Source organism: Sciurus vulgaris (assembly GCF_902686455.1).
Source record: "Sciurus vulgaris genome assembly, chromosome: X".
NCBI lineage: Eukaryota > Metazoa > Chordata > Mammalia > Rodentia > Sciuridae > Sciurus > Sciurus vulgaris.
The window spans coordinates 1399553-1460500 of record NC_136471.1 but is presented as its reverse complement, the minus strand read 5'-3'; the positions used below and the strand labels follow the sequence as shown (position 1 = coordinate 1460500).

At 57.0% G+C, this 60948-nt stretch overlaps 3 protein-coding genes and 1 long non-coding RNA gene across 6 annotated transcripts; 2 read left to right on the top strand and 2 right to left on the bottom strand.

Annotated features, from left to right (window-relative positions):
- Positions 1–7546: 7546 nt before the first annotated feature.
- Positions 7547–11473, top strand: LOC306651040 (uncharacterized protein; the record flags this gene model as incomplete). Its single annotated transcript, XM_079123588.1, has 5 exons — positions 7547–7603; positions 7707–8132; positions 8270–8423; positions 8769–8868; positions 9173–11473. The coding sequence occupies 5 exons, from the start codon at positions 7547–7549 to the stop codon at positions 9453–9455; spliced, it is 1020 nt and encodes a 339-aa protein (XP_078979714.1). The 3' UTR covers positions 9456–11473.
- Positions 11474–15254: 3781 nt separating this feature from the next.
- On the bottom strand, positions 15255–17877 carry EMD (emerin). Its single transcript, XM_079124782.1, has 7 exons — positions 17739–17877; positions 17543–17636; positions 17255–17362; positions 17006–17083; positions 16680–16813; positions 16075–16124; positions 15255–15991 (listed from the first exon to the last, which is right to left on the bottom strand). Exons 2-7 carry the CDS (start codon positions 17622–17624, stop codon positions 15661–15663), a joined length of 783 nt encoding a protein of 260 aa, XP_078980908.1. The 5' UTR covers positions 17625–17636; positions 17739–17877; the 3' UTR covers positions 15255–15660.
- A 7604-nt stretch (positions 17878–25481) lies between these two features.
- On the top strand, positions 25482–48036 carry FLNA (filamin A). 2 transcript variants are annotated; one of them, XM_079124756.1, is made up of 47 exons: positions 25482–25908; positions 28913–29161; positions 29248–29345; positions 29436–29583; positions 30542–30660; positions 30756–30833; positions 30932–31094; positions 31177–31377; positions 31940–32077; positions 32161–32284; positions 32434–32570; positions 32672–32865; positions 33092–33205; positions 33295–33438; positions 34072–34195; positions 34279–34439; positions 34519–34609; positions 34698–34867; positions 35103–35220; positions 35320–35582; positions 35795–36392; positions 36478–36651; positions 36729–36891; positions 36972–37132; positions 37222–37392; positions 37716–37839; positions 37923–38079; positions 38718–38907; positions 39065–39088; positions 41344–41591; positions 41700–41795; positions 41925–42027; positions 42116–42256; positions 42377–42505; positions 42665–42838; positions 42937–43098; positions 43191–43394; positions 43471–43623; positions 43740–43862; positions 43960–44226; positions 44383–44520; positions 44719–44834; positions 45383–45515; positions 46225–46401; positions 46571–46789; positions 46873–47076; positions 47509–48036. In XM_079124756.1, the coding sequence occupies exons 1-47, from the start codon at positions 25536–25538 to the stop codon at positions 47694–47696; spliced, it is 7944 nt and encodes a 2647-aa protein (XP_078980882.1). In that variant the 5' UTR covers positions 25482–25535; the 3' UTR covers positions 47697–48036. The 2 variants fall into 2 exon arrangements, with proteins under 2 accessions (XP_078980882.1, XP_078980883.1); XM_079124757.1 differs by lacking the exon at positions 39065–39088.
- Positions 48037–51288: 3252 nt separating this feature from the next.
- LOC306651887 lies at positions 51289–57290 on the bottom strand. 2 transcript variants are annotated; one of them, XR_013761231.1, is made up of 2 exons: positions 53635–57290; positions 51289–52467 (listed from the first exon to the last, which is right to left on the bottom strand). It is a non-coding gene; the product is annotated as an uncharacterized lncRNA (long non-coding RNA). The 2 variants fall into 2 exon arrangements; XR_013761232.1 differs by lacking the exon at positions 53635–57290 and adding an exon at positions 52605–52700.
- Positions 57291–60948: the final 3658 nt, after the last annotated feature.

Sequence of the window (60948 nt, the reverse complement as noted above, 5' to 3'; positions counted from 1 at the left end):
GGAGTGCTGAAGTAGGTTTGAATGATCTTTGATTATTCAGGATCCTGGTAGTGAAGACTCTCAAACACTCCCTGAATGGATGCCACGCACAGGGAGGCTGAGGCAGGAGGCTTGCAAGCTTGAGGCCTACCTGGACAACTTAGTGAGACCCTTTCTCAAAAAGGGCTGAGGATGTAAGTGGTACAGTGCCCCTGGGTCCAGTCACCAGTACCAAATGTGTGTGTGTGATTTACATATATAAGTACTTTATGTAACAAATTTATATAAACACATAATTATATATGTAAGTCATGTACGTATATAATTGTAAAATAACTTTTAAACAAATATTTCATATATATATATATATATATATATATATATATATATATATATATATATATAATTGATTTTAAAAGATGCAAGGCACCTTTGGGGCCAGCCTGTGCCTTCGGAATTTCTACTTGCTGCTCGAATGCTGTCCCGCAGAGAAGCAACCCACCAGAGACTGATGTCAGCAACCTGACTTTAATCCCCAGATCTGTTGCTTGTTGGCAACAGGGCTCTACTAACCTTTTTTTACTCCGTTTTTTCACGTGTAAAAGGAGATAACCTTGATATCTACTCCTGCGCTGTGGTCAGGATTTTACATTGCCAAGGAAATGTCCACATTTAGGCCCACCCTACCCACTGGATGGTTCCTACTTCCTAGCCACGCCCTAAATTCTCTCCAGATCCCACCTGTCCTACACCATCAGCTCGTCCCCACGCCCATTGCCAGGGATTGACTGTATTGGGGCGGGCGGCAACTCCGACCCTCCTTTCCTGTCCATTGCCAGCCCTCCTCTACAACCCTGCTTCTGGCCTGCCGCTCCATCCCCCGAATCGCCTATTCTCTGCAGGGACTCCCTCTACCCACCATTTGACTCTGGCGCTGGTACCTCGCGCCCGCCGGCCCTGCGCCGGCCGTTCCTGCCCTCCGGCAACCTAGCCAATCCATGTACGTCATTGGCTTTTGTCCCGTCATTCACTCAGCCACAACCAATCAACATCACTTGCACCATGAGGGACGCCAGACTTAACCCTGAGCGGGTAGGCTGGGCTGGAAACACTCCTCCCATATCTCTCAGTGCACCTAACCGCGGGGTTGAGCGGTGGCGAAGGGTGGAGGGAAGGCTTAGAACAAAGGGAAAACTGGAAGACGGCTATGCAAGCCCACAAGGGCCTTGGCACACGCCTGTACTATCAGCAGCTCCGGAGGCCAAGGCAGGAGGATCACTAGTTCAAACCCAGCCTCAGCAACTCGGGGAGACTCTGTCTCTAATAAAATACACAAAAGGGCTGGGGACATGGCTTGATGGTTAAGAACCCTTGGATACAACCGCAGGTACCAAAAATAACTACACATGGGCACGTGTGTGGCGGGGGGGAACCTGCCTGGACTCCTAAAGGGCGATGAAGCCATAGAGAGCAGCAAGTTAGACCTCCAAAATAAGGCTGCAGACTTCAGTTCTACCACCACTGCTCGGGCACCACAAACAGCACCCAGAGGTGCCCTGACTTACCAGGGGAAATCATGGGAGGTTCCATCTGCCTGGTCAGTGATACCTTTCGCATACAGGTCCAGGTTTGGATGAGAAAAGCTGCAGCTTTGGGATTCAGGTCACATGACAGGATCCCACATTTGATTCCCAATCTGGATGAGGAATACAAGCAGCCTAGTCAGGTCAGACCCCAAGTGTGAGTCTAATGGCAACATGGGGTAGTTATGCAAGGTCTAAAAAGCAAAGAGTGTGCCCTTGCAAGCCTCGTGCCCAGGAAAAGCTATCACAGACCTTTACAGGACAAGAACACTAGTCTACCAATTCAGGAGGTCAAAGCACTTCCATTGGCAAGGGATGCACAGAGAGATTTGTCCTCAACCACTGCCCACATTTTCAGAGGAGAAAGGTGGCAAGGCTGGAAAGTCAACACGTTGGCATTCTGTAAACCACACACTTAACTTTGGGTTTGATGGTTGGGATTGTCAGTCCTGCAGGAACAAGGAGGAATAGGGTTTTGAGGGCTGTGCAGAGAGCCTCTTAACTGTAACTTGAGCTGAGATTTAAGGAACCCGAGCTGGGGGCGGTGGCACGTGCTGGTAATCCCAGCAACAGGGGAGGGTGAGGCAAGAGGCTCACAAAGTTCAAGGACAGCCTCAACAATTTAGCAGCAAAATAAGGAAAATAAAAAAGGGCTGGGGAGGTAGCTCAGTGGTAAAGCGCCCCTGGGTTCAATCCCCAGTGCCAAAAAAAAAAGGAGGAACCCCAGCTCATCCACTCTTGAAGACACACAGTCTAGTACACACAGAGGAATCATCCCACACAACAGTCCTCATAGCCATCGTGACCACCATGAGAGGAGCAGCAGGGTCTCGACGTCCCCAGGCACTAGTGTCAGGTGGCACATCATCCCAATCAACCAAAGACTTGTGCCTCACTTCCCCTGGGAAAATGAACACCCAGCCCTGCGCTCCAGCCCAAAGGCACAACCACACCCATCCCCAAACTCCAGGATTGTAGGCCTGTCTTCTGGGGACATTGCCAGGGCCGATTCTGCACCATCAGGCACCAGTCGGACAAAAGCAATGACAACGACAAAAACCATCCAACTACCTCAAGAGAGAGGGTTTAGAATAAGGGTCACTTGCTCAAGGATTGGAGGGCAGGAAGTGCAAGCAGGGGCACGGAAGTAACACAGTTGACAAAGGAAGGAGCCACTGCCCCTAGAGTGAAGGGGAAAGAAGGACTTTGGGGTGGTTGTGAGCCGAGGAGCCAGAACAAGGCATTGAAGACCCAGGGCTCAGGTCTGTGAGCAGAAGCGGCAGCAACTTTTCAGGGAAGAAGGGGGCAACGTCATCAGCTAGGAGGGAGGACAGGGCGAGAAAACATTTCCGCGGCGTCGTCTTCCAGCTCACTCATTCTCTCTTCAGTAGCATTTTTTCCATCCATCACTTGGGATTTTTATTTCAATGAGTATGGTTGCTTTGGTTTGTTGGGTTTTCTTCCTTTATGTTTCAGTTTCTAAAAGTTCTGCTGGGTGCAATGGCACATGCCTGCAATCCCAGAGACCTGGGGGGCCGAGGCAGGAGGAAGCAGGTTCAAGGACAGCCTCAGCATCTTAGTGAGGCCTTGTCTCAGAATAAAAACAAATAAAAATAAATGAACAAAGGAGTGGGGGATGTGGCCCAGTGGTTAAGTGTCCCCGGGGGCAATCCCGAATAACAAAAAAATTTTTCCCTAACAGTGTTGTTTGCATCTTTTTCAAATCTGTCTGGACTTTCAAAGTGTTTCTTCCCTTTTTGATTCCATCCTTTAAGCCCTTATTTTGTTGTGCCTCAGAAACTGTTTTAAAAAATCTTTTCTAGATGTTGATAGACCTTTATTTTATTCATTTATTTTTTAGTATGCGGTGCTGAGGATGGAACCCAGTGCCTCACTTGTGCTAGGCAAGCGCTCTGCCACTGAGCCACAACCCCAGCCCATCAGAAACTTTCGAAGATCTGAGGAGTCAGAGGAGGTTTACATCACAAAATAGAGATGACGTGTAAACATCTATGAGAACTGTTCTCTGATCTCCTGGGACTTCAAAGGCAACGCCAATCTGTTTGCAAAGTTCCTCCTGATGAAGCAGGCCGGGACAAGGCCGGTTGACTTTCTGCCCTGCTCCCATTCTTGACTCCTTCCCAAGCGCAAATGGAGTCTCCGGGAGGCAAGAGAGCACAGCCAGGGAAAGGGGTCAGGCCCTGGAGGCCGCTTCCTTGATGCACACCCTGCTTCTGCCACTTCCCTGGTCGGGATTCAAGATGAGCTACTTAACCCCTCTGTGTAGCGCTTCCCTCACATCTTCATGGGCAAAAGGGGGCAACGTTGGCACCAGCCTCCGGGGGGCACTGGGGAAGGAATGGCTGGGGCCTGGTGAAGTGCTTGGAACAGCCTGGCACGTAGCAAACGCTCACAAATGTCACCGACAATCGTGTGATCGGGTGCTTTGAGGATCAAAACCTCCACTGTGGAGAGCTTGGGTCCTTGCTCTCTGGCCCAAGGGCTGACTCTTAGTGACGGTGTCTGGAGCTGACAATGTGAGACTGTTGTTCCATCCTCAGCTTGACCCCTGGGGGTCCTGTGTGGGAATCCTGGGGTGGGGAGGGCACCTTTGCTCTGCCAGGGAACAGCTCTGCCCACACAAGGGAGGTGATGTGCTCTCTCAGCCGGGGCTACCCGGGGACTTAACCCTTCTCCCCCTGCTCCCGAGAGCTCCCAGGGGCCTCCCCACCTGCTCACTTGCACCCAAGCTGAGGGGGACCCACTTCTTGTGATCCCTGTGCCAAGAGGCAAGGCTGCCTGCTCTTCCCTTCCTTTGCAACCTTCCCGCCCTTTGACAGCCCAGGACAGAGGTGGGGATCTCAGTTCCGCTGAAGGTCCAAGGGTTCCTGTCCCAGAGGCCACCAGAACCCAAGTGATAGCCAAGCCCAGGACGCTGCTCCAGCCCCAGCTCCAACGTGCCCCTCCGTTTTCACTTCTTGATTTCTTTCCTTCTGCCTTTTGTTGGGGAGGTACTGGGGGTTGAACTCAGGGGCACCCGACCACTGAGCCACATCCCCAGCCCTACTTTGTATTTTATTTGGAGACAGGGTCTCACTGAGTTGCTCAGCGCCTCGCGGGCGCTGAGGCTGGCTTTGAACTCACAATCCTCCTGCTGAGGCTGGCTTTGAACTCGCCGTCCTCCTGCCTCAGCCGCCCGGAGTCTCTTGGATTACAGGTGAGCACCACCACGCCTGGCACCCCTCTCTGCTTTCATGTGCCCTTGGTTCCACCCAGGGAAGCCCTCACCCGTGATCCAGGTGTGCAAGGAAATGATCCCACTCAAAGTCTTACTGTCTTCCTTACATTCTCCCACACCTGTTGCCCTCCCCCTATGCAGAAGGCAGGTGCCACCCTGGATCCTGACCTAGTCAGTACTGGCTCACGTGACCAAGACCATGGCCCTACTGACTGGGCTGGTGTGGCCACCTGCCAGCCTAGGTGAACCAGAAATTTGCAAAAGGCAGTCCAAAACTCAGTGTACAGGCCACAGCACCACTGACCCCTGGCCTCCTCATTTAAGACTCCTGATGCTTTGCCTGGACCTGGACATCATCAGGGCCACCCTCGCCCACAGCAGTGTGTGTGTGTGGGGGGGTGCTTGATGCTGCTGCTGCACCAAGAGAAAGACCCCGGAAGTAAGCGACTAGCTAATGGTGCTCTGTGCCTCCGGGCATGGCTCTAGGGAACGGCCTGCTGCCCCTGACAACCCCCCACCCCCGCTTGGCCAGCAGGAGAAAGTCCACTCTTCCAGCCCAGATGACATCCAAGTTCTTCCGGAGCAAGGAAATGCCCAGGACTGGCATCTTCTCACCTCACTGCCTGAGTTCAGAGAAGCCAGGGATGCGGGCGTCTCCTGGCCCTACACAAGCCAATGGGAAAGGTCTCACGGAGAAGAAAATCCCCAAGAGTGACGGAAACCATCTGGGAGGTCATAATAAGGAGCGGGCAGGTTCCACGGGTGTGAGGGATGCAGGGTGATTATCCCTGCAAATGTCCTGAGGTTAGGGCTCATCCACGGGTGGCTGGGCATTTGCTTTGAATGTGGCACCGATGATCACTGGGGAAGGCCACTCGCACTGTGCCATAAATGGGACAGAGAAGACTGGTGTCCTATGGGAGATAGGAAGTCAGATCCCGTATTGGCCGTTGTCCTCAAAGCCAGCTGCTGGAAACCATGGACCTGCCACCTCATTGCTCTGGCCACAGTCCGAAGCCACCCGTGGCTTTCCTCCAAGCCCCTGCTCCAGGAGGTGACTCAGGATTCAGGCTACTTTGCAACTTGGCCGCCTGGAACCCAAGGCACTGCCAAGGCCAGGGAAGAAAGAGCAGGGTGCCCCACGATGTGTCTGCAAAACCCCGAGGGTCTTCTCAAGACCTTCCTTCACGCCACAGAAAGATAGGTGAAGTCAAAATGGCGAAAGAGCAGAACGCAGAATCAGTCACGACTCTGAAAACAACGGAAGAGAATATCGAATACTGTCATAGTGTGGGGGACACCGTGGACAGATGTGCCACTCAGAAGTCATCCAGTTTCATAAGTTTGTTCGCATAAAAACCTAAGACTTGTCAGCAGCCCCAAACGCAGAGCTGTTCTGAAGGGACAGAAGGAGGGAAGAGAGGGCCAACGCCGAGTACCCGGATGAACAGCCACAGCACACGACAAGCACCCTCAGGTCACAGGCAGTTCCCTGACTCAAGAAGCCCAGGTGGGCGATGCGTTTAGGAGGAGAGAGTCACGCTCAGCGTGGAGCAGAAGAAGGAAAGATCCAACACAGCAGGCTAGCACCTTAACCTGGCAGGATGGCAAGCATTACAGAGGTGTGCTTTGGAGAGAAGAGAATTCTCTGGTAGTGCTGGTGGGGATTGAGACCACCAGCCGGTCTTGAATGATGAGGGGTGGCATCCTTTGAAAGAAAGGCACCCTTGCCCTTTGAACCGCAGCTCGGACTATTACACAGCAGTAAAAAGGGAGAACGACTGGCACAAGCAATAACTCGGGAGGCTCTCCCGAGAATCAGGCCACGCGAACACAAGCCCACCCAGAAGCCGCTGCAGGCTGGGTGGTTAGGTTGACGAAACACTCTTGCAGTGACGCAACTGCGGACGTGGGGGACGAGATTACTGGTTGCCACGGACTGGGCGGGAAGAGGGAGGCTGAGTCCTTAACAGCCAGGGGCAGAGGCCCGTGTGGCTCAGGGGGGCTGTGTCCTGGCTGGGGTGGTGGCGAGAGGAACTTAGGCGAGGGACGACTGGCCCAGCGCCGCGCACCGGCACACCAGCGACCCCTGGCGCGGCTCCCTCAGGCCTCGGAGGCTGCATCGCTGTCGGGCAAGATGCCAAGCCCGGGGAACTGCGGGGAGGAGTCACGGCCTCCTGGTGTTCTCGGCAACTTCCGGTGGATCAAAGAATTCGGAAGCCCCGGTGCACACCCCAAAGACGACCCAGCAGCGTAAGGGGTGCCCGGGAGGGCAGCACAGTGCAGCGCTCCTCCGGCCCCAGGTGCGAAAGAGCCCCAAGCCGGACAGCCGTGGCTGCGCGAGGGAGAACGCGGCGGGGTGGACTCGATTGAGCAGAAGCAGCGTCCGTCATAGCTGGGGGCGGGACGACCCTCTCAGACAAGCTTCCTCATTGGTGGAGCTAGCCGGAAAGGATGCGCAGGAGGGCGGGACGGCATTCCGGTGGGGAGCCAAGGCGGCAGGAGGCCGCCGGAGACGGCTGGGGCGGGGGGGCCAGAGAGGGGCGGGGGGTGCGAGGGAGGAGCGGGGGGGGCGGGGAGGGGAGGGGCGGGGCGCGGCGACGCTCCCGCCCCGACTCGTGCGCCTGCGGCTGCCAGGCCCCACCTTCCCCGACGACCCGGGCGCCTAAGACCCTCCCGGCTCGGGGAGCCGCCGGGAAGCCTTGCCCGCTGGCGGGTCCGGGGCCCGGGAGACGCGTGGGCAGCGATGGGCCCGCCCCCGCCCCCGCCCCCGCCCGGCCACCGGCCCCCGTTCCGAGGGTCAGTGCGGCCTTCGAGAAGGTCCGGGACGGGCTCGTAGCGCTCCCGGGGCGATTTGGAGACGGGGAAGGAGGGCGGCGACCCCACGGGGCTGACTGGCGGCGTAGCGCGTCCGCCGGGCCTCGGGCCGCGCGCACTCGGGCTCGAGCTCTCTGGCGCCGCCTGCGGTGAGCTTCGCCGTCCCGGGGCCCCGACGTGTGGCGGCGCCTCCTTGCCAGCGCCGCGGTCGCCAAAGCTCCGCAGAGGTCTCTGGGCGGGTTCGCTGCCGGCACCGACGCCCCCTCCTCGCGCACGCAGGGTGCTGTGCAGAGCAGGGCCGAGCGGGCGGCCGGCCGGCCGGGTGGCGGGAGGCCGCGGTGCCTGTCAGAGTTAGTCCACGCTTCTGGAGACGGGGACGCAGGAAGGTGACAGTCTGCCCGTGTCACTTGACCGGGCGGCCCGCCACGGGGGACTCCTGTTCTGCTGCAGGACGGTCAGTGGTTGGGCACCGACTGGCGCCCTCTCGCTTCCTGACTCAGCTGTCAGCTGGGGAGGTAGGTCAAGAGGAGCCCCGCAGAGAAAGCCCTGCCAACAGCAGCGAGCTGCCCTCCGTCCCTCCGTCCGTCCCTCCCTCCCTCCCTCCGCACCTCGGTCCCTCCGTCCCTCCCTCCCGGTGCTTCTCACCCTGCAGCGTGAACACCTGCCCAACCGGTTCCAAGGAGGAGCCTGGGACCTCTGGTTGCCGCCTCCCTTCCCTGGCAGGCGGAGGAGTCTCCCAGCTGTCCGTGGCATGGGGCACGGACACCCACCCCGAAGACGGCTGCGCTCCGCCACTCTGTGCCCTGGTTGGTCTTCCTGCAGGTCCAGGGGCGGCCCGTCGTCCAGTCCTCTAGCCGGGCGAGCGGCAGCCCTGGGAGCCCGTGGTCTGTCTCCAAAACACTCGCCTGCCCGGTGGGGAAGTCCTTTGCTTTTCCCTTCCTCTCCTCTGTCCCCACTGCTGCTTGGTCATCGGGCTTTTGCTTGTTGGTTGGCTCCAGGTCTGCACCTGGCCACACGGGAGCCCTCGATCACATCTTGAAGCTCGATCACATCTTGAGCTCGTTTTTCCCCAGTCTGTCACTTGTCTTTCAAATGCTGTGCTTTGGGAAGGTGATGAGAATTTTTCGTTTTCATATCACCGCAATTTCCAGGCTCTTCCGATGGCTTCTGGAGTTTCTTTGCCTTGGGCCAACTGGGCAGCCCCCCCCCGCCCCCAGTTAAACTCTGTGCACTCCACATAATATGTCCCAGGTCAGGGGGCCCCCTGTGGTTCGGGCTCTGGCTCAGGTTGCTTGGGTGTGGGTCCTGGTAGTGGTGGAGGCAGGGAGGTGGTGTCAGCCGGGCTTAGCAGGAGGCCTTAGTGCCTCCCTGCAGGGCCTCTCCCTGGGCTGCCCAGGCCAGGGCTTCCCCAGAGCCAGGGATCAGAGAGAGGGGGAGGGAGCGGGCAGGAGGAAGCCCCCCAAGGCCAAGCCACAGTCTTCTTAAGACCTCATCCCCTGATGCCACTCACCCCTGCTGTAATTTTTTTTTTTTTTTTTTTATCGCGGTCTCACAGGTCAAACCTGGAGCAGAGCGGACCAGGAGAATGCACAGGAGGAAGTAGGCTGTCCCCACCCGGCACCGTAAGGCACAAGGCGGCTTCTGAGGCACCTTGGCTCTGGGACCTGCGTGTGCCACTCCAGGTCCTAAGCAGGTCCAACTCTGGAACGTGTCCCAGGTGTGGGCCCAGGTTGGGCAGAGCCTGTGTCTGTATGGCTTTTCCCATCTTTGAGTCATTGCAAATCAGAGTACAAAAACCCCAAGGAGGAAAGAGAGCGTGCCCTGGACAGCCTATGTGACTCCCAGGCCTTCTGTGTGGGCTCTCTGGCCCATGCTCATGGAGCTTGTGCCGGCCAAGGCGGGGAGATCCCGGTCGTGCAGTCTGCCCTGGCAAGGGCAACAGGGTCAGGAGGTCCGTCCTTGTCTCGGCAGCCTGTTCAGCATCCCATGAATCCCCCGCAAGCCCCGAGCCCAGGGTTGGCGGGCGCCCCCCACCTGCAGCATCCCCACCCAGGGGCTGGCGATGCTGTGCATGAGGTAGGGGTGACCGTCCCTGCAGCACGCCCGGCCTTTCCTCTACCTCCACCCCAGATGGAGCCATGAAGGGCAGGTGCCCGTGAGTGGAGAGGTGTGTGCCTCGTTGTCATGGCGCGGGCACAAGAGCCCCTTTCCTCAGGTGACTGCCTCACACTTCCCAGGTCCTGGGCACCGGCATCTCACGTGGGGCAGTTGGCAGCCTGGGAGGTGGGGAGGCCGAGGGTGAGGTGGGACGCGTGGAAGAAGCTTCCCTCTGTCGGGAAGGAGGCCGTTGGCATCTCGTTTCCCTGGAGATGCTCCTCACCCTTCCTGGCCCGTACTTGGTGGAGTCTTCCCCATGGTGCTCCTGGAGGCTGTGGGCTTTGTCAGAGAGCTCCTGTGGCAGTGAGTGCTTTGGCTGTTGGCTGTCACCGCTGGTCTGCACCTGGGTCCTGGCAACAGCTCCTGGCACTTTCCCCAGCCGCCTTGCACGTCTGGACCTCATGGAGGGCCTTCCCTGAGTGGATGTGTCCTTGGCAGGTGGGGACCGCCCCTCAACCAGGTGTTAGGCTGAGGTTCCCAAGGCTCCTCAGGACGTGCTCGGCTCAGCGCACACTCACGCTCTGGAGCCATCTGTCCGCTTGCTGTCCTGCCGCCCCTCTGGCCTCTGACAGAATGGAGCCAGCTTTCCGTCCCTTGAGGCTCTGGGGGGAGAGATGGGGAGGGGCCTTGCTTCCTCTGCCTGGGATGGTCTCAGGGGACTTGGTTGTAGCCACATCTGCCCACCCTCCAGCTGCCCCACGCCCTGGCAGTCCTGTCAGCGAGCGGCCTGCTCTGCAGAGGGCCATGGCCAGACCCCGTCCTGACCCCCCACCCCCCACCCTGACTTAGCAGCTGCCTCCTCCTCGCCCCACTGCGTCCCTTCAGGATCCCGGAGGAGCTGCCCCGGAGTATCATAGCCTGTGCTCCAGACCTGTGGGGTCATCTGCAGCTGCCCCCGTGTGCCCCCATCTCCTGGTCGAACCCAGGCACCACTTGGGAGCAGCATGCCTGCCCCTTGGCACCTGTTTCCAGGGCCTCTGGAGCCATCTCTCCCCAGGGAGACCTAGTGCCCTGGTCACCACTGGAGAATGGGCCCTGGGACTTTCTCTGCTGGGCTGGCTTCTCCTATGCTCCTGGCATCTGTTAGGCAGCAGGGCCCAGACACGGGTTCTGGTGGGGCTGGGCCACCACCACCCCTCGGGCTCTGGGCCCACAGAGGCTAGGCCATCTGCCTCCTCCTAGAATGCAGGCGGGTCCTCTTGGATTTCCTCAGCGTGGCTGGCTCACAGTCGGGATGTGGGGCCTGCACATGGGTCCCCATCTACCTGCCCTGCCCTGCCCTGTGAGGCCCCTGGCCAGGACGGGGCTCCAGTCTCTCTCCCTCCTGCCTCCCTGCCTGACTGGCCTGTAGCCTCTCACCAGGGGCGTGTCCGTCCCCCCTCCCCTGCCGCCACTGCCACCTAGTTTGGCATTTCCCCCTCTCCATAGCCCTGTGTCTTTGCCCTCTGGAAGTGATGTGGAGGGGAGATTGGGGACTTCTGGTTTAGCCCTGCTCGGCCTGGGTGGTTTCTTGGCCCAGCCCAGCAGGCTGGGGCTTGAGAGGAGGCAAGGCAGGGCTGTCTCCCCCTCTTGGTGGGGCCAGTGCTGGTGCTGGGAGGAGGTAGTAGGGTTGGTGTGACCGGATGCAGGCGCTGGGTGCCCCGGGGTGGAGGGGGAAGGCCATTCCTCAGGAGAACCTCCCATCCCCTGGATCTGTCTGGACCTGGATCTGTCTGGATCACTGGATCTGTCTGGACCTGGCTCTGCTGACCCTGGCCTCTCCATCTGGACAGCTTCTGGAGCCTTCTGGAGCGTGGGGGATTCCCTGCCCCCACCGTTGATCACAGTAAGAGTAGTAGTGGGGCAGGGCCTGAGGGTCTGGCTTTTATCCAGTAGTTGCTTGCCAGCCTCTTGGGTGGTGTCTTCTTGGGATTACTAATCAGGAGCCTAGTGAGCAGCCCCACCCCAGGTCAAAATCAATGAAAGAATGCAGTGCTATTTTCTTCCCTTTGTGCCCTTGGAAGGAGGAAGTGCTTCATTTTAATTGAGCCACAGGTCCTGGACCCCTGGTACTCTCTTCATGCAAGGGACACTGGAGCCAACGTGTTCCAGCAGGTGCCTTCCTAACTTGTTTCTGTCTCCATTTTTGCTGGGAGTAAGGCAAACCCTGGTTATCTTAGCACTTCCTGTTGCCTCCCTTGTTCGTGTCTGTGTCTGATGTAGAGGGTCCTCTTCAGGAGCATGGTTTCTGGAGTTGCCCTGCAACCTGCTCCCCATGGTCCCCTTCCCCCGCTTCCTGTTCCAGCCACCGTCTTCCCCATCATCCGTTGAGACTCCTCCTTGGCCCAGCAGGTCCCAGCACGCGGTAAGGTATCTCCCTAGGCAAGCAGCACTGCCATGGGTTGCACCCACATGCTAGTGGAGGGTGAGAATTTAGACTAGAGAGCACCTAGCAGCTTCTCACTGAGGCCATTGGTAGATGCAGCCCCCTGCACTGTTCCCACACAGCTGGAGCTCTGTGGAGGAGGAGAGCAGTGGAATGGGTGGAGGTACTGAAACTCTCAGGAACCCTGCAGGGAAATTCCAGAATCTTTGGGAACTTCTGGGACCAGGCCAGAGTAGCCCCTCAGAAATCTTGTGGGAGGGACCCCAGAACCATCCCGGGTGTTTAGTTCCCTTGGTTCATGGAGCCTTCATAAGCATTGGATTTGAGATTCCCAAAGCACTTGGGTGATGTCTAAAGCACCTCAGGTACCATTCTGGGGTTCCACTATCCTGGGGATTGGGTCCAACTACAGAGTTTGTGACCCCTGATCCCACAGGAGCCCTTGGGTATGGAAGCCCAAATGGGAGACCTCAGAAGTCCAAAAGGAGCTCAGGCCCGTGACTGCCGTGGAGCCCTGGTGGAAGGCTCAGAACCACAGGGAGTCCTCCAGAGTCTTCTGTCTGGTCCTTGGCCATGGATGGACCTGGCAGCCCTTGTAGAATGAGTGGATGAAGTTGGGGAGACAATAACATTGTTTACTTGAGGGTGTCATAGTTTGCTTTCTTCCCTCTTTTCTGATATGCCAGACACCATAGTGGTTGTCAAGTATACCCAACCTCCCACTCTGTCCTCCCCACCTGCAACAGTTCCAATACCTAAGACCTAGGGGGTCATTTTATCCCAAAGTCAACATCTCTTCCCCATTCTTGGGATGCTCCAGGCCCAGCTCCCCTTTCTCTTGTGCTGTTCCTTCTCTCCTCACCAGCTAACACTTAAAGCTTTGGGATGTCAACCTTGCCACTACCCCAGGTTCTACATAGGTTCCCATTGGGTCTCACCTGCCTCTATGCCCTATTCCCACCAGGCTCCAGTCCAACACAATCTTGAGCAGTTAGTCAGTCCCACCTCTTAATGTGCTTGATTTTCAAGGAACTGCTGAAGCAGGAGGTTGTGTCACTGTCCTTCTTCAGTCCTGGTAGGGACCAGCTTGTTCTGCTGCCCCATTTACAGGCTCCTTGATGGGACCATTAGATTCTTTTTGCTCTCCTACAAGGCAGTAGCATCCCCCAATTCATGCCCACCATCCAGGTCAGCCCTGCTGCAGAGCCAGCCTCCAGTCCCTTGCATTGGGAAAGTGAGGGGCAGGGGCCAGAGGAGTTCATGAAGCAGTGGTAGGTGTGCTGTGAGATGAACCAAGTGGGAAGAGCTTGCTACAAATAAGGAAGATTGAGGCTGACTGGTTAAAAAAAATTAGAAGTGATTTATTCTTTTCTGCAGTTTATTTTTGATTCTGGGAATTGAACCCAGTACTGAGCTATACTCCTGGTCCCTTTCCTATATATTTTAAATGTACAAGACCACATATTACTTTAGGATCACAACACTGTGGGGGAGTCTAGGATGCAGCAATGAGAAATGGTCAGGAGCCACTGTGAGGGTATCTGCCATGCCACAAACTCACCAGGTGGCTATAGCCAAGAGCCCTTGAAGGCTCAGGAGCTCATGCATGTGCAAGCTGTGTATGGTTACTATGCCAGGTTGAGAAGCCAGGCTGAGTCCCACCACCTGCAGCAAAGGAACAGATCACTGAAATGGGTCTCACCCCTAGTTGGACCTCTGCTTTCCTGCCCTCTGCCAGTAGTATGGAGCCAGACATGCAAGGTATGGCATGGCATGGCATTCTATCCTGGCTTTTTAATCGCTTTTTTTATACCAGGGATTGCACCTAGGGGGCATTTAATCACTGAGCCACATCCTCCACCCTTTTTTGTGTTTTACTGAGAGACAGGGTCTCAGTGAGTTGCTGAGGCTGGCTTTGAATTCATGATCCTACCTCAGCCTCCAGAGCTGCTGGGATTACAGGCATGTGCCACTGCACCCAGCTTATCACCTACTTTTAAAAATACACATAAGCTGGGGGCTAGGGTTGTGGCTCAGTGGTAAAGCAGTTGCCTCGCATGTGTGAGGCACTGGGTTTGATTCTCAGCACTGCATATAAAGAAATCCTTCGCTTGTTTGTTTGGTGTTTGCGCAAGAACAGAGGGCTGGGGACTCGAACCTGGGCCTCCAGCATGAGAGTCAGGCACTCTACTAGATGACCTATATGGCTGGCACTTAAAGAAATGATTAAAAAAATAAAGGCCCATCACCAACTAAAAAAAATTTTTTTAAATATACATAAGCTGGATGTAGCTGCACATACCTGAAATTCCAGCAGTTCAGGAGGCTGAGGCAGGAGGATCACAAGTTCAAAGCCAGCCTCACCAATTCAGCAAGACCTCGTGTCAAAAAATAAAAAGGGGGGCTGGGGATATAGCTCAGTTCATAGAGTGCTTGACTTTCAAGCACAAGGCCCTGGGTTCAACCCCCAGGATGGCAAAGATAAATAAATAAATAAATAAATAAATAAATAGGGCTGGGGATGTGGCTCAGTGGTTAAATGCCCCTGAGTTCAATCCCTGGTACTAAAAAAGGAAAATACATGTAAACCTTGAGATTGTAAAATACACATCAATGATAGAAAACCTAAGAATTAAACAGGAATACAGTCAGGTAGAGAATTTGATTATCCACAGATGAGGGACATTGCAGTGTTTAGAGCTTCCCCTGCTTCTTATCATTAAAGAAGCAGCAATCCCAGAAACTGAGGAATGACCCACCACCAACCTTTCCATCCCTGGGACCTCAGATGCTGGGATTGTCTGGTGTAGGCTTTTCATGGCGAAAACACCTGTGGACAATATTGTACATGCAGTTTTACCCACATTTCAAGTGGGTTCTCACACAGTTTGTTGGATGGTAGTCATTTTTATAAGTCGTTACAAATGCTTTGGGAAATGAGGGAATATAACCCACAAACATACATATCTAGGAGTAACACTTTATCACTTCCCCAGGACCAAACAAAAATACAGAACCAAACAGGCAAAACCAGATAGTGAGCCTTCAAACCCAAGATCCAGAGCCCCTATGTCATGGGAGCCCAACTTCTCCCCCAGCAGGAAAAGCCAACAAGTTAAAAATAAACGGTCTTTTTATTGTGTATCCACGAAAACAAAGTCAGGGAGGCCTTTGGTTAATCTCCCCAACAAGGTGACAATGAACAGGAGGCATGCATGACAACAACCATGTTCTCCTTTGAAGGAATGAGGTCTTGCTCTCCTGGGCCCTAAGGATCAGAGGCAAGCAGGGCCAGAAGGCTCCAGAGGAAGGCACACCCAGGCCCAATCAGCTATGGTGGGCCCAAGTCTGCTGCCTCCCTGGCAGGATGAGGCAGGGGGTGGGGGGAAGCACTGCCCTGGGCTAAGCCCAACATCCCCAAGCTAGAACACACAGAAAAGCCCCCTCCCTCCCACCCCCAGCAAACACTGCTAAGGCAGTCAGCCAGGACTTCCAAGAAGAGCTGGCTCTGAAATCAAGATTCAGGGATCCATCCAGAAGGGGTTGCCTTCCTCGGCCTGCATGGAGTAGTAAACAAAGAGCAGGAAGGCAGCAAACACGAGGAAAAGCAGCAGCTGGCCCCAGAGTGGGACCTGGCGTTCCTGGCCTAGATCAGCCACAGGGGCCTGCTTTTCTGGTCGGATGGCACGGCGAGCAAGCCATGAAGGGGTGGGAGAAGAAGAGGAGGACACAGAAGAGGTGGAGGATGTAGGATAGTACGGCAGGCCCAGGGAGCTCCTGGAGACGTTGGAAACAGGGCGGTAGTGTGCGTTGCTCTGGTAGGTGCTGTCCCGGCCATATACAGGGCGTTCCCTGTGACAAAAGAAGGGAGATGGTAGGCCAGGAGAGCCTGGGCCTAGAGGCTGTTGCTGTCTCTAGTCCTTCCCAGTACTCACCTATCCTTGCCCTCCTCTTCAGAAGAAGAGAAAAGATTATCATCACACACCTGCAGAACAGAGTTGAGTTAGGGGACTGGCTGGCAGAGAGAGAGAGAGAGAGAAAGAGCATGACCCTGTCATATCCATTAGTCTAAATGTTCCTGATCATTACTTCAAGGAGAGATACCTGCCTCCTCCAGAACCATTCTGAGTTGCTTGCCTTTTCTCTTCAAGGCTTTGCCACTTGGTGATTATCCCAGCTGCCTGTGCCCCAGTGCCCTCCTTTGTCCCATAGGATTCTCAGAAAGCCTGAACCTAGACCCAAACCAGGGTGCAGGTCATGAACCATGTGCTATAATTAAATGTTTTATTATTTATTTGGATACTGGGCATAGAACCCTAAGCAAGTACTCTTCATTGAGCTACACATCCTGGTCCTAATCAAATCATTTGCACATTCTGCAGAACAATACTTTGCACAAACAGCCACATGCTAACCCTAATCCTAACCGTCTCTGGAGGCTTAGGAGCTACCATTTACACCCAGCAGCTCCCTGGATTTATCCAAATCTAGTTATGATCGCCTCAGGCTGCACCCAAGGTGTGCCTGACAGCTAGCTCACCTGGTGGTGGAAGGTGTCAGCATCTGAGAGTGAAGTCACTGGCTGGCGGAAGCCCTTGGATGTGCCCAGAGACTCAGGCTCTCCATAAGTCCTGGTGGTCAAGTAACTCTCCTCATAGTAGTCATCATTATAGCCTTGGGAAGGGAAACAGTGATAGAGGAGGCACTATGTCCTCCACCTGTCCGAATGGCCCTAATATGAATCCCATTTGGGGGCTTCCACCAGTTCCTTCCCTCTAGGGTTACTCAGGAGTCCGAGGGGACTGAGGTCTCAGGTTCTCCCTGTGCCTGCGTCCCTGACAGGGTGGGGTGAACCTAGCGTCTTACCCTTGCTCTGGTAAAGTAAGGCATCCTCTTTCTTGGGCAGATCATACATATCCGAGTCCATAGATCCTGAATCCAAGTCTGAATTGAGAGGGGGACAGAACCATTTGTCCCCAGGCTTCCCTTCCTTCTCCCCATTTCCTTCTCCTTGTAGTCTAGTGCCCCTGCCACACTCTCCCGACCCCATCCTCCCAGTTGCCCAAGTCGCGTCCCCAGAAGTAGGCAGTGGGGCTCTGGGGCAGAAGATCTCACCCGAGAACCGATAGGAGAATGAGGAGGACGACGAGTTGGGAGGCGAGAGCCTCCGCCTCTGGGTCTCATACTCGAAGATTTTCTTTTCGTAGAGCTTTCGAGTGGAGCCTGGCCAGACATGGGGCGGTCAGGAGTGCGGAGCTCAGAGCGTGAGCCCAGGGAACGCCATGCGGAGAGCGCGGGGGGTGGAGGAAGGCGGGGAGGGAACCCGAGGGGAAGGAGGGGGTCGGTGGGAGCGCGGGGAGCGGGTCCCGGGAGAGGTCCCGCGCGCCACCCGCCGCCGCGTACCCACGACGGGCCCATGCGGGATGTTGTACTGGCGCAGCACTGCGGCCAGCTCGGTGTCCGACAGAACCGCGTAGTCGTCCATGGCGGGCGCGACCTGCACCGGAAGACGAGTAGTGACGGCCTAGGGGTTGCCCAGGCCTCGCTACACAAGCCAAGCAACCGCTGCCTAGAAGCGGGGCAGGGGCAGCGCCAGCACCTCGGGAGCGGCCGCGCTTGCTTCACGCCTGCGTCACGCTCGCGTCACGACCGCGGGCCTCACAGGCTGTGCGCGTTGCGCGGGGCGGAGCCATACCACAGAAGCAACCGGTGCAGACCGGTCTGGCTGAGGGAGCTGGCGCGGCTGGGCCGTGCGCTGGGGGCGGGGCTGAGAAGCCCATGCGTCACAATCGTGCAGGATTGGCTAGAGCAAGAAGAGGGGCAGGGGCCGAAGGCGAGCCAAAGATGCTCAGGGGCGTGGCATGAAGGGAGCCACACCTACCTAGCTGTGAGGGTGGGTGGGGCTGCTCGCGGGGGAGGGACGTGGGGGCTGGCAGAGAGTCAAGACGTCGCGCGTTGGCGCGTTTGGGTTAGACGCTCGAAAGGGACAGGCGAGCGCGACCCAAACCAGCAGAAACCGGCTGGGAGGTCGGAGTGGGCGGAGTCAAGCATTTCTGATGGCTCGCGTCCTTGTCACTTCGGCTTCACCCCGTCCCCCTGCCCCACCGGCTGCAGGGCTTAGGGTCGCCCGGCCGCACCCTGATCAGCAGCAGTGGAAAGTGCCCAACCCTAAGAGTGAGCCCTTCGCGAGTGCCCGGCACGCCTGCGGGCGCTTTGTGTGCGCAAGGCCAAGAAAGTGGCTGACCAGCAGGGCCGCGACCCTGGGCGGCGCACCGCCCCCCGCCCCCGCAGATCCCGGCCCCTGGCGGGCCTTCTCAGTCGGCCAGGCCCTCGCCTGCGCACCTGATCCCGCCGGTTCCCACCACCTCCCTGCCTGCTCTGTCACTCCACCGCTCCACCCGCTCCACCCGGGAGGAAATGGGGCACTGGGCCAGGCGGCCGCCAGCGCTCTAGGAGCAAGCAGCCTTCGAAGGGGCCCAGGCGTGCCAATGGGCACGGGTAGAGGGTGCCATGTGATGCGTGCAGACAGCGTGTGCCTGCCTAACACCACCATGATGTCCACCTGGGCCCTGGGGGAAGATCTTGGGGGGGGGGGTGTTCCTCTCCTGGCCTCATGGCTCCTGAACTGATGTTACCAGGGGTGGACAGGCAGGGCACAGGGGTGTGGCAAACCATGGAAGGTTGCCAAGACTTGCTGGGGATCCTAAACTAATAGTCGGTAAGGGCCTTGATCAGAAAAGAACTTTCTGGTGGAGAATGGGAAGATGGTGACAGTCATATTCTAAACAAAGCGTGTTGATGGAGTGTGAGGACAACTAGGGTGCCCTCATTGGGCAAGCCCAGAGCTAGGGGGAGCATGAAGAGATGAGGTGCTTAGGATGTCTGGTGTCTTAGATGATGGCTGATGACAGGGGAAGAAAAGAGCTCTGTGCTTGTTCAGGCTGGTTGATCCAGCCAGTGAGGAGTCAAAGGACAGTTTTCCTTGGTGGTTTGTAAGGTGGACAATCAGGTACTATTGAAGAGAGAGAGCTCTGTTTTGACCACACACAAGGACACTAATGAAGATTTGCTCTTCTCTTGATTTTAGAGCAAAGGCAGGGCCCTACTCTGTCCCCTGCCTTGTGGGAGGAGGTAAGCAGGTCCCCAAAGACACTGTGCTGGCATTAAGAAACAGGAAAGCCTTAAACAGGAGCCTGTTCCTTTTCTTTTTCTTTTTTCTTTTTTTTTTTCTTTTTTGGTACTAGGGATTGAACCCAGGGGGCACTTAACTACTGAGCCACATCCCCAGCCCTTTTCATTTTTTTGATTTGAGACAGGGTCTTGCTAAGTTGCTGAGGCTGGCTTTTGCCCTTTTTTTTTTTTTTTTTTTTTTTTTTTTTTTTAGTTGCAGATGAACACAATACCTTTATTTTATTTATTTTTATGTGGTGCTGAGGTTTGAACCCAGTGCCTCACACATGCTAAGCAAAGGCTCTACTACTGAGGTACAACCCCAGGCCTCCAAAGCTGGCTTTTTTGAACTTGCCATCCTCCTGCCTCAGTCTCCAGAGCTGCTGGAATTACAGGCTACAGGCGTGTACACAATGCCCAGTAAGTCTGCGTCTTTTCTTTCAGAGCAGAGGTGGGGGGATGGCAGAGTGAGCTCTGCACCATTCAGCAGCTGCCTCATGGATTTTTTAGTTTTGGCAAAATCAGATTCCCCAGCACCTCTCCAAGCCTTCTTCTGCAGTTCTGGCCCCTCTCCCAGAGGTCTGTGCATACAGAGTGCTTGCTCAGTCCTCCCCCTGCCACCCCTCCCCACACAGATTCAAGCTGTTTCCTTATGAGGTCAAGGAATTCTAGGTTTGCGTTCTCCCCAAGGAACCCCCCCCCACACCTGCCTGAGCACTCTGCTTCGTATGCCCCCCATTGCCCTAGCATGAGGTCCCACCACAGATGGCACCAGAAGCTGAACTGTGATGGTCCCCCTGCACCCACCCTATAGGTACCTGGAGCCTAAGTCTTGCCCCATGGTAGTGCAGCTCCATTCCGGACCACTGGAAACCAGGCAAGCCCTTGATCAACACAGCTAATAGACTGTATCACCCATCATTTGGAAAATGAATCCTGGGGTGAGGGGAGATTTGCCCAAGGGCCCCGAATGCAGCAATTCATTCATGGAAACATGTTCCCCAGCCAGTTCAAGGTCATCTGGCCAATGATCTGGCCTAGCCTCAGAGTTCTCTCAGGAGTTATCAGAGGGTCTGGGAGGATATGTACAGGCATTCTAAGTGCCTGTGGGGAGTTCTTCCTGGGGAGGGCAAGGAGGGTAGACATTGGGTGCAGCTCATTCTAAGTCAAGAATGAGAAGACTGAGTTTTTCTTTTAAGCATGGGAATGACTTTTAATCAGTATGTAGTATAACTTGCAATCCCAACAAGATTTAAAGTTATAAGGAAAAAAGCCTACATGAAAACATTTCTTCAACACAAGGAGAAAATGTCTTTAGTTTATTATGAATTTCGCCAGGAAACAGCTGGTGCTATACAAACCTTTGTGACCCGGACACCTGGAAGAAGTTGACGCAAAGGACTGCTTGCGTTTAGAGTGTGCTGCACGGGGTGGGGAGGGTAGTATAAAGAGGATAGTGTAATGGGGGTCCTGAGACTCAGCCACACAGCCACCCGTTCTTTTGTGGCCCCCTGCCCCATAATCTACCCCTGACTCTGACTGCGATGCTTCTGGGTAGGTGGGTTTTCCTCCTGGACGGGCAGCCTTGGCTATGAACTCCATCACTCTACCTCATGGGCCTGAGCTCAGCCTCCTTGTTTAGCAAGGGAAGCTAATCCACTGACCTTCCCAGTGGGGACTTACACTAGAGAGAGCAGCTAGAGATCCTGGCACTGTTGGGAGGCTCCCATAATGAGTCAAGGTGTGAAATGTCATTGACGGCACAGCTAGTAAAGGTAGCAGTGGATGGGGAAAGCCTGGAGAGGAACCAGCACCTTGCTATTTGTGTGAAGTAAGATTGTCAGATTCACTCAGCAGGTGTAACCAAACTCTTTCCCTTCCTTTCTTCTCTCCAATTTTTTCCCTTTTTTCCCCTTATTTTCCTTTTTTTTTTTAATAAAAGAATAGAAAATAGAGTACATCGCACATACTAAAGGAAAGTTTCATTTTGTGAAATGTTTGTTTCAATCATATGTGTGCGTACATGCGTGCAGACGAATGTGTACTAGCTCAGGATGTAAAATGTAGCTCCTGTTGATAGTTGCAGGCAAAATATCGAAATGACATTGTTTTATGTGACCTCCCTCTAGGAAGTGACATTTAAGCTGAATCTGAAGCTACCAGGAAATGGGCATGTAGAAGAGGAAGAGGAAGCCTGGCTATGCCAGGGTGTGGCTGTGCCCACCAGGTTCACAGACACTTGGCTCATTGGCTGCACCCACTGCACACTCCCAGGCTTTGGGACTGCACAGTATTGCACTAGGAGTTCAGTACATTTGTGCTGCATTCTCCTAGGTCAGGCCTGTATTTGGCAGGCACCAAACCGGTGGTGACCTGGAGGCTTGGTCATCCAAGGGCTCAGTGCCTCGCAGTCCACCACACTGGGACCTGGAGCATGGTAGGGGCTCAGTGAACACCTGGTGGTGCCCCTCACCCCAGGGGGCAGGATCTGACTCGTGTGGCCAGCCCAGGTTTGGAGCAGAGACAGAGGACGTGACTCTCGTTGGTTCCCTGGAGGAGGTGGCCTTGGAGTTGGGCCTTTCCAGCAGGGGAGTGCTTGGATTCCCCTAAACTCACCATCCAGCATCGTTGAAGTTGGGCCTCGACAAGGGTCTGCAGGCCCCGCGGACGCTGAAGGTGAGCCCCCTCCCCCCCTCCCCGGGGCCTGGCGGTCCTAGCAGGGCGGTGAGCTCATCCCGGGGGGCGGCGTCGCCAGGCGACGGGGCGATGGAGCTCATGGCGCGCCCCCCGCACCGCCCCCGGCTCCTGGGCGATTTTACCAATTAAGGCTTTCTTGCCGGGCCGGGCCGGGCCGGGCGCGGGGCGGGCGCAGGGCGGGGATGCGACCAACAAGAAGGCGGGCGGCGGCAGCCCATTCGCGTGGAGGCGCGCGGCGCTCGGTGGACGCCAGTGGAGCCCTGAGGCGCCGGGCGCGGGCGCGAAGGCGAGCCGGGCGCCACCCTGCGGTTGCCAGCCGCCGGCAGGGACAGCAGGTGAGTCCTCTGTGGAAGGCTCCACGTCGGACAGTCGCAGCGCTGCTCGCGGGCTGGGGCCGGGTGGTGAAAGCGCGCGGAGAGGCTGAAAAATGCAGGGGCCCGCGCACGCCGAGATCCGGGGCAGGTGCAGCTCGGGTAGGTGAGCTCCGGTCCCAGGCATCTGGGATGGGGATCCAGAGGCTGCCTTCCATAATTTACCCAGGAACCCATGTCTGTGCCCATAGTCTGGGAGCCCAAGGACATGGGGGTTCCTGAGAGAGAGAGAGAGAGAGAGAGAGAGAGAGAGATAGAGAGAGAGGGAGGGTCTCCGAGCATTTGGCAAGAGATGGGTGAAGGTGTGCGTGCCCATGAACCTGTCACTACATCCCTGTCTGGAAAGAAGGGCACCCAGATCAGGACCTTGGGCGCGAGGGCGGTGAGTGATCACCTGTAAAGACACTTTAAAGTACTGTGAAGGAGAATGGTGAGTCCCTTGCTAGTGCAAGTCCACAGGGTACCAACCTCTTTGGGCACAGGGGAGCTGATGCAGAGGCTGCTGAACTCCATGGGGACTGTGGTGGGGTTTGGCCAAGCTAGATTTCCTGTCTGGGCGCTGGGCCCTGTCCCAGGTTGGCTCTGAGTGGGATATTCACTGCCAGCAAGAATGTAAGCAGCAACAGCGCCAGATCCCCATGTTGCCCAGGGCCAGGGAAAGTAGGTGAAACCCTCTGGCAGGCTCATTTGTGTGTGCTCTAGGCTGCACAGTCAGGGTGGGAGCTTAAGAAATGGGTGCCCTCACCTGTCACACCTGGATTTGCCTTGCCAGCTGGGTCTCCTCACCTAACCAATCTGCTGATTCCTTCCCTCCTGGCGCCCCCTGGCTACATAGGCCTAGAAAAGGCTTCTTGGAGATTGCAGCTGAACAGTCCCTGGCACTGGGGATATAGTTCCCTGTGGGAGGGTCTAGACTGGGGTCTGTGGGCCAGGAGTGGGGAGGTGGGTGGGGCGTGTCTAACATCCAAGAATCTACTCCAAATAAGGGAAAATATGAAAGCGCTGGATTTTTGCTTCCTGGGGCTGCCCCCTCTGGGGGCTTTGGGATGGGGCGACATCTGGTGGTGGTACTATGTCCTCCACACTCCCATTCCTTCTTTCCCCTAAATAGCCAGAACCTAGGGTTGGAAGTCAGGACACCCAAGTTCTGACCTCTCTGCTGGAGCTGACAACTGGTCAGTTACTGTGACTCAGTTTCCTTGCTGTATGAAGATTAAGGAATGAACCCAGATGACCCAGCTGGGTGGAACTTAGTGGAGAATCAGTTCTTGATGTAATTCTATCTCTGGGTATTTCCTTTCCAGTGGGGCAGGAAGACCAGGACATTTCTAAGGGTTCCCCCTTCTTAGTGCTCCCTATCACCTTCCCTCAGCTCTTAGACATTTTGGTGCATTTTGTGCAGGTGTGTATGAAAGATAGGGGGGTTCAAGAGAAGGGAGAGTGCAGGGGTGAGCCTCACTACTAAAAAATGCCATTTGGCCCCTGACCACCACCACTAGTGGGAAAACCACTGGGGTTAGAGGCAGCCTCCATACTTGGAGGCAGGGGAGATACCCACTGAGATCACAGCCTCACCACAGGCAATGCAGACACCCAAAGCCAAGGAGAGTCAACCATATTTGGGCATGACATGATGGCTCACTCCTTCACCCACTGGTCTTTAGAATATAAACTAATTATTACTATAATTGAGCAGTAGGGACAAAGATCTACCTTTCTGGGAAAAAAAAAAAAACATAGAGAAGGAAACATTCTGGAGAGGGGAGGTACATAGGACTGGGATGGACAGAGTCCACCCTGGGGAAGAAGCCATAGGTAGACTGATATCTCATGACTGAAGAGGGTTGCAGTGAGTGTCTTCTACACCTTTATTTCTACCCTGTGCTTCTGCTGATCTGTGTCAGCACAGCAGCCTCTGTACCACCTCTGGAATATTACCAGAAAATTAACTTTCAATGAATAGCTTCACACTACTCTGGGGACACAACCCAGGCTCCTAAGAAAGAACTGGCACCCCTATTCACTCCCCTTAATTCCCTGGCCCTCTATCCTCAAGCCCCCTTTACACCTCTCACTGACCTGTCCACCCCTGGTAACATCAGTTCAGGAGCCATGAGGCCAGGAGAGGAACACCCCCCCCCCCAAGATCTTCCCCCAGGGCCCAGGTGGACATCATGGTGGTGTTAGGCAGGCACACGCTGTCTGCACGCATCACATGGCACCCTCTACCCGTGCCCATTGGCACGCCTGGGCCCCTTCGAAGGCTGCTTGCTCCTAGAGCGCTGGCGGCCGCCTGGCCCAGTGCCCCATTTCCTCCCGGGTGGAGCGGGTGGAGCGGTGGAGTGACAGAGCAGGCAGGGAGGTGGTGGGAACCGGCGGGATCAGGTGCGCAGGCGAGGGCCTGGCCGACTGAGAAGGCCCGCCAGGGGCCGGGATCTGCGGGGGCGGGGGGCGGTGCGCCGCCCAGGGTCGCGGCCCTGCTGGTCAGCCACTTTCTTGGCCTTGCGCACACAAAGCGCCCGCAGGCGTGCCGGGCACTCGCGAAGGGCTCACTCTTAGGGTTGGGCACTTTCCACTGCTGCTGATCAGGGTGCGGCCGGGCGACCCTAAGCCCTGCAGATGGGGGAGGAGGGGTAAAGGCTAGTGGTGGGGCGCAGAGAAGGGGTGGAACCTAAATGACTCAGGGACCCCATCCGCCCCACCCCAACCCCGCAAGGGCCTTGAGGAAGGAAAGTCCCTTGTAAGGGCGTGTCGCTGGAGCTAAGCGGTCCAGCGCTAGATACTCCTAAGCCTTTTGTCCCTTCAGGGTGCTTCCTGAAGCGCTAGTGCAGAAGTTGCGGGGCCTGGCAGCCTCCGGGACCCCTTCTGAGCCCTAAGAGCGGGGGATTAGGGTCATAACGGCTGCAGTGGGGGGCTTCACGGGGGCATTCCGACGGGCGGGGCGGGCGCGGCTCGTAAGCTCCACCCAGAGTCCCCGCCCTACCGAAACCCCGCCTCAGGCTCCGCCCCCTACCCGTTTTTAAAGGGCTCGCTCTCTCCGCAGCGCAACCTCTGTTCTCTGCCTCGCCTCTCACGCGCCTAAGTGCCTGCAACTTTAATTAAAGGGCCGTCCCCTCGCAGAGGCTGCAGCACCGCCCCCCAGCTCCTCGCGCCTCAAAATGAGTAGCTCCCACTCCCGATCCGGCCAGAGCGCATCGGGCGCGGCTCCGGGCGGCGGTGCCGATACGCGGGACGCTGAGATGCCGGCCACCGAGAAAGACCTAGCGGAGGACGCACCATGGAAGAAGATCCAACAGAACACGTTCACTCGTTGGTGCAATGAGCACCTCAAGTGCGTGAGCAAGCGCATCGCCAACCTGCAAACAGACCTAAGCGACGGACTGCGACTCATCGCGCTGCTCGAAGTACTCAGCCAGAAGAAGATGCACCGCAAGCACAACCAGCGACCCACCTTCCGCCAGATGCAGCTTGAAAACGTGTCGGTGGCACTCGAGTTCCTGGATCGCGAAAGCATCAAGCTAGTGTCCATTGGTGAGCACGCAAGCTGCCCCCCGGGCGCCGCGTGGGCGAGGGCGGGGGCTCAGAGCGTCCTCCCATCCCCCCTGGGCCAACCCCTCCTAGTTCCCCTCCCCGGCCGCAGCACAGTCCCTGGGGCCTCTGGGCCACCCCTCTACGCGCGGGCCTCAAGAACAAAGGCGTGCGGGCTGGCCCGCTGAGCGTGCGAACCGCTACGCGCCCCCGCTGGCCGGCGCCCAGGCTGAGCTCACATCCTCCACAGGCCGCGCCCCCACTGCTGCACCCGCGCTGGTACAGAGCCTGGTGCGGCAGTCACTGACCCGGCTCCTGGCCCTGGGTGCCATGCCCCATCCCCGAGGAGGGGGAGATCCAGGCTCACCCCCTACAACAGTTTAGAGAGGGCCCTCTGGCTTTCGGGTGCCTCTGTGGTTCTAAAGTAGGGGTTGGAGCTTTGTTGGTCCCATTGTCTAGGGCTCTCTTGGCTTCTATCCCTGAAAGACGGCCCCTCCCCATTGAAAGTGGTTTCAATCTCCCAGTTATAGCTCCCCCAGGGAACTTGGGGATCCCCGAAAAGCATGGCTAGCAAGACTGCACCCAAAGTGAGTTGGGTGTGGTTGAGAGACTTGGTTTGTAGTCTGCTTGATCACTAACTTTTGTGTTCGTCATTGGTTAAACTTGCTTCTGTGTCAGCCTTGGTTTTCTGCATCTAGAATACGAGTTGGTTGAAAGGTGTTCCAGTGTGCACTGGCTCACTGCCAGCCTGGTGTCTGTGTCACTGCACTGCAGAGACTGGCATTGGCACCCCAGACCTTTCTCATAGTAAGGGCTGCTCAGGGATAGGCAACAGAAGTGGTGACTTGGGGGCATGTGGAACAGGGAGAGTAGAATGTGGATGAACCTTCTTTTCTTCATAAATGAAAGAGGGCTTCCAGTTATCCTTATGGCCCAAGAATGGTAAATGCTGAGCCCAAGCAAGTGAGGTACCACAACTGGGTTCCCCTGACCACTCAGGGGCAGGTCCCAAGAGCTGAACTTCTTTCTTTGGAATGCCATTCGACGCTGGAGGCCCACCCCCCAGTTCCACCATCAGTCTAGCCAAGCTGAGTCATTTCTGAGTCCTGGGTGGGGGGGCAACCGGATGTGGGGAGGCAAGCCACACCCCAGCTCTTTGGGGGGGGTCTCCTCCCTCCTCCCTTCTCCCCTCCTTCTTGTGAGCTGGCTGGAGCAGGCCTAGTTCCCAGAGCTTTGCCATATAAGGCAAAAAAATGTTGGAAAGCAGCAGTGATTAGGGGAGGGAGGGGGCCGGCTGGCCCCGGGGCTGGGGAAAGGGGGTGGGATGGGGCGGGGCCATGTAACCCGGCAGTCTCCCAGCCCTGGGCCCTGGTCCTTCCCTCCCTCTTGGGAGGGGGATGGGACTGGCATTGGCCCACACGATATGGACCACGGGAGGGGCCAGCCCTACCTACCAGGGCTGGTGGGCCCGGCCTCGCCCTTCCTCTTGGAGGCCACTGAAGGCCTCCAGCCTCCTGAGGGCTCTTGTGCTGGACCCAAGACATGGGTGGGATCCTGGTGGGAAGCCCCCCGCCACCACACTGTGGGTCTTGCATCCTTGGTCTTCTCTGAACCCTCCTCTCACAGTTTGGGGGCAGTGAAAAGCCGCTCTGAGGGGCCAGGACCCACTCATCTGGGAATAGTGGGGGTGGGGTGCACTCTGCTTTGAGCAGCTCAGCTGGTGTTCCAGGTGCTTCCATCCAGACCAGGAGGCCACCTGCCATTGATGGTGTACATTCCCTTCTACTGCTCTCCCCCACTAGTTGACTCACTCGATAAGTATTCTGTGATTATAGGGGAGGTCAGCAGGGTTTCCAAAGATGAACTCTCAGAAAGCTGCTCCACCCAGAGCCACCCACCCTTGAGGAGGCTGAGACCCAGAGGTGGCTTTGGGTGGGGCCCAGAGGGGTTGCCATGGCGATGAGGGGGTGTAGGGTGCCTGCCCTAACCACTTCCCCTGTGGTGAACATGGTGCCTGCTTGAGGCATAGGAGCCCGTTAGGTGGCAAGTAGGGCGGGTGGTGGGTGGCAGCTGAGCGGGTTCTGCTGAGGCAGCAGGACACAGGGACCCCACCCAAGGCCTCTGCCACCCAAGCTCCCAAGCAGGGCCCTGGGCAGCAGAGGCAGGCTTACCCAGCCCCATCCTTTTCTTCCTTCTGCAGCTGGGTAAGGGGCCCCCCACAATGTTTCCTGCTGTGTCACTCCAGCAGATCTCTCTGGTCCTAGTGAGTCAGGACTATGTGGCTCAACCCCTGATTTCTGTGAGCCCTGGTACATCCCCCAAGGCAGTTACATCCTTCTGCCACCTCTTGACTTCTAGTGTGGCTGAGGGGACAAGGATGTGAAGCGGATGGGGCTCACAGCCTTCACCAAGGGTCCTTGCCCAATGCCTCTGCTTCCCCTGCCTCATGCCCACCACCCATCCTCCCTGGAGTAGCAGTCGTATTTCTCAACCACCCTTTGCCAACCTGGCCTTCCTCTTCCTCAGCCCCAGCCCAGTTTGATGTCAGGGGCCCTGGTTTCTAGACCAGCTAGGGCTGGGCTACTCCTCCCAGTTCCCAGAGATAGGGGCAGGTCTCCATCTTGGCAGCTACGAAGTGTTTGTCTCCATTATCCTCCAGTTACCTTGGGAGAGGCTTTCCCCAGACCTGTCTTCAGGCTGGATTAGTCTTCTGCTCTTCCTCTGGGCCCTGAGACTTCTGGAAATGCCCCTTATTTTTCTTGTGTTTATGGGTATCTTCTCTCTCCTAGAAGTCTTCTTTACCTCTGATAGCACAGACAGCCTCTGGGCAAAGTGTGTCTCATATACACACCCCACCCCCACCTGGGACAGGGCCTCCTCCCTGTGCCTCCCCATGCTGTGAGACCCTGGCCTTGCCACCAGGGAATGACCTGCCTCCCTGTCTGAGGGCACTCTTCCCCAAGGCCACGGGGAGGCTGCCCAGTGCTGCCACTTCTTTACCCCATAGACAGCAAGGCCATTGTGGATGGGAACCTGAAGCTGATCTTGGGCCTCATCTGGACCCTGATTCTGCACTATTCCATCTCCATGCCCATGTGGGATGAGGAGGAGGATGAGGAGGCCAAAAAGCAGACACCCAAGCAGAGGCTTCTGGGCTGGATCCAGAACAAGCTGCCACAGCTGCCCATCACCAACTTCAGTAGGGACTGGCAGAGTGGTCGGGCTCTGGGTGCCCTTGTTGATAGCTGCGCTCCAGGTGAGGGGGTGCAGGGTGTCTGAGGGAGACCTGGAAGGTATTCTGTAGGGCCCCCAGCTCAAAGTACAGCCTTCCTTGTATCACAGGGCTGTGTCCTGACTGGGACTCCTGGGATGCCAGCAAGCCTGTCAACAATGCACGAGAGGCCATGCAGCAGGCTGATGACTGGCTGGGCATCCCTCAGGTATGCTCCCTGCGTGGCCCTGTTGGAGGCTATGGGGGTCTGTTTGCAGTGAAGAGGGCCCCAATGGCTCCTGTCTTTTGCTTGTGACAGGTGATCACTCCTGAGGAGATCGTGGACCCCAATGTTGATGAGCACTCCGTCATGACTTATCTGTCCCAGTTCCCCAAGGCCAAGCTGAAGCCAGGGGCTCCCCTGCGGCCAAAACTGAACCCAAAGAAAGCCCGAGCCTATGGACCAGGTGAGGGAGCCTGGCCAGGGGAGCTCCTGGGGGCTGTTCTGGTGCATTGACACCCTCCCCATAGTGTATTACCAGAACCCGGAGGACGCAAGGAGTCAGGGTTAAGTGGCAGCTAGGTGAGGAAGGACGACTCGAACAAGTCAGATGGGAGTGCTTGCTTTGGCAGCAGAGAGAGTAATGTTGGGATGACATGGAGATCAGCACAAGGGTGACATGCACATTCATGACATGTCCCATTCTTTTTAAAAAATGTCTTAGCCGGGTGAGGTGGCACACACCTGTAATCCCAGCAGCTCGAGAGGCTGAGGCAGGAGGATCACAAGCTCAAAGCCAGCCTCAGCAATTTAGTGAGGCCCTCAGCAATTCAGCAAGATCTTGTCTCTAAATAAAAAAAAGGGCTGGGGGTGTGGCTCAGTGGTTAAGCACCCCTGGGTTCAATCCCCAGTACAAAAAAAAAAATCTGATAAGAATGAATCAGGGTTGGTTAGAACTAGTCAATGGACAAGAGAGTGCTAGGAAGTTCCTCAAGTCACAAGGCTGTGGGGGAAGAAGCCTCCCCAGGGAGGGAGGACCCAGTGGGCCCCTTCTCTATGATTAGGAGATGAACCAGGGTCCAGGAAAAGGGTTGGGCAATCACACTGGTGCAGCAACCTGAGCGTTCCAGAAAACAGGCATGGGCCTGTCCCTGCAGCAAGAGCACAGCTGGGTCCTGAGGCCAGGCTCATTGTTCTGGGTTTATGCTGAACAAACTTGCCCAGTTTGGAACGTGCCTGACTCGGGGGCTGGCAGGGAGGGGCACTGAACCTGCAGAGGAATATCCTTGAATGCTGTGTTCCTGATACTCCTGAGGGTTAGGGGCTCAGCTTGCCTGCTTCAGTGTTGGTGGGGGGCAGGGGGTAAAGAGATAAGGCTGTGGCTCTCATAACTGACCCATGACTGGCTCGCCCTCCTCTGACAGGCATTGAGCCCACAGGCAATATGGTGAAGAAGCGGGCAGAGTTCACTGTCGAGACCCGAAGCGCTGGCCAGGGAGAGGTGCTTGTGTATGTGGAAGATCCTGCCGGACACCAGGAAGAGGTAGGGTCATGCTGGGAGGGGAGGGGAGGGCCCTGCTGTGCCCCTTCTGCAGGGGCTGCTCTCAACAAACGCTCATGGGCTCCTTCCTACTACAGGCAAAGGTGACTGCCAATAATGACAAGAACCGTACCTTCTCTGTCTGGTATGTCCCCAAAGTGACGGGGACTCATAAGGTGAGCCTTCAGCTGATGGGAAGAGTGGTGGCCATGAACAGTGACTACAGGTCCCTGTCCGTGTCCCTGCCCTCATTGTCCACTCCTCCTGGGAATAGGTGACCGTGCTCTTTGCTGGCCAGCATATTGCCAAGAGCCCCTTTGAGGTGTATGTGGACAAGTCACAAGGTGACGCCAGCAAAGTGACTGCCCAGGGTCCTGGCCTGGAGCCCAGTGGCAACATTGCCAACAAGACCACCTACTTTGAGATCTTTACGGCAGGTGAGGGAAGGCTACCGAAGCCTAGCCAGCCTGGGGGAGAGCTGTGCTGGAGCCTAGGAGCTGAACTTGTGCCTTATGACAGGAGCCGGCACGGGGGAGGTGGAGGTTGTGATCCAGGACCCTTCAGGACAGAAAGGCACAGTGGAGCCTCAGCTGGAGGCCCGAGGAGATAGCACGTATCGCTGCAGCTACCAGCCCACCATGGAAGGCGTCCACACCGTGCACATCACCTTCGGTGGCATACCCATCCCTCGCAGCCCCTACACTGTCACTGTTGGCCAAGGTAGGCTCAGCCCTGGCCCCCCTCCACCCCCACTGTGGTGCTGCTGTGTGGGCCTCCTGTGGGAGGGGGAGCCCGTTGGGCCTGTCCCTCCAGCCCCTGCCTGGGCACCCCTGGTCTCTGAGCTTCCACTGTCTGGGTACGAGCTGTCTTTGCTCCCTTGCTGGGGCCCTCCTTCTTCCTCCTCTTCTTCTTGCCCTTCTCCGTCTCTCCTCTCCATGCTTTTACCTTCGGAAGAGCTCGCTCCAGCTGTCTAGAAACCTGCTGCTCTCTGCTCTGCCCACAGGGTCAACGGTACTTGGATCCATCTTCCTCTTGGAGGGGAGGGTTGGTTGGATGTCTGGGCTGGGGTCAGCAGCTGGGAGGAGGCCTGTTATGTCTTGGCTTGGTGCAGAGGTCCTGGGGTCACAACCCATTCCAGTTCTTCCTTGCATGTGCCTCGTTAGCCCATTGGGCCAAGCTCTTAGGGACCCTGCAATCCCAACAGGCTGTTCCTGTGGGAAGCTGGGGTGGGGGCATACCTGGCTCTAGCTCCTAGCAGCTCAGCCAGTTCCTCTGCCCACAGCCTGTAATCCAGCTGCCTGCCGGGCTGTTGGCCGGGGCATCCAGCCTAAGGGTGTGCGAGTGAAGGAGACCGCTGACTTCAAGGTATACACGAAGGGTGCTGGCAGCGGGGAGCTGAAGGTCACTGTGAAGGGCCCCAGTAAGTTGGTTGGGGCTGGGATGGGTGGCAGTAGCCCTCAGGGTCATTGCTAAGCAGGCCTGAGGCCCTCCTTATCTTGGCAGAGGGCGAGGAACGTGTGAAGCAGAAGGACCTAGGGGATGGCGTTTACGGCTTTGAGTATTACCCCATGGTCCCTGGCACGTACACTGTCACCATTACGTGGGGTGGCCAGAACATTGGGCGCAGGTGAGGCTCCCAGGCACTCCCCACCCCAACACTTTCCAAGTCTTCTGTCTCACTGTCTGACAATGGGGGACCAACCTGTTCTTCTTGCCTAGCCCGCATTGTGGGGCAGTGCCTCTCAGTACTCCCCTACGTGGCTCTCCCATTTGCAGTCCCTTCGAGGTGAAGGTGGGCACTGAGTGTGGCAATCAGAAGGTGCGGGCCTGGGGTCCCGGGCTGGAGGGCGGCGTCGTTGGCAAGTCAGCAGACTTCGTGGTAGAGGCCATTGGGGATGATGTGGGCACCCTGGGTAAGTCGGAGGCTTCAGTGTGGGAACGTGTCAGGAGAGGGTGGCAAGGGCAGCCCGCCCTAAGTCTTCAGGGCACCAATGGGACTGATGGTTGTTTTCAGGCTTCTCAGTGGAAGGTCCGTCACAGGCCAAGATTGAATGTGATGACAAAGGTGACGGCTCCTGTGATGTGCGCTACTGGCCCCAGGAGGCTGGCGAGTATGCTGTTCATGTGCTGTGTAACAGCGAGGATATCCGCCTCAGTCCTTTCATGGCTGACATCCGGGATGCACCCCAGGACTTTCACCCAGACAGGGTAAAGGGCATGCAGCACTGCTTTGAGTCTCTTCTGCCTTTGTCTAGGAAGCCAGGTAGGGGTGGGTACATCCCTGTCTTGTCAACCAGGTCGAGGTCCTGAGCCCAGGCCCTAAGCTGCTACTCCCAGCACCGTGCTCCTGGCACTCTGTCCCTAGCTGCCCTGCCTGCCGTGTGGTCTTGGTGGCCTTGACTTGGTCCCCTGAAATCCGGTGGTCTTTTACCAGGTGAAGGCACGTGGGCCTGGCTTGGAGAAGACTGGTGTAGCTGTCAACAAACCAGCAGAGTTCACAGTAGATGCTAAACATGGCGGGAAGGCCCCTCTCCGGGTCCAAGTCCAGGTGTGATGCCCATCATGTTGGGTGCAGGGCAGGCAGGCACCTAGGCCGGGCACTGACCAGCAGGCTGCCTGCTTTTACCAATCTTGCAGGATAATGAGGGCTGTCCTGTAGAGGCATCAGTCAAGGACAACGGCAATGGAACTTACAGCTGCTCCTATGTGCCCAGGAAGCCCGTGAAGCATACAGCCATGGTGTCCTGGGGAGGTGTTAGCATCCCCAACAGTCCCTTCCGGGTGAGTCCATTCAAAATGGACTGCTCAGTACTTACACTACATTCACTGACTTGTGTAACCATTACCACAGTCGAAGTTTAGGACAGTCTTCATCATACCCAAAGCAGCTCACCCTTCTGCCTCTCCCCTCCCCCAGCCCCTGGCAACCACTAACCTGCTCTCCATCTGTATGGATTTGCTGTTCCTGGGCCTTTCACATAGAGGGAATCAGATAGCACATGATCTTTCATGTCTGGCTCCTGCACTGCATGTCCCATTAAGGTTCATCCGCATGCAGCGTGTGTCAGTGCCTCATTCCTTTTTATGGGCGAATATCATCACATGGATGGACCACGTTGTTTTTGTCCACTCACGTGGTGGACCTTTGGGATGTTTTTACTTTGGGGCTGTTGTATGTTGAACTGCTAGGAGCATTCAGGTAAAAAGTGTTCTGTGGACCTAGGTTTTGGTCTCTCTTGGGGACTTATGCAGGAGTAGAGTTGCGGTGTCATATGGTCTCTGTTTAGTTTGTTGAGGAACTGTCAGACTTTCCCCAAGGCAGCCAAACCGTTTTGCCTGTCGTCCACCAGTAGCTGAAGGAGCCTTTGCCTCCCCAGGCTGGTCATGCCCTGCACTTGCCCCTGTGCCCTACAGGTGAACGTGGGAGCTGGCAGCCACCCAAACAAGGTCAAGGTGTATGGCCCAGGAGTGGCCAAGACAGGGCTCAAGGCTCATGAGCCCACCTATTTCACTGTGGACTGCACAGAGGCTGGCCAGGGTAAGACCTGGCCCTGGGCGGGAAGATGGGTGGGTGGGATATCCCCACAAAATCCCAGCTTCTGCTGATTCCCACTACCACAGGTGATGTCAGCATCGGCATCAAGTGCGCACCTGGAGTGGTGGGCCCTGCCGAGGCCGACATCGACTTTGACATCATCCGCAATGACAATGATACTTTCACCGTCAAGTACACACCCCGTGGGGCTGGAAGTTACACCATCATGGTCCTTTTTGCTGACCAGGTTGGTCCACTGTTTCTGGCCCCTAGACTGCTCGGTGTCGAGGTGCTGGTCTTCTCAACGCTTCTCCCACCACCTATAGGCCACACCCACCAGCCCCATCCGGGTCAAGGTGGAGCCCTCCCATGATGCCAGCAAAGTGAAGGCGGAGGGCCCTGGCCTCAGTCGCACTGGTAAAGACTCTGGGAAGTTGGGAGACATTGAGGGTGGGGTGCTCAGAGTGAGGTGCCTCTATATTCTATGGTTGCTGTGTCTCCTCAGGCATTGAGCTTGGCAAACCCACCCATTTCACGGTCAATGCCAAAGCCGCTGGCAAAGGCAAGCTGGACGTCCAGTTCTCAGGTCTGGCTAAGGGGGATGTGGTGCGAGACCTGGACATCATTGATCATCACGACAACACCTACACAGTCAAGTACACTCCTGTGCAGCAGGTAGCCATCTCGAACCCCTGCAGCCATACCCTCCACTACAGTCATCTAGTGTGTGGGCTTCCTTGTATGGGGTGGCTGCTCCAAGGGGCTTCCCATCAAGTGTCATTTGTCACCTGGGAAGGGAGCGGGGGAGCAAAGCCAGTGTCTCTGAAGCCCTCTTCCCAAGCAGGGCACCTGCAGGCCGGGGAGACCAGGGTTCTGACTGATGATTGTTACCCTTCTGTACCCCTCTCAGGGCCCAGTAGGTGTCAATGTCACTTATGGAGGGGATCCCATCCCCAAGAGTCCCTTCTCAGTCGGAGTGTCTCCAAGCCTGGACCTCAGCAAGATCAAGGTGTCTGGCCTAGGAGAAAGTAAGTAGTTAGGCATTTTCCATGGTCACTGAGGACCCCGCAGGGCCTACCTGAGCTAGGTGCCATGGTTCTTTTACCCTCCTTTCATTATCCCAACAGAAGTGGATGTTGGCAAAGACCAGGAGTTCACAGTCAAGTCAAAGGGTGCAGGTGGTCAAGGCAAAGTGGCCTCCAAGATCGTAGGCCCCTCAGGTGCAGTGGTGCCCTGCAAGGTGGAGCCAGGCCTCGGGGCCGACAATAGTGTGGTGCGCTTCGTGCCCCGTGAGGAGGGGCCCTATGAGGTAGAGGTGACCTATGATGGTGTGCCTGTGCCTGGCAGCCCGTTTCCTGTCGAAGCCATGGCCCCCACCAAGCCTAGCAAGGTAATTGGGCTTGGGAGGCTCTAAGGGTGGAGCCCACTGTGCTTTCTTTGGGTCCCCAGGGGGCACTCCTCTTCTCCAGACTTGCCCTTGTGACAGAGAATGCTGGTATAGCTGTAGGCCTGTGTGTCCATTTGGTAGGGGAGGAAAGCCAGGGCAAAAGGAAGTTTGCTGGTGGTGGCACAGTCTCAGGCCCCAACCCTCTCTTCCCTCAGGTGAAGGCTTTTGGACCAGGGCTGCAGGGGGGCAGTGCAGGCTCCCCTGCCCGCTTCACCATCGACACCAAGGGTGCCGGGACAGGTGGCCTGGGCCTGACAGTGGAAGGCCCCTGTGAAGCGCAGCTGGAGTGCCTGGACAATGGGGATGGCACATGTTCTGTGTCCTATGTGCCCACGGAGCCTGGGGACTACAACATCAACATCCTTTTTGCTGACACCCACATCCCTGGCTCCCCATTCAAGGCCCATGTAGTTCCCTGCTTTGACGCATCCAAGGTCAAGTGCTCGGGCCCTGGGCTGGAGCGGGCCACTGCTGGTGAGGTGGGCCAATTCCAAGTGGACTGCTCAAGTGCAGGCAGTGCAGAGTTGACCATTGAGATCTGCTCAGAGGCGGGGCTGCCAGCTGAAGTGTACATCCAGGACCACGGTGATGGCACACACACCATCACCTACATTCCTCTCTGCCCTGGGGCCTACACTGTCACCATCAAGTATGGTGGCCAGCCTGTGCCCAACTTCCCCAGCAAGCTTCAGGTGGAGCCTGCTGTGGACACCTCAGGCGTCCAGTGCTATGGGCCCGGGATTGAGGCCCAAGGTGAGGAGGCCCGCTCTGGGGTACATGGGGGAGTTTGGGGGAGCTGGGGTTCCTACAGCTCCAGCCTCATTGTGTCCCTCTCCAGGAGTCTTCCGAGAGGCTACCACTGAGTTCAGTGTGGATGCCCGAGCTCTGACACAGACTGGAGGGCCACACGTCAAGGCCCGAGTAGCCAACCCCTCTGGCAACCTGACTGAGACCTACGTGCAGGACTGCGGTGATGGCACATACAAAGTAGAATACACACCGTACGAGGAGGGTACGTGCTGGGGCTCCTGGGGTAGCCAGGGGCAGGTGGGGCAGCCTGGGCTCCTCCTGACCTGGCCTGCCCCCCAGGACTCCACTCTGTTGACGTGACCTATGATGGCAGTCCTGTGCCCAGCAGCCCCTTCCAGGTGCCTGTGACTGAGGGCTGTGACCCTTCCAGGGTGCGTGTCCATGGGCCAGGCATCCAAAGTGGTACCACCAACAAACCCAACAAGTTCACAGTGGAGACCAGGTGAATATTCTACCGGGGAGGCACGGGTAGCCAATGGGCCTAAGAATCCCAGGTTATGACAGGCTGTTTGCTTGGACCAGGGGAGCTGGCACGGGTGGCCTGGGCCTGGCTGTAGAGGGCCCCTCAGAGGCCAAGATGTCCTGCATGGATAACAAGGATGGCAGTTGTTCCGTAGAGTACATTCCCTATGAGGCCGGCACCTACAGCCTCAATGTCACCTATGGTGGCCACCAAGTGCCAGGTGAGGAGGTGACAGTGGGGCAGGGCTAAGAAGGCCTGATGATGCCCATTCTGACTTACGAAGCTGCCATCCCTCTGCTCCAACCCCAGGTAGTCCCTTCAAGGTTCCTGTGCATGATGTGACAGATGCATCCAAGGTCAAGTGCTCTGGGCCTGGTCTGAGCCCAGGCATGGTCCGTGCCAACCTCCCTCAGTCCTTCCAGGTGGACACAAGCAAGGCCGGCGTTGCACCACTGCAGGTCAAAGTCCAGGGGCCTAAAGGTGAGTGCTTCTACACCTGGGAGCAGGCGTCAGGTCAAGGAGGCAGTGTCCTCCTTTAGGGCTGAGGAAGAAGCTTGGAGGCCCAGTGTGCAGTTGGTAGAAGAGCCTCAGGTGACAGCAGAGCTAGATAGCAACCTGGAGGAGGAACAGACCAGACTTGTCCACTGAATAGATGTGGCAGGAGGGAGGGCAGGCTTAGTACCATTTGCAGGGACGGGCAGGGAAGGACATGGCAACGTCTAGTCCTGGCCATCCAGTGGGACAGGGAAGAGGGTCAAGGCTCAGGGAGCCATCTGAGGCTTTGTCTCTGGGACTGGGGCCAGGCCTGGTGGAGCCAGTGGACGTGGTGGACAACGCTGATGGTACACAAACTGTCAACTATGTGCCCAGCCGAGAAGGGCCCTACAGTATCTCAGTGCTATATGGAGAAGAAGAGGTGCCCCGGAGGTAAGAACAAGGCCCGTTGCCTATGCTGGGGCAGCCTGGTGTCTAAGAGCTGTCTGACCACGCACAACACCCTGGTTCCACAGCCCCTTCAAGGTTAAAGTACTGCCTACTCACGATGCCAGCAAGGTGAAGGCCAGCGGCCCCGGACTCAATACTACTGGTGTGCCCGCCAGCCTGCCTGTGGAGTTCACCATTGATGCAAAGGATGCTGGGGAAGGTCTACTGGCTGTCCAGATCACGGTGAGTTCACCAGCTTCCCAAGCTGCATTGCGGCTCCAGCCACAGGCAGGAGAAACAAGGGGGCCCGGCCTGGTGGCTGGACTGCAGGGCTGTAGGCGGGGCAGGCAGGCCAGGACAGGTCTCTAGTCTCCCTAGGGAACTGCACCAGGAGAACAGGGAAGGGCGAGCCCCCTGCTTCTGGTTTACTGAGGTTGTGACTAGCTCAGGATCCTGGTGACAGGAATGAGCTTGTCTGAACACACTCTCACTGCTGACTTTGAGCACAGTACCAGAGCCTTTAGTGCTTCAGCCCCCATCCTGGAATATTCTCATGGGCATGTCTAAGAATATGACCCTGAAATCATCCACGCAGGGTCCTCCTAGTGCTAGGGCAGGCTCTGTGGCCAAACTTGGGCACCAAGCTTCCTGGCCCTGCCTATTGTCAGGGAATGCTGGATGTGTTGGTGGTTCCATTCTGGACTCTGCCCATTGGAGAAGGGACGATGTCAGATGCAGGCAGACCTTTGGGACTTGGGTGGTGGAGGAGCCGAGAGTCTGTCCCTGTAGCGGCATGCTTGGTGCTCCTTGAGGAGGCCCTGAGGCAGGGCTGTGCTTGGCTAGGCTTCAGCCAACCTCCTCCCCTGTGCTCTGCTGCACAGGACCCCGAAGGCAAGCCCAAGAAGACACACATCCAAGACAACCACGATGGCACGTACACAGTGGCCTATGTTCCAGATGTGACAGGACGCTACACAATCCTCATCAAGTATGGTGGTGATGAGATCCCTTTCTCCCCATACCGTGTCCGGGCCGTGCCCACTGGGGATGCCAGCAAGTGCACGGTCACAGGTAAGCCAACCTACCAGTGGCCACTGCGGCGCTCGCCACGGGGCTTGGGTGTGCCTGTGTGCAAGGGCTCGCTGCTTGGGCGGCGTGTGGGAGTGGGGGCCGCCCCCTTGAGTGACTCACCTGACCTTTCTCCTTGCTCTCTGCCCTCTCACCTCAGTGTCAATCGGAGGTCACGGGCTAGGTAAGCTGCTTGCTGGGGCCAATGCCCCTCCTGCCCAGAGGGGCAGCTTCCTTTCCTCTTCATTGCTAATTTCTAGGACAGTTCCAGCTGCAGCTCTCGGCAGGGACAGAGTGGGGAGGCTGCACAAGATAAGGCCATGGGCTGGAGGGTTAGGGCCCAGGGAGGTTTGTGGAGCTGAGCATGAACACTCCAGCTCTTCCCCTCTCTGAGCCTCCGATTCTCCATCTGAGAACTCGGGTTGCAGCTGAGAGCTTTGGGGTGAGGTGTATCCTGAGAGGCACCCCACTGGGGACTTTGGGGTCTGGGGATCTTGGCACCCTGGGGAAGCACCCGGTGATGGGCAGCGGGTGCTTCCTTCTCACAGGGGCTCCTGCATGGGCTGAGGGGACAGAGGTCTCCCCCACTCACTGGGAGTCTCTAGCCCTGATCAGATCCACAGACCTCCATCCCCACCTCCCAGGGGCCTCTGTGTCCCGGGCTGGGGGAGGTGCATGAGCGGGTGGGGCTGGCTGGTAGTGCAGTAGCGCCAGTGTCGACTGCTTGGGCGGCCAGCATGGCAGGGCCCAGCCCAGCCTCAGAGCCCCAAAGTGCACTCTGGCCCATCTTCCTCCTTCCCTCCCTCTCTATCCCTCGAGCAGTGACGTTATTCAAACAGTCCCCAACTAGACAGGGTTTGCCTGCCCTAGCCAGGGACAACCCAGGGGTATTGATGTGAGGTCACAGCTACTCAAAAGGGCTTCTGAAGGCTGCAGGCCTGCCACTTGGGCAGGTGGCCAAGGAGAGTTAGAGGGTGGATAGGGTTTTGTGGCAGGGGCTAGATGACTTTGTAGCACAGGCCACAGGATCTGAAGTGAAGGCGTGTGGGGGGTGGAAGGGCAGTAGAGGCTGGGGATTGGGAGAAGCCTGATCCCAAGGCCTTGGCCCGGGGTAAAGGGCAAAACTCAAAGTGGGCTCAGTTGCCTTGGCCACGGTGTTGGCAACGAGGCAGGGGGCCCTGTTAAAGGGTTTACGTTGCTTTCCGACAAGCCAGAGGGTTGACTTGGGCCAGGCTGGCGGCCGTGGGGTTTCAGGTGGGAGCCCATTTAGGAGGTGTCTTTTGAGGATGGCATGACTGAGTGAGACCTGCTGATGGCCTGGGGCTGGTGGGGGAATGGGAAGTCAGGGGTAGTGATCAGGGTAGGACCCAAGCCAATATGTAGGGAAGGTGCAAGTGAGGCCTCACAGGGCAGCATGGGTGGCCGCTGGCCAGGTGTAGAACCAGGAGAGCTGTGGAAGGCTAGCACAGAGCCTAGTGCAGCGGGAGCCCTTGGCTGAAAAGGGGGACCTTGTGGCAGGCTAACCAGGGGGCCCATTGAACTAAAGCAGGTTTGGTGCTCCCAGCTGCTTTCCTGGCAGGAGGCCGGGCTGCAGGGGTGCTCTTGCTGCCAGGCCACACAGCCCACAGCCTCTTGAGCCTCCACAAGCTGAGCTCCAGATCATAACGTCACTGTCCCTCCCCTTTCCTCGGGCACTATGGGGCCCTAGAGGCTGCTCAGCCGCTCTGCTCTTGCAACCCAGCAATGATATCTGTGGCTTGGACCTCCTGTCCCCTGTCCCCTGGGTGCTGCCACTGCTCTGCCAAGCCTGCTGTTTTACGCTGCTCAGATGCTAACCCTGCTGCCTCCCTGCTCCCTGCTCCCGCCTGCGCCGGGCTGCGCTGTGCTGGGCTGCCTCTTACCACGAGCCTCTGGTTGAGCGAGCGTTCTCAGTTGTCAGGAAACTCCATCTTCACCTTCAGGCCTGGGGGGTAGGGAGGCAAGTGTCACATCCCCCACACTGCAGCAGGACTCTGCCTCACCGCGTCCACACACTGCACTGGGGCCCAGGGCAAGGCCACAGGGGCACGGGCAGCCATGGGCTCAGTCAGAGTGCTGGTGTTAGGCAGCGTGGGCCACGGTACTGGCTGAGGCTGTTAGCAGGAGCGGGTGGCATTAAGTGCTTGTGCCAGGATGGGCTCTTCTTTTCCTTCTGGCACTTGGGTGCCACTCATTGGGCCTCTCCCACGTGGGACTTGAGCTTGAGGTGGTTAGGAGACTCCTTCCTGCCTTCTGAGAAACCACTCGCCATCCCAGCTTGGGAGACAGGGTGGGATAGGAGGCCTGGCTGTGCTTGGTGGTGGCAGTAAGAAGCCTGGACAGGCAGCAGGCTGATGGCAGCAGTTTGAGCACCAGGCTCACTCGCTGGCCCCCCTTTGGGGACCTACCCTGCCCTACCAGGTGCTGGCATCGGCCCCACCATCCAGATTGGGGAGGAGACAGTGATCACAGTGGATACGAAGGCAGCAGGCAAAGGCAAGGTGACCTGCACCGTGTGCACCCCTGATGGCTCGGAGGTGGACGTGGATGTGGTAGAGAACGAGGATGGCACTTTCGACATCTTCTACACAGCCCCACAGCCGGGCAAATATGTCATCTGTGTGCGCTTTGGCGGCGAGCACGTCCCCAACAGCCCCTTCCAAGTGACAGTGAGAAGAGGCCAAGGATGGGTGGGCGAGGGGATCTGGGCACATCCTGACCTGTCCCTCCAGGGGCTCCCTTTGTGATGAGTCTCCAGTTCTTGCTTTGCCCTGCAGGCTCTGGCTGGGGACCAGCCCACGACACAGCCCCCATTACGGCCTCAGCAACTGGCTCCACAGTACACCTATGCCCAAGGTGGCCAGCAGACCTGGGTAAGGCCTGACCTACCTCTTCTTGGCACTGGCTATCTGGGTGTTCCTATGAGGCCTTGTTGTACCACAGGTGGGAAAGGACTCTAGATCTACCCACGGCCCCTCACCCAAGCCCTGTCTCCACTGCAGACCCCGGAGAGGCCCCTGGTGGGTGTCAATGGGCTAGATGTGACCAGCCTGAGGCCCTTTGACCTTGTCATCCCCTTCACCATTAAGAAGGGCGAGATCACTGGTGAGCAGGGGCTGGGAAGGAGCTCGGAAGCCAAGGAGGCCAGGGTGTGCCAATGGGCTGCTCTGACCCCAGACCCGCTGCCCTGCAGGGGAGGTTCGGATGCCCTCAGGCAAGGTGGCACAGCCCTCCATCACTGACAATAAGGATGGCACTGTGACTGTGCGCTATGCACCCAGTGAAGCTGGCCTACATGAGATGGACATCCGCTATGACAACATGCACATCCCAGGTGTGTCTACCCTACCCTTGCCCACCTCACCCCATGCCACTGCTGCCACCATCTCACGGAGATGGGAGTGGCAGGGGACACAAGGCTGATATTCCATGGTGCCTCTAATTCTGGCCTCAGGAAGCCCCCTGCAGTTCTATGTGGATTATGTCAACTGTGGCCACGTCACTGCCTATGGTCCTGGCCTCACCCATGGAGTAGTCAACAAGCCTGCCACCTTCACTGTCAACACCAAGGATGCAGGAGAGGGTGAGCAGCAGCTCTAGGCTTGACCTGCTCTGTGCCTGAGGTGTCCTCACTTGGTTGGGGGACGTGAGATTATTCCTGGCCTCTGCTTGGCTGCTAGGTCTCCAGGCCCACCAGTGTGTCCACGGGGACAGTTCTCATCCTCAATCTTTAACTCTCCAGGGGGCTTGTCACTGGCAATCGAGGGTCCATCCAAAGCAGAAATAAGCTGCACTGACAACCAGGATGGGACGTGTAGTGTTTCCTACCTACCTGTACTGCCTGGTGACTACAGCATCCTAGTCAAGTACAATGAGCAGCACATCCCAGGCAGCCCCTTCACTGCCAGGGTCACAGGTAGGTGACACTGGGAGCAGTGACAAAAGCAGACAGTGGGGTTGGCACCATATCCTGTGGCTGGACACACAGTGATGAATGTCCTGCCCTCCTACCAGGCGATGACTCCATGCGGATGTCCCACCTAAAGGTGGGCTCTGCAGCCGACATCCCCATCAACATCTCAGAGACAGACCTCAGCCTGTTGACAGCCACTGTAGTACCACCCTCCGGCAGAGAAGAGCCCTGTCTGCTGAAGCGGTTGCGTAATGGCCACGTGGGTAAGAAGCTGAGAAGGGGCCCAGTGTTTCTAGAAAGGAGGGAAGCTATGGGTCCATACCTTCCCTGGTTGATCACCCTGCTCTGTGTCCAGGGATTTCATTTGTGCCCAAGGAGACGGGGGAGCACCTGGTACATGTGAAGAAGAATGGCCAGCATGTGGCAAGCAGCCCTATCCCAGTGGTGATCAGCCAGTCAGAGATTGGGGATGCCAGCCGTGTGCGGGTCTCAGGCCAGGGCCTCCATGAAGGCCATACTTTTGAGCCTGCAGAGTTTATCATAGACACGCGGGATGCAGGTAGGCAGTGATGGCCTGCCAGTTAGGGTGGTGTAGTTGTGCTTGGCACCCTGGCTCATGGTTGTTCGTCTACCAGGATATGGTGGGCTCAGCCTGTCGATTGAGGGCCCCAGCAAAGTGGACATCAACACAGAGGACCTGGAGGATGGCACATGCAGGGTCACCTACTGCCCCACAGAGCCTGGCAACTACATCATAAACATCAAGTTTGCTGACCAGCATGTGCCTGGTGAGTGCAACAGCCACATGCCTCCCCCACCATTTGGTGGCCCTTCTTACCACACCCCAGAGCCTACCTTCAGCATGTAACCTGTATGAGACACAGGTTGTACTTTCTTCCTGCAGGCAGTCCCTTTTCTGTGAAGGTGACAGGTGAAGGTCGGGTAAAAGAAAGCATCACACGCAGGCGACGGGCCCCTTCAGTGGCCAATGTTGGCAGTCATTGTGACCTTAGTCTGAAGATTCCTGGTAGGGATTCAGGGAGCCCAAGAGGGTCCTGGGGCAACCCTAAGCACAAGGGTTGTGTCCCAGGGTTCCTGCTCACCAACCCATACCCAACTTTCAGAAATTAGCATCCAGGACATGACAGCTCAGGTGACCAGCCCATCTGGCAAGACCCACGAGGCAGAGATTGTGGAAGGAGAAAACCATACCTACTGTATTCGATTTGTGCCTGCTGAGATGGGCATGCATACCGTCAGCGTCAAATACAAGGGCCAACATGTGCCTGGGAGCCCCTTCCAGTTCACTGTGGGGCCCCTGGGTGAAGGGGGAGCCCACAAGGTCCGTGCTGGGGGCCCTGGCCTTGAGAGGGCTGAAGCTGGAGTGCCAGGTAGGTATGCTTGTCCACAAAGTGCTTGCTTTCCTGGGTGGGAAGGTAGGGTGGGGTTAGAGAAAGTAATCAGCAGCCATGTTGATTTTGGCCATGCTTGGAAGGGGCTGAGGCCAGGGAACCAGCCCCCTATGAGGACACACTGCTCTTCCATAGCTGAATTCAGCATTTGGACCAGAGAAGCTGGCGCCGGGGGCCTGGCCATTGCTGTTGAGGGCCCAAGCAAGGCTGAGATCTCCTTTGAGGACCGCAAGGATGGTTCCTGTGGTGTGGCCTATGTGGTTCAGGAGCCAGGTACTGCGGACAGTACTAGTACAAGTGTTGGCCCTGGGGGCTACCCAGATAGCCCTGCCTGGCTCCCGCCCTCCACCTTGAAGTCCCAGGCTCACCCAAGCTCTCTGTGGGAGGCAGAAGGTCTGCCGGCTGATAAGTCGGGGCATCTCAGTGGGCCTTAGTGTCATGTGGTACCTCAGCCTTATGCTTTCTCCTTAGGTGACTATGAGGTCTCCGTCAAGTTCAACGAGGAGCACATCCCTGACAGTCCCTTCGTGGTGCCTGTGGCTTCTCCATCTGGCGATGCCCGCCGCCTTACTGTTTCTAGTCTTCAGGTGAGGCACTGAGAGAAACTGCCCACCTGGGGCTCCTTGGCCCGGCCAGACCAGAGCAACTGCAGAGAGCAGGCCTTGGCCCTGTGTCGAGTGACCTACCCAGAACAGCTCTGGGTGCCAGGCCTCTGCTCTGGCCGGGTGCAGCCCACGCTTGGGGTTGGCAGGCAGTACCCTGCCCACCGCGTGGAGTTTTTCTCGTGTCTCAGGTCTAAAGGCTTTGAACAGAAGCCTGTGCCCCTTGAGCACCAGGGCTGCGGTTTAAAGAGGGACAGCCTGTCAGGGCTGGGTGCTTCCCACAGGGTGGGGCTGCCCTCTCTTCCTGCCACCTGTGTGTGTGATTGCAGAGTATGAGTCTTGGGGCGGGGGCGGGGGACTGTGAAGCGTGCTTGTGGCTTGTTGACTTAACAAATCAGTGGCTCTCCCTCTTTAAACCAAGTTGGACGCCACGTGGGTAAGTGCAACACTGAGGGCCTCCTGCTTCTGGGGCTGTTTTCCTCCCCTGCCCTGGTCACAACTACTCCATCTAACCACATGTGCTGTGCTTCCAGGAGTCAGGGCTAAAGGTCAACCAACCAGCCTCTTTTGCAGTCAGCCTGAATGGGGCCAAGGGGGCGATTGATGCCAAGGTGCACAGCCCCTCGGGAGCCCTGGAGGAATGCTATGTCACAGAGATTGACCAAGGTGAGGCCCTGTCCCTGCCCAGCCATCTGCCCTGGCCCCACCAGGGTCAGCAGGCCTCCCTAAGATCTGACCAGCTGGCTGGAAGCAGGCTGAGAGTTAAAAGGAAGGTACAGCTTCTGAAAACTGCCAAAACTGGGCTTCAATACCCGAGCCCTCTCAGCCAAGAAACCTTTCTATGATAACCCAAATCCTTTGGGATCTGGGTTACTAGCCACAGCCACTAGGAAAGCCTTCTGTAGGCAGTACCAGTCTCCAGATGGAAAGATGCAAAAGCTGCAGGACTGGACTGCATGGCCTTAAACTAGACTTAGTTCCATTAGTTTCACAGCCTAGTCCTGTTCCTTTCCAGCTGCATAACCTGAAGTGAGTTCCGTCCGGCTCTGAGCCCCATTTAATGTGCAAGTGATGTGACATTCCTAAGGAGGCAGCAAGGCAGGCATTTTGCTTGTAAAGGGTCCGGATGAGCCTTGACAATGGCCTACTTGGAATCTCTAAAGCTTCAGCCTCCAGGTGGTCTGTGTTGCTGGGTGTGGGTACAGGTGCCCAAAACAGCCCTGTAAGCAGCAGAGCGGGCCCCACAGAGCTTCTAGGCTCTCAGTGGTGATCAAAGAAAATGGATAGAGCCAGGACTGAGGCTTTTCCTCTCAGATGACATTTGGCACTCATAGAAAGGGACCCCAGGCCCATAGCATGCTCTTCTGCTCCTCAGATAAGTATGCTGTGCGCTTCATCCCACGGGAGAATGGCATCTACCTGATAGATGTCAAGTTCAATGGAACCCACATCCCTGGAAGCCCCTTCAAGATCCGAGTTGGGGAACCTGGGCACGGAGGGGACCCAGGCTTAGTGTCCGCCTATGGAGCAGGCCTGGAAGGTGGTGTCACAGGTAGGTCTGTGTGCAACTTTCACTGCAGATGCAGCTGCAGCTGCTAGGGCCCTGCTTCTGAGACTGGTGATAAAAGGAAGCATGTGGAGGTGACAAGCCTGTGCTGGGTGGGCGGCTGAGGACAGGAAAGTGTGCTAGGTGGGTTCTGCCTGACCTCCCATTCTCCCAGGGAACCCAGCCGAGTTCATCGTGAACACGAGCAATGCGGGAGCTGGCGCCCTTTCAGTGACCATCGATGGCCCCTCCAAGGTGAAGATGGATTGTCAGGAGTGCCCTGAGGGCTACCGCGTCACCTATACCCCCATGGCACCTGGTAGCTACCTCATCTCCATCAAGTATGGTGGTCCCTACCACATTGGGGGCAGCCCCTTCAAGGCCAAGGTCACAGGTGAGCCTAGGGTCAGGCTGTTGGCACCTGCCCAGTGACTGGCACTCCAGCCACCTCTTAGCCTCACCTATCTTGCCCTGCAGGCCCCCGTCTCGTCAGCAACCACAGCCTCCATGAGACGTCATCAGTGTTTGTGGACTCCCTGACCAAGGCTACTGGTGCCCCACAGCACGGAACACCAGGTCCAGGTCCTGCCGACGCCAGCAAGGTTGTGGCCAAGGGTCTGGGGCTGAGCAAGGCCTACTCAGGCCAGAAGAGCAGCTTCACAGTGGACTGCAGCAAAGCAGGTAGGCAGCTCTGCCCCTGTCTTCCAGAAAGACAAGGCCAGAAATAATGGGATGAAGCCAGGTGTAATAATCCCAGTAGTTTGGGAGGCTGAGGCAGCAGAATCACAAGTTCAAAGCCAGTCTCAGCAACTTAGTGAGACCCCCTGTCTCAAAATAACAATCCCTGGTGCCAATAAAAAAAAAAATAATAATGGAATAGGAACCACTTTCAGGGTTGTGGCTGTTGTTTGTAAAGCCACTTCCCATGTGCGTCTCTCTGCTTCCCTGGGTAGGGGAGGGTGCTGGCAGCTCTCTTGGTAGGGCTACTGCCCCAAAACGGGTGGACAAAAGATGGGATGGGGGTTAAGGGGGTCAGTCACAGCTGAATGAAGGAGGCTGGGACCTGTGACTGAAGGAGGCTGGGATCTGTGACTGCACCTCTTTCTACCTCAGGCAACAACATGCTGCTGGTGGGAGTCCATGGCCCAAGAACACCCTGCGAGGAGATCCTGGTGAAGCACGTGGGAAGCCGGCTCTACAGTGTCTCCTACCTGCTCAAGGACAAAGGGGAGTACACGCTGGTGGTCAAGTGGGGCGATGAGCATATCCCAGGCAGCCCCTACCGTGTCATGGTACCCTGAGCCTGGTACCCATGCCAGCCAGCAGCTCCCATGACAAGAAGTGTTCCCATGCCTTCCCCACTCCCCAAGCAGCCCCACCCTCCTCCCTTGAGCCTTGAGCCCTGGGCCCTGGCCTACCTGGGCCACCCCATCACTGCAGTCGCCCCTGCCCTATGCTGTGCTCACCTACCTCCCCAGCCAGCCTTCAGCCTCTTGGCTTTCACTTGGGCAGAGGGAGCCACTTGGTGGCACTGCCTGTCTTCTTTGGTTTGGGGAGGGGTATGAGGTGGGGGTCCCATGCACAACCACCTGCTAGTTCTCTTTCCCAGCCAAGAGGAATAAAGTTTTGCTTCCATTCTGAGTGACTCTAGCTTTCATGGGGGTTGATGTCAAACCACACTGACAAGGGCACCAGCAGGGCAGAAATGTGGGTCCAGTCCAGGCTGCTGGATCTCCAGGTAGTCCTCCTGGTGCCTAGAGGCGCCTGCTTTACCCACCTCCTAACTCTTTAAGAGGCTCCACTGATACCCACTTCCTCAATGCCTCCCTGGATATTAACCAACACAGGGTGAGAGACCTGTGGAGCTTACGATGGAGTACAGGAAAAAGGGCCATACTGCGAGAGACAAAATACCACCAAGGAAGGTCCGCTGCTGGCTAGGGTGGGATCAGGAAGACCCTGGTGGACATTACCAGATAAGTTGAAATTGCAGCAGGTCCTAGCCATCATCCAGGACCCTGAACAGGAGACAGAAAGATCCCCTGCTCTAGCAGGCTGAGTCCCACGGCCCCTCAGTAATAGGAGGATGCATTCAAGGCCCATTCTAAGGGAAGCATGGTGCCTTTGATGGTTTACTGTCCCTCCCTGAGCTGGCCTGGCTGTGGTTTCCTCTTGCTACAGTGCAACAGAACTGTCTTGGCCCCTTAGTACCCCATCTCCATACCCAAGCCAAGGCTATCAAGTAGCTTTAGCCATCACCCAAATCCCCGCCAGAGCCAGCACCACCACTCCACTCACAAGCAAGGGCCTTGAAGCAAGAGTTCCTGGGTCAAGGTACACCATGCCTGAAAGCTTTTCCCTTGGTCCTGAGCAACTGGCATACTGGCCATGAGCTCTATTAGAACCAATGTCAGGTACAACCTCGGAGCCTCTGGACTAATGCCAATTAGGAAGATCACAGGGCAGGCAAACAACTGGACAGCTGATACATATGCCAAACCCCTTAAGCCCAGTCCTCCCTCATTAGACATCCAAACCTCTAACTCCTTCCTACATAGGATATGGGTAGAGGCACAACACTGGCAGAGGCAGCAGGACTGTGGGATCCTAACATAACCAACTGGGGAAGGCTGCTCGCTAGGCTCCTGATTAGTAATCCCAAAAAGACACCACCCAAGAGGCTGGCAAGCAACTACTGGATAAAAGCCAGACCCTCAGGCCCTGCCCCACTACTACTCTTACTGTGATCAACGGTGGGGGCAGGGAATCCCCCACGCTCCAGAAGGCTCCAGAAGCTGTCCAGATGGAGAGGCCAGGGTCAGCAGAGCCAGGTCCAGACAGATCCAGTGATCCAGACAGATCCAGGTCCAGACAGATCCAGGGGATGGGAGGTTCTCCTGAGGAATGGCCTTCCCCCTCCACCCCGGGGCACCCAGCGCCTGCATCCGGTCACACCAACCCTACTACCTCCTCCCAGCACCAGCACTGGCCCCACCAAGAGGGGGAGACAGCCCTGCCTTGCCTCCTCTCAAGCCCCAGCCTGCTGGGCTGGGCCAAGAAACCACCCAGGCCGAGCAGGGCTAAACCAGAAGTCCCCAATCTCCCCTCCACATCACTTCCAGAGGGCAAAGACACAGGGCTATGGAGAGGGGGAAATGCCAAACTAGGTGGCAGTGGCGGCAGGGGAGGGGGGACGGACACGCCCCTGGTGAGAGGCTACAGGCCAGTCAGGCAGGGAGGCAGGAGGGAGAGAGACTGGAGCCCCGTCCTGGCCAGGGGCCTCACAGGGCAGGGCAGGGCAGGTAGATGGGGACCCATGTGCAGGCCCCACATCCCGACTGTGAGCCAGCCACGCTGAGGAAATCCAAGAGGACCCGCCTGCATTCTAGGAGGAGGCAGATGGCCTAGCCTCTGTGGGCCCAGAGCCCGAGGGGTGGTGGTGGCCCAGCCCCACCAGAACCCGTGTCTGGGCCCTGCTGCCTAACAGATGCCAGGAGCATAGGAGAAGCCAGCCCAGCAGAGAAAGTCCCAGGGCCCATTCTCCAGTGGTGACCAGGGCACTAGGTCTCCCTGGGGAGAGATGGCTCCAGAGGCCCTGGAAACAGGTGCCAAGGGGCAGGCATGCTGCTCCCAAGTGGTGCCTGGGTTCGACCAGGAGATGGGGGCACACGGGGGCAGCTGCAGATGACCCCACAGGTCTGGAGCACAGGCTATGATACTCCGGGGCAGCTCCTCCGGGATCCTGAAGGGACGCAGTGGGGCGAGGAGGAGGCAGCTGCTAAGTCAGGGTGGGGGGTGGGGGGTCAGGACGGGGTCTGGCCATGGCCCTCTGCAGAGCAGGCCGCTCGCTGACAGGACTGCCAGGGCGTGGGGCAGCTGGAGGGTGGGCAGATGTGGCTACAACCAAGTCCCCTGAGACCATCCCAGGCAGAGGAAGCAAGGCCCCTCCCCATCTCTCCCCCCAGAGCCTCAAGGGACGGAAAGCTGGCTCCATTCTGTCAGAGGCCAGAGGGGCGGCAGGACAGCAAGCGGACAGATGGCTCCAGAGCGTGAGTGTGCGCTGAGCCGAGCACGTCCTGAGGAGCCTTGGGAACCTCAGCCTAACACCTGGTTGAGGGGCGGTCCCCACCTGCCAAGGACACATCCACTCAGGGAAGGCCCTCCATGAGGTCCAGACGTGCAAGGCGGCTGGGGAAAGTGCCAGGAGCTGTTGCCAGGACCCAGGTGCAGACCAGCGGTGACAGCCAACAGCCAAAGCACTCACTGCCACAGGAGCTCTCTGACAAAGCCCACAGCCTCCAGGAGCACCATGGGGAAGACTCCACCAAGTACGGGCCAGGAAGGGTGAGGAGCATCTCCAGGGAAACGAGATGCCAACGGCCTCCTTCCCGACAGAGGGAAGCTTCTTCCACGCGTCCCACCTCACCCTCGGCCTCCCCACCTCCCAGGCTGCCAACTGCCCCACGTGAGATGCCGGTGCCCAGGACCTGGGAAGTGTGAGGCAGTCACCTGAGGAAAGGGGCTCTTGTGCCCGCGCCATGACAACGAGGCACACACCTCTCCACTCACGGGCACCTGCCCTTCATGGCTCCATCTGGGGTGGAGGTAGAGGAAAGGCCGGGCGTGCTGCAGGGACGGTCACCCCTACCTCATGCACAGCATCGCCAGCCCCTGGGTGGGGATGCTGCAGGTGGGGGGCGCCCGCCAACCCTGGGCTCGGGGCTTGCGGGGGATTCATGGGATGCTGAACAGGCTGCCGAGACAAGGACGGACCTCCTGACCCTGTTGCCCTTGCCAGGGCAGACTGCACGACCGGGATCTCCCCGCCTTGGCCGGCACAAGCTCCATGAGCATGGGCCAGAGAGCCCACACAGAAGGCCTGGGAGTCACATAGGCTGTCCAGGGCACGCTCTCTTTCCTCCTTGGGGTTTTTTGTACTCTGATTTGCAATGACTCAAAGATGGGAAAAGCCATACAGACACAGGCTCTGCCCAACCTGGGCCCACACCTGGGACACGTTCCAGAGTTGGACCTGCTTAGGACCTGGAGTGGCACACGCAGGTCCCAGAGCCAAGGTGCCTCAGAAGCCGCCTTGTGCCTTACGGTGCCGGGTGGGGACAGCCTACTTCCTCCTGTGCATTCTCCTGGTCCGCTCTGCTCCAGGTTTGACCTGTGAGACCGCGATAAAAAAAAAAAAAAAAAATTACAGCAGGGGTGAGTGGCATCAGGGGATGAGGTCTTAAGAAGACTGTGGCTTGGCCTTGGGGGGCTTCCTCCTGCCCGCTCCCTCCCCCTCTCTCTGATCCCTGGCTCTGGGGAAGCCCTGGCCTGGGCAGCCCAGGGAGAGGCCCTGCAGGGAGGCACTAAGGCCTCCTGCTAAGCCCGGCTGACACCACCTCCCTGCCTCCACCACTACCAGGACCCACACCCAAGCAACCTGAGCCAGAGCCCGAACCACAGGGGGCCCCCTGACCTGGGACATATTATGTGGAGTGCACAGAGTTTAACTGGGGGCGGGGGGGGGCTGCCCAGTTGGCCCAAGGCAAAGAAACTCCAGAAGCCATCGGAAGAGCCTGGAAATTGCGGTGATATGAAAACGAAAAATTCTCATCACCTTCCCAAAGCACAGCATTTGAAAGACAAGTGACAGACTGGGGAAAAACGAGCTCAAGATGTGATCGAGCTTCAAGATGTGATCGAGGGCTCCCGTGTGGCCAGGTGCAGACCTGGAGCCAACCAACAAGCAAAAGCCCGATGACCAAGCAGCAGTGGGGACAGAGGAGAGGAAGGGAAAAGCAAAGGACTTCCCCACCGGGCAGGCGAGTGTTTTGGAGACAGACCACGGGCTCCCAGGGCTGCCGCTCGCCCGGCTAGAGGACTGGACGACGGGCCGCCCCTGGACCTGCAGGAAGACCAACCAGGGCACAGAGTGGCGGAGCGCAGCCGTCTTCGGGGTGGGTGTCCGTGCCCCATGCCACGGACAGCTGGGAGACTCCTCCGCCTGCCAGGGAAGGGAGGCGGCAACCAGAGGTCCCAGGCTCCTCCTTGGAACCGGTTGGGCAGGTGTTCACGCTGCAGGGTGAGAAGCACCGGGAGGGAGGGACGGAGGGACCGAGGTGCGGAGGGAGGGAGGGAGGGACGGACGGAGGGACGGAGGGCAGCTCGCTGCTGTTGGCAGGGCTTTCTCTGCGGGGCTCCTCTTGACCTACCTCCCCAGCTGACAGCTGAGTCAGGAAGCGAGAGGGCGCCAGTCGGTGCCCAACCACTGACCGTCCTGCAGCAGAACAGGAGTCCCCCGTGGCGGGCCCGCCCGGTCAAGTGACACGGGCAGACTGTCACCTTCCTGCGTCCCCGTCTCCAGAAGCGTGGACTAACTCTGACAGGCACCGCGGCCTCCCGCCACCCGGCCGGCCGGCCGCCCGCTCGGCCCTGCTCTGCACAGCACCCTGCGTGCGCGAGGAGGGGGCGTCGGTGCCGGCAGCGAACCCGCCCAGAGACCTCTGCGGAGCTTTGGCGACCGCGGCGCTGGCAAGGAGGCGCCGCCACACGTCGGGGCCCCGGGACGGCGAAGCTCACCGCAGGCGGCGCCAGAGAGCTCGAGCCCGAGTGCGCGCGGCCCGAGGCCCGGCGGACGCGCTACGCCGCCAGTCAGCCCCGTGGGGTCGCCGCCCTCCTTCCCCGTCTCCAAATCGCCCCGGGAGCGCTACGAGCCCGTCCCGGACCTTCTCGAAGGCCGCACTGACCCTCGGAACGGGGGCCGGTGGCCGGGCGGGGGCGGGGGCGGGGGCGGGCCCATCGCTGCCCACGCGTCTCCCGGGCCCCGGACCCGCCAGCGGGCAAGGCTTCCCGGCGGCTCCCCGAGCCGGGAGGGTCTTAGGCGCCCGGGTCGTCGGGGAAGGTGGGGCCTGGCAGCCGCAGGCGCACGAGTCGGGGCGGGAGCGTCGCCGCGCCCCGCCCCTCCCCTCCCCGCCCCCCCGCTCCTCCCTCGCACCCCCCGCCCCTCTCTGGCCCCCCCGCCCCAGCCGTCTCCGGCGGCCTCCTGCCGCCTTGGCTCCCCACCGGAATGCCGTCCCGCCCTCCTGCGCATCCTTTCCGGCTAGCTCCACCAATGAGGAAGCTTGTCTGAGAGGGTCGTCCCGCCCCCAGCTATGACGGACGCTGCTTCTGCTCAATCGAGTCCACCCCGCCGCGTTCTCCCTCGCGCAGCCACGGCTGTCCGGGCTTGGGGCTCTTTCGCACCTGGGGCCGGAGGAGCGCTGCACTGTGCTGCCCTCCCGGGCACCCCTTACGCTGCTGGGTCGTCTTTGGGGTGTGCACCGGGGCTTCCGAATTCTTTGATCCACCGGAAGTTGCCGAGAACACCAGGAGGCCGTGACTCCTCCCCGCAGTTCCCCGGGCTTGGCATCTTGCCCGACAGCGATGCAGCCTCCGAGGCCTGAGGGAGCCGCGCCAGGGGTCGCTGGTGTGCCGGTGCGCGGCGCTGGGCCAGTCGTCCCTCGCCTAAGTTCCTCTCGCCACCACCCCAGCCAGGACACAGCCCCCCTGAGCCACACGGGCCTCTGCCCCTGGCTGTTAAGGACTCAGCCTCCCTCTTCCCGCCCAGTCCGTGGCAACCAGTAATCTCGTCCCCCACGTCCGCAGTTGCGTCACTGCAAGAGTGTTTCGTCAACCTAACCACCCAGCCTGCAGCGGCTTCTGGGTGGGCTTGTGTTCGCGTGGCCTGATTCTCGGGAGAGCCTCCCGAGTTATTGCTTGTGCCAGTCGTTCTCCCTTTTTACTGCTGTGTAATAGTCCGAGCTGCGGTTCAAAGGGCAAGGGTGCCTTTCTTTCAAAGGATGCCACCCCTCATCATTCAAGACCGGCTGGTGGTCTCAATCCCCACCAGCACTACCAGAGAATTCTCTTCTCTCCAAAGCACACCTCTGTAATGCTTGCCATCCTGCCAGGTTAAGGTGCTAGCCTGCTGTGTTGGATCTTTCCTTCTTCTGCTCCACGCTGAGCGTGACTCTCTCCTCCTAAACGCATCGCCCACCTGGGCTTCTTGAGTCAGGGAACTGCCTGTGACCTGAGGGTGCTTGTCGTGTGCTGTGGCTGTTCATCCGGGTACTCGGCGTTGGCCCTCTCTTCCCTCCTTCTGTCCCTTCAGAACAGCTCTGCGTTTGGGGCTGCTGACAAGTCTTAGGTTTTTATGCGAACAAACTTATGAAACTGGATGACTTCTGAGTGGCACATCTGTCCACGGTGTCCCCCACACTATGACAGTATTCGATATTCTCTTCCGTTGTTTTCAGAGTCGTGACTGATTCTGCGTTCTGCTCTTTCGCCATTTTGACTTCACCTATCTTTCTGTGGCGTGAAGGAAGGTCTTGAGAAGACCCTCGGGGTTTTGCAGACACATCGTGGGGCACCCTGCTCTTTCTTCCCTGGCCTTGGCAGTGCCTTGGGTTCCAGGCGGCCAAGTTGCAAAGTAGCCTGAATCCTGAGTCACCTCCTGGAGCAGGGGCTTGGAGGAAAGCCACGGGTGGCTTCGGACTGTGGCCAGAGCAATGAGGTGGCAGGTCCATGGTTTCCAGCAGCTGGCTTTGAGGACAACGGCCAATACGGGATCTGACTTCCTATCTCCCATAGGACACCAGTCTTCTCTGTCCCATTTATGGCACAGTGCGAGTGGCCTTCCCCAGTGATCATCGGTGCCACATTCAAAGCAAATGCCCAGCCACCCGTGGATGAGCCCTAACCTCAGGACATTTGCAGGGATAATCACCCTGCATCCCTCACACCCGTGGAACCTGCCCGCTCCTTATTATGACCTCCCAGATGGTTTCCGTCACTCTTGGGGATTTTCTTCTCCGTGAGACCTTTCCCATTGGCTTGTGTAGGGCCAGGAGACGCCCGCATCCCTGGCTTCTCTGAACTCAGGCAGTGAGGTGAGAAGATGCCAGTCCTGGGCATTTCCTTGCTCCGGAAGAACTTGGATGTCATCTGGGCTGGAAGAGTGGACTTTCTCCTGCTGGCCAAGCGGGGGTGGGGGGTTGTCAGGGGCAGCAGGCCGTTCCCTAGAGCCATGCCCGGAGGCACAGAGCACCATTAGCTAGTCGCTTACTTCCGGGGTCTTTCTCTTGGTGCAGCAGCAGCATCAAGCACCCCCCCACACACACACACTGCTGTGGGCGAGGGTGGCCCTGATGATGTCCAGGTCCAGGCAAAGCATCAGGAGTCTTAAATGAGGAGGCCAGGGGTCAGTGGTGCTGTGGCCTGTACACTGAGTTTTGGACTGCCTTTTGCAAATTTCTGGTTCACCTAGGCTGGCAGGTGGCCACACCAGCCCAGTCAGTAGGGCCATGGTCTTGGTCACGTGAGCCAGTACTGACTAGGTCAGGATCCAGGGTGGCACCTGCCTTCTGCATAGGGGGAGGGCAACAGGTGTGGGAGAATGTAAGGAAGACAGTAAGACTTTGAGTGGGATCATTTCCTTGCACACCTGGATCACGGGTGAGGGCTTCCCTGGGTGGAACCAAGGGCACATGAAAGCAGAGAGGGGTGCCAGGCGTGGTGGTGCTCACCTGTAATCCAAGAGACTCCGGGCGGCTGAGGCAGGAGGACGGCGAGTTCAAAGCCAGCCTCAGCAGGAGGATTGTGAGTTCAAAGCCAGCCTCAGCGCCCGCGAGGCGCTGAGCAACTCAGTGAGACCCTGTCTCCAAATAAAATACAAAGTAGGGCTGGGGATGTGGCTCAGTGGTCGGGTGCCCCTGAGTTCAACCCCCAGTACCTCCCCAACAAAAGGCAGAAGGAAAGAAATCAAGAAGTGAAAACGGAGGGGCACGTTGGAGCTGGGGCTGGAGCAGCGTCCTGGGCTTGGCTATCACTTGGGTTCTGGTGGCCTCTGGGACAGGAACCCTTGGACCTTCAGCGGAACTGAGATCCCCACCTCTGTCCTGGGCTGTCAAAGGGCGGGAAGGTTGCAAAGGAAGGGAAGAGCAGGCAGCCTTGCCTCTTGGCACAGGGATCACAAGAAGTGGGTCCCCCTCAGCTTGGGTGCAAGTGAGCAGGTGGGGAGGCCCCTGGGAGCTCTCGGGAGCAGGGGGAGAAGGGTTAAGTCCCCGGGTAGCCCCGGCTGAGAGAGCACATCACCTCCCTTGTGTGGGCAGAGCTGTTCCCTGGCAGAGCAAAGGTGCCCTCCCCACCCCAGGATTCCCACACAGGACCCCCAGGGGTCAAGCTGAGGATGGAACAACAGTCTCACATTGTCAGCTCCAGACACCGTCACTAAGAGTCAGCCCTTGGGCCAGAGAGCAAGGACCCAAGCTCTCCACAGTGGAGGTTTTGATCCTCAAAGCACCCGATCACACGATTGTCGGTGACATTTGTGAGCGTTTGCTACGTGCCAGGCTGTTCCAAGCACTTCACCAGGCCCCAGCCATTCCTTCCCCAGTGCCCCCCGGAGGCTGGTGCCAACGTTGCCCCCTTTTGCCCATGAAGATGTGAGGGAAGCGCTACACAGAGGGGTTAAGTAGCTCATCTTGAATCCCGACCAGGGAAGTGGCAGAAGCAGGGTGTGCATCAAGGAAGCGGCCTCCAGGGCCTGACCCCTTTCCCTGGCTGTGCTCTCTTGCCTCCCGGAGACTCCATTTGCGCTTGGGAAGGAGTCAAGAATGGGAGCAGGGCAGAAAGTCAACCGGCCTTGTCCCGGCCTGCTTCATCAGGAGGAACTTTGCAAACAGATTGGCGTTGCCTTTGAAGTCCCAGGAGATCAGAGAACAGTTCTCATAGATGTTTACACGTCATCTCTATTTTGTGATGTAAACCTCCTCTGACTCCTCAGATCTTCGAAAGTTTCTGATGGGCTGGGGTTGTGGCTCAGTGGCAGAGCGCTTGCCTAGCACAAGTGAGGCACTGGGTTCCATCCTCAGCACCGCATACTAAAAAATAAATGAATAAATAAAGGTCTATCAACATCTAGAAAAGATTTTTTAAAACAGTTTCTGAGGCACAACAAAATAAGGGCTTAAAGGATGGAATCAAAAGGGAAGAAACACTTTGAAAGTCCAGACAGATTTGAAAAAGATGCAAACAACACTGTTAGGGAAAAATTTTTTTGTTATTCGGGATTGCCCCCGGGGACACTTAACCACTGGGCCACATCCCCCACTCCTTTGTTCATTTATTTTTATTTGTTTTTATTCTGAGACAAGGCCTCACTAAGATGCTGAGGCTGTCCTTGAACCTGCTTCCTCCTGCCTCGGCCCCCCAGGTCTCTGGGATTGCAGGCATGTGCCATTGCACCCAGCAGAACTTTTAGAAACTGAAACATAAAGGAAGAAAACCCAACAAACCAAAGCAACCATACTCATTGAAATAAAAATCCCAAGTGATGGATGGAAAAAATGCTACTGAAGAGAGAATGAGTGAGCTGGAAGACGACGCCGCGGAAATGTTTTCTCGCCCTGTCCTCCCTCCTAGCTGATGACGTTGCCCCCTTCTTCCCTGAAAAGTTGCTGCCGCTTCTGCTCACAGACCTGAGCCCTGGGTCTTCAATGCCTTGTTCTGGCTCCTCGGCTCACAACCACCCCAAAGTCCTTCTTTCCCCTTCACTCTAGGGGCAGTGGCTCCTTCCTTTGTCAACTGTGTTACTTCCGTGCCCCTGCTTGCACTTCCTGCCCTCCAATCCTTGAGCAAGTGACCCTTATTCTAAACCCTCTCTCTTGAGGTAGTTGGATGGTTTTTGTCGTTGTCATTGCTTTTGTCCGACTGGTGCCTGATGGTGCAGAATCGGCCCTGGCAATGTCCCCAGAAGACAGGCCTACAATCCTGGAGTTTGGGGATGGGTGTGGTTGTGCCTTTGGGCTGGAGCGCAGGGCTGGGTGTTCATTTTCCCAGGGGAAGTGAGGCACAAGTCTTTGGTTGATTGGGATGATGTGCCACCTGACACTAGTGCCTGGGGACGTCGAGACCCTGCTGCTCCTCTCATGGTGGTCACGATGGCTATGAGGACTGTTGTGTGGGATGATTCCTCTGTGTGTACTAGACTGTGTGTCTTCAAGAGTGGATGAGCTGGGGTTCCTCCTTTTTTTTTTGGCACTGGGGATTGAACCCAGGGGCGCTTTACCACTGAGCTACCTCCCCAGCCCTTTTTTATTTTCCTTATTTTGCTGCTAAATTGTTGAGGCTGTCCTTGAACTTTGTGAGCCTCTTGCCTCACCCTCCCCTGTTGCTGGGATTACCAGCACGTGCCACCGCCCCCAGCTCGGGTTCCTTAAATCTCAGCTCAAGTTACAGTTAAGAGGCTCTCTGCACAGCCCTCAAAACCCTATTCCTCCTTGTTCCTGCAGGACTGACAATCCCAACCATCAAACCCAAAGTTAAGTGTGTGGTTTACAGAATGCCAACGTGTTGACTTTCCAGCCTTGCCACCTTTCTCCTCTGAAAATGTGGGCAGTGGTTGGGGACAAATTGTACCTCAAAGCCTGAAACTGTGACTTGTGGTTGGCCTCAGTTGAAGGTGAGGTTCAGTAAGTTCCCAGGCTCTTGCCCGTTGATGTGGCTTGACTTCCTGAGTTTGTGGACTGGTGTTCATTTCTTGGAATGGTCTGTGATAGCTTTTCCTGGGCAGATACCTTGCTCAGGCACACTTCTTAGTTTTGAGGCCTTCCACAACTACCTCATTTTGCCTTTATACCCATAACTAACATCTGATTTCACTACACTCCCAGAGCACTGAGGGTCTGATTGAGGAGGATATATTTGTAACATCAATGAAAATTTGCAGGGATTGACTATATGTGGCAACACACTCCTAGGGAACATGTTTGTAAGTGGATACTAAGGATTTTTGGCTAAGGGGTGTGATTCACAACTCTTGAGAAGTCTGATTCACTGGTGGGTACACTGGTTAGAGATCCCAGATTGATTGTTTTAGTACAAATAAGTTTTAGATTTAATAAATAGTTCTTGTGCTTAGTTTAAAACTTAAAGTCAAGCCTGGGGCGGTGGTGCACACTTGTTATTCTAGCAGCTTGGGCAGTTGAGGCAGGATGTGGGAGAGGTCAAAGCCAGACTCAGCAAAAGCAAGGCACAAAGCAACTCAGTGAGACCCTGTCTCTAAGTAAAATACAAAATAGGGCTGGGACTGTGACTCAGTGGTTAAGTGCCCCTGAGTTGAATCCTCAGTACCAAACCAAACCAAACAAAACAAAAAAAGTCAAACCTACTGGTGGTCTGGGGATTATGGGTTTTGGTGACCTAATATGAGGTTGAGTAGGAAATCCAAATCCATAGGAAAAAAAATTTGAATATGTTCAAATCTGACCTATATTCCGCCACCCCTCCCACTGTTTCCTTTTTTTTAAAGTTGTAGATGGACACATACCTTTATCTTATTTATTTATTTTTATATGGTGCTGAGGATGGAACCCAGGGCCTCACACATGCTAGGCAAGCGCTCTACCACTGAGCCCCAGCCCAGCCCCCCTCACAGTGTTTCATTAGAAGGTCCAGAGGATGTTGTCCTCCTTGATGCACTGAGAAAGGCATTTGTGGGGAGTACTGTATTTTTCAAAAGATCCACGGTGCTCTCTCTATAGTCCTTGTATGACAGTACTCATGGAAACACTGAGGTGCACTCCCTGACTCCCTTGCGGATGATGGAATCTTACATGGGAGAAACAATGTGGCAATTCTAAGCTCTTCAACATATAGTGGCCATGTCTACTGTAAAGATCAGCAGAGACATAGAAGACGTCAGGAATGCCTTGGCCCACAGTCTTTGGCAATGACTGGTTGATCACAGCCTGACTAGGCACAAAACGAAGAGTAGCCTATTACAGTATTGTTTCATGTATATAACCAGTGTGAGCACAAAGGGACGGGAAGCAGACCTCACCGGATTCAGAGAAGCCTTTATTCCTTCATGGACTCAGGTGCCAATGGAGCCCATTTTCCAGATGGGGAAAATGGCCGTCAGTTACAGAGGGGATTTTGGTTTTATAGGGTACAATGATGTAATCACTGGGAGCTGTGTACATGCAGTTTTGACAGTCAGGGTCTAGTTGAACAGGTTAAAACTTTAATTTAGGAAGGTAGTTGTAAAAAGGCTCAAACTTTAGCTTTGTCTGAGGAGATAAGAGTCCACATCCCAGGGATGAGTACTCAAATCTTGCCTATTGGTATTTGCTGTGGTTCCGTTTAGGACTCATTAGCCATGGGGGATGGTCACGGTTGAGGGCCCAGCAATCAGTATCCACCCTTTTCCCCCAGGGCCTATTGTTCCTTGGCTAGTTTCCCCTTTCTCCTCCTGAGTCGCACCTCTCTCCATTTTTCTTTGGGGGCTATGTTGCAGGAATATTGTTTTCCATAACCCTTCATTCCAGACTCTGGAAGGGGAGAAAGAATTAGGGCACCATGTCAGATCTGGTTGCTTTGAACTAAGACAAGGCAAAGCACAGGGGGCGGGGACCCCCTCTTTCAGAGTTCTGGAACCAAGCTTGGAGACCCTGGTGGGGAGCGGTGTGGGGGAGGGGATCTTGAAGTCATCGTAGGTGGAGTCCTCAGCAAGTC

Bases quoted from the DNA above. Each gene is read 5' to 3' on its own strand.
- EMD (XM_079124782.1), bottom strand. From the start codon at position 17,624: ATGGACGACTACGCGGTTCTGTCGGACACCGAGCTGGCCGCAGTGCTG. The intron at 17,363-17,542 runs GTACGCGGCGGC...ATGTCTGGCCAG, and splicing joins CCCGCATGGGCCCGTCGTGG to GCTCCACTCGAAAGCTCTAC. The intron at 17,084-17,254 runs GTGAGATCTTCT...CTCTCAATTCAG, and splicing joins ATTCTCCTATCGGTTCTCGG to ACTTGGATTCAGGATCTATG.
- FLNA (XM_079124756.1), top strand. From the start codon at position 25,536: ATGAGTAGCTCCCACTCCCGATCCGGCCAGAGCGCATCGGGCGCGGCT. The intron at 32,866-33,091 runs GTAAAGGGCATG...GTCTTTTACCAG, and splicing joins AGGACTTTCACCCAGACAGG to GTGAAGGCACGTGGGCCTGG. The intron at 36,652-36,728 runs GTACGTGCTGGG...CCTGCCCCCCAG, and splicing joins ATACACACCGTACGAGGAGG to GACTCCACTCTGTTGACGTG.